This window comes from Bos mutus, chromosome 13 (genome assembly GCF_027580195.1).
Source record: "Bos mutus isolate GX-2022 chromosome 13, NWIPB_WYAK_1.1, whole genome shotgun sequence".
Classification (NCBI taxonomy): domain Eukaryota; kingdom Metazoa; phylum Chordata; class Mammalia; order Artiodactyla; family Bovidae; genus Bos; species Bos mutus.
In genome coordinates, this window is record NC_091629.1 from 23,179,091 (window position 1) to 23,235,024 (window position 55,934).

At 46.8% G+C, this 55,934-nt stretch overlaps 2 protein-coding genes and 1 non-coding gene across 4 annotated transcripts; 1 reads left to right on the forward strand and 2 right to left on the reverse strand.

The window, feature by feature from the left end:
• Positions 1-9,977: 9,977 nt before the first annotated feature.
• On the reverse strand, positions 9,978-35,059 carry SNX5 (sorting nexin 5). 2 transcript variants are annotated; one of them, XM_070381120.1, is made up of 14 exons: positions 34,920-35,059; positions 34,591-34,672; positions 24,130-24,234; positions 22,977-23,087; positions 22,024-22,145; positions 20,603-20,726; positions 19,810-19,905; positions 18,569-18,674; positions 18,411-18,486; positions 17,410-17,449; positions 17,229-17,315; positions 15,097-15,256; positions 11,861-11,946; positions 9,978-10,704 (listed from the first exon to the last, which is right to left on the reverse strand). In XM_070381120.1, the coding sequence occupies exons 2-14, from the start codon at positions 34,639-34,641 to the stop codon at positions 10,654-10,656; spliced, it is 1,215 nt and encodes a 404-aa protein (XP_070237221.1). In that variant the 5' UTR covers positions 34,642-34,672; positions 34,920-35,059; the 3' UTR covers positions 9,978-10,653. The 2 variants fall into 2 exon arrangements, with proteins under 2 accessions (XP_070237221.1, XP_005911737.2); XM_005911675.3 differs by lacking the exon at positions 34,920-35,059 and having other exon boundaries at positions 34,591-34,913.
• On the reverse strand, positions 28,686-28,921 carry LOC138990568 (small nucleolar RNA SNORD17). Its single transcript, XR_011466698.1, has one exon. It is a non-coding gene; the product is annotated as a small nucleolar RNA SNORD17 (small nucleolar RNA).
• On the forward strand, positions 34,640-44,773 carry MGME1 (mitochondrial genome maintenance exonuclease 1). Its single transcript, XM_070382008.1, has 6 exons — positions 34,640-34,823; positions 34,901-35,195; positions 37,211-37,791; positions 41,117-41,336; positions 43,995-44,127; positions 44,475-44,773. Exons 1-6 carry the CDS (start codon positions 34,640-34,642, stop codon positions 44,634-44,636), a joined length of 1,575 nt encoding a protein of 524 aa, XP_070238109.1. The 3' UTR covers positions 44,637-44,773.
• The last annotated feature ends 11,161 nt before the right edge of the window (positions 44,774-55,934 follow it).

Sequence of the window (55,934 nt, forward strand, 5' to 3'; positions counted from 1 at the left end):
AAAGGCACCTGAACAGCCTCCAGGAATCTCTCCTGAGGTGTCTGTTCATGGGGCAGGGGTGAGAAGTGACTCTGACCTCGCAGAGGGAAAGCCCCTTGGGACCACTTGACCAGAGAGCCCAGTATGTGCACACATGTGTGAGCTCAGTCGTGTCCAACTCTTTGTGACCCCATGGACTGTACCCCACCAGGCTCCTCTGTCCATGGGATTCTCCAGGCAAGAATAGCAGACTGGTTAGCCATTCCCTTCTCCAGGGGATCTTCCAGACCCAGGGGATCGAACCCTCGTTTCCTGCCTCTCCTGTACTGGCAGGCAGGTTCTTTAACCAGCTGAGCCACTGGGGAAGCCCAGAGAGCCAGGCATCGTTGCACAAGTCAACACTGTGACCCTGTGGCCCGGGATCCCAGGCTCCATGTCTGCGGTGCCCTGGCCAGGCTCAGGTCCTCCACCCAGCTGTGAGGACCCCACCAAGCCTGGGCTGAGGGGCCTTTGGCCAGGTGACCAGTCAACACACCTCACAGGTCTTCAGGTCCCGACAGACAAGGAACAGCTTGGGAACCTTTGCCAAGGGCAACGCAGCAGAGACATAGTACAAGCAGATGCATGTGCGGGGTACTGGATGTGTTCCTGGAGCCAAGAAGGACTTTAGTGGAAAAGCTGGCGAGGTTCACACAGGGTTTCAGCTTGGACTCAGGGTGTTAGTGTCAGTTAAACTTTGACTTGACCACTGGGCTACGTGTTTGTAAGTTTGGGGAGGCTGGTAGAGGAGGATGGGAAGCTTTCGGTACTGTCCTTGCAACTTTACTACCAGTACTTCTTGAAATGTAGTTCAAGTAAATGAAAAGTGTTTTAAGAAACAGCAAATGTCCAGTTTGCCATCAAAGTCCATCTCAGGAAAGGAACAATTGCCACACCTGTGTTGATGTGAGCAGTGCTCAAAACTAGGGCGACGGACCTCAAAATATTCTGCTGTGTGTGGGAGGGAGGTAAGAGCCAAGGTCCCCAGGTTCCGAGGAGGCAAAAATGACAAGATCCCATCTGAACAGGATGACAGAGGATGAGATGGTTGGATGGCATCACTGACTCAAAGGACATGAGTTTGAGCAAGCTCCAGGAGATGGTGAAGGACATGGAAGCCTGGTGTGCTGCAGTCCATGGGGTTGCAAAGAGTCAGACACGACTGAACAACACCAATATGAATAAATTTGGCAGAAAAAAATGTTCAGTGGCCTGTCCGAGGGCCAGTCACACACTAATCAATAGCGTTCCCCAACTCTGGGGTCCCAGCTGGGGGTTCCCGGGCTTGTGTGCTGCACCCACCCAGGTCAGGAGCTGGTTTCCTAGAAAACCACGTGCAAATCTGTTTCAAGAGCACATCCTGTCCCCACAGACTCTATGTGGCTTGTTCAAGCTGGGATCAGGAGCCCTGCCGCAGCCAGGAGCATTTGGGGGACATTTGGGGGGAATGTGCTTGGGACCAGACTTGACACGTGGGGAGCCAGATGACTGGTTCGACGTGAAGTGACCTGGGAGAGCTATGCTAGGCCCAGCAGAGGCAGGGCTGTCTGGGGAGCCTGTTTGCAGAGAGGAGGGAACCCCCAGGGCTGCCACGTCTGCTCAGGCCTTTAAGCAAATACTGGCCTGTTTGCAGCCAGGGGAGAAACAAATATTGATGGAGTGAGGAGCAGCACAAGGCCAGGAGGCTGAGGCCACAGAGGGAGCCTGGCGAGGAAGAGTCCTTGGAAGGAGCCCCGAGACCCCCAGGCCACAGAGCTCCCCTCTGCAGGGCCCCAGAGGGGCCTTTACACATGTCGCCCTCACAGCTTTTTGGCTGAGATGCTGCTGAGGCATTTGGGATCAGTGGCCAGGACGGGAGCCATGCCAGGGGCTCGGGTGGGAGCCACGCCAGGGGCTCGGGCGGTGGGCAGTGTTTGGCAAAGGCGTAGCACCAAAGGGCCGCCCAGGTCTGGAAGATCCTAGGTGAATCCAATCCTGCTGCAGCGGGTGCTTCATGGGTCCCGGGGGCGTCCAACGGGGGCAAGGAGCTTCTTGATATGGGCGCAGGGCTGTCATCAGAGGCCCCCCAGGGGCGCTGGGTAAAAATGTACTTTCCTCCCCCGAGCCCTACCACCCCCATACCCCTCCATTCACCCAGAGATGGAGCCTTGGACTGTGCGTTTTTAGCACCTTCCCTGCTGATTCTATGTCCATTCAGGTGTGAGGCCCATTAGACCCATTTCACAGAAGAGTAAGTCGAGACCCAGAGCGGGAAGTAGGCGGGCACAGCTTCTTTTGGTTGCAAGTGCTGGGGGAGGGCAGCTAGGGAAGCTGGAGGGGCCAGGTGTCCTCCTCACCTCTCCCAGCCCCCATGAGCAGCAAGCTTGCTTCCACCACTTTGGCCAGGAATGCCTTTCCCTCCCTCCACCAGGTTGTCCAGACCATCCCTCTGGCCAGGGGGTCTCACCCCTGCCTATAGGACCCCCACCTCCAGCCCAGGAAGGAGGCCCTGGGGGTGGGGTGTCAGCAGGGGAGGGGGGAGTCACACTTGTGCAGAAGGAAAGCCTGAAAGACGATTGGGTGTCTCACCTCTCTGTCCTGCCCCTCAGTGACTTCACTTACTTTTCTGTAGTTTCTCCCTTAACATGTAATTTGGGGGAAATTAAACAATTTAAGAAACTTGGGGGACAAGAAGACGTTTTCACAAAAAAAGCACAAACTGACATTAAACCAGGCTGAGCTGGAGTCTCCGTGGCCGTGTGGCCTCGGGTGGGTCACTCTGAGCCCTGGATGCTCACTTGCAACACAGGGGATTGTAGGAACTTGCAAACGTGGCCTTGGTGTCTGCAGCACCTCCATCAAAAAGCTGGGTCAAATAGCCCTCCCCTTGAATCTTATAAGTTAACAAAATACGTCAGAAGTGACAGTGCTGGGAGGGTGAGATGAATTGGGAGACTTGGATTAACATATACACTATTGATACTGTGTACTAATATAAAATAGATAATTAACGAGAGCCTACTGTATAGCACAGGGAACTCTACTCTATGCTCTGTGGTGACCTAGATGGGAAGGAAATCCAAAAGGGAGGGGATATATGTATATGTATGACTGACTGACTTTGTTGTACAGTAGAAACTAACACTACATTGTAAAAGCGACTATACTCCAAAAGAAATTAATTAAAAAATAGAGTGACAGTGTCGGTTCGAGCCCAGACTCACTCTCCTGGAAGCTTGTCCAGGGGCCATGAACATAACCTGCGTGAGGCTTGCTGGGGGCCGGGACTCCACAGAGCCAAGACCACCCTTCCCAGGCGCGGTCATTCTAGGCCCCCGCCCCCGCCGGCCTGGCAGCCAACCTTGGTACCGGAAATACTGCCTGGCTGGGTCTAGCCATTAAAAATCAAGAGCTTTTATTTTAAGCTACTATGTGCTCGAGTGGTTGTTGCACAGCACTAGCTAACGGATACAGACTCTAAAAATGCCCCACTGGACAACCATTGTCCTTGCTCTTTTTTTTTTTAAATTTACTTATTTTTTAATTGAAGGATAATTGCTTTACAGAATTTTGTTGATTTCTGCCGAACATCAACAGGAATCAGCCATGGGTATATGTATGTCCCCTCCCTCTGAATATCCTTGCTCTTTCTTTCCTTTTTCCTCCACCTGGACTCTCTTCCCAAACACCCATGGGCCTCTCTCATCACCTTCAGGCCTCTGATGAGTGAAGCTACCCTTGGCAATTGCATGTAAAATAACGGCTCCAGCCCTGCTCACCCTCCCAGACATGTGTCTCAGCAAAGCAGCATCCCAACACCTCTATGAACCTGCTCGTTTGTTTACTGTTGCTCTTGCACCCACACTCACAGCAGAATAAAGTCCAGGAGGGCAAGGATGGTGTGTGTTTCATCCCCTGCTGTCCCTCACGCCCAGCACGTGATTCAGGCTGTTGGTAGAGTGAGTGATGAGTTCTCCTCATGCTCCTGTGACTCCTGTTCATCAGGTTATAGACCAGCCTGGGTAGAGTCATTCTGGGCATCCCCTCCTCGGCCTGCCTCACTCCAGACACTCACTGCCCTGGTCTTTGCCTTTGAACGCTGATGCCTTTAGAGTGTGAATGGGTCTCCACATCGCCTAGCGGTCCTCTTTCCCTCCATCCACCACTGCAGACGCTTTCACCCCTGGGGACACTTCCACTCTTACTTTTCAGATGGGAAATCAGGGGTGAGTGACTTGTCCAAGGAGATGGGGGTACTTGTCCAGTGCTCGGTCAGACCATTGGATAGAGGCGCCTCCTGCTTCCTGGCCCCGGGCCCCACAGGACCCCCAGCCAGGAGACCCCACCAGAACCCTTTCTCCTGCTCAAGGTTGCGCCTGACCTGCCCTTTCTGCAGTAGAAGCTCTGGCATCCCTGGAGCCTCAAGACGCTGACGTCAGCTCAGACTTGTTTAGTGTGAAGCCAACAGCAGGGCTCTTGGACCTTGGCCTCGGGGCCCCTCTGCACTGAGACCTTCAGACACTAAGGGAGAGAGGCAAGGAGGGGGTGCCCTGCCACCTCCGGGCAGCTGCCTCCTGGCCCTCAACCTCCCTCTCGCCCCTGTGGGCCCCTTGAAGTAGATACTGGTCATTCAGGAGTGCTTGCATGCTTGGTCCTGTCTGACTCTTTGTGACCCCACAGGCTGTAGCCCGCCAGACTCCTCTGTAATTGGGGAGGAAAACCACCAAGTGCTAGTCTCTGGAGCTCCTGAGAGCGCTGTTTCCTGGGGTTCAGGCTCTTCACACGATCAGGGCAGAGGGTGTGGCTCTGGAAGCCTGGCAGGGGATGTGGAGGCAAGGGGGCCAGGGTCTGGGCCTGTGGACCCCCACCTCCAACCCACCCCACCACAGCTGAGGACCCCCAGCTCCTGCCCCTTTCTGGGTGGGTCCCTCCCTGGGGGAGCAGCTGGGCCCCGGGACAGAGGGCCCACTGTGTGTGCAGGGGCAGCAATGGGTGGCCTTGGTGGTTAGTGTTGATCCTAGGGTACCTGCAGTGCCCCGGGGGACAGAGACCAGAGTGGCTCCCAGGGGGTGGGGTGTCCACAGAGCAGGGCAGGGGGAGCGGAAGCCTCATGTGGTTGACTCGCCCCCTTCGGGTGAAGTGCTGGGTTGCCTCCCCCCACCTCCCACCCCACCCCCAGCCAAAGGGCTTCACCCACTAAACGGCCCCTGTGGGTATGCAGCTCCACAGTCCGGGGCCGGGGTCTAGGAGCTGCAGGGGCTGCCTGCCTGGCCAGAGAAAAGTCACAACCTGTCAACCTCTGGCTGCCCTCTGGACGCCTGAGATAGGAACCCAGGCAGATATGGAATTCCTCAGATGGTATTTTTGTTATTGTTTAGTCGCTAAGTTGTGTTTGACTCTGCAACCCCACGGACTGCAGCACGCCAGGCTTCCCTGTCCTTCACTATCTCACACTCAATGAGGAGATGTAAGACATTCAATCCCTGGGTCAGGAAGATCCCCTGGAGAAGGGAATTGCTTTCCACTCCAGTATCCTTGCCTGGAGAATCCCATGGACAGATGAGCCTGGCGGGCTACAGTCCATGGGGCTGCAGAGAGTTGGGCACAACTGAGTGTCTGAGCACCCTATTAAATGGCTCTAAACCAGTGGAACAAACAGCCCTAACTGGGAGTCTGCTGTGTGCATGGCCCTCAGCCAAGAGCCGGTGGGGACAAATAAGGGGACAACGCCACTTTCAAGAAGCACCTACTATGCACTGAGTACTGTGCTTCCAAAGCCTTTGCCTGGACCACCTCCCTCAGTCCTCACAGCTCCTCCAACTAGTTGGGACTATTACCCAGGACAAGACTGATGTTCCAACGCCCCTTAGGTACACACAGGGGGCCCCAAACCTCCCCATCTTAGCCCTCCTGTTGTGCTCAGAGCAACCCCCCAACCACTAGAGAACACCCCCTCCCCCACCACCGACCCTGCCCTTGTCCCCATGCAAAAGTGCAGAGGTGTGAGCTTTGGGAGTGGCTGGTGGAGGGAGGCAGAAGCAAACCAACTGGGTGATGAGAAAGCATCAGAGTCCTCACCCCCATGAGACACAGACCAGTCAGAGGAACAAGCCTGGGAAGAAAATGATCAGGAGAATTAAACCCCAACATGAGGCAGGGATACAGGAGAGGGAACCACCCAGAGCCAGATGCTGGGCATCCGACTGCCATGCCCCTGCTCTCTTTACAGTCCCGTGACGATTCTACAAAGCGTCTGGAAAAGCATCTAGAACAGCACTAGGTGGACCACTGCCTCCCACTCTACTCCAGACCGCTTGCTAACAGGTTCTCCCTCCCCTTGCAGGGCTCTGCACACAGCTGCAGACCACCCCCCGCCGCCTAGAGAAGTCAGCCAGCTGGAAAAAGCAGCCCCTTCATTAAGGCAAGGAGGGGACTCCCATTGCAGCCCCCAGGTTCTGGGAAACTGCTGAGGAGATACAATAAAATTAGAGGGAAGGGCAGTGAGCAGCTCACAGGGCAGGAGTGGGCGGTTCAGTCTCTCATCAGGCTGATTAGATGCGGTCCCAGCCCAGGCCCTCGGGAGGCGTAACCCACCTCCTAGGGGGTTGAGGGCTTCCTCGCCAAAACCCAGGGGGCCCCAGCCACAGCCTTCTGGACAGAGCCTGGCTTCTCACTCTAGGAGGAGGACCAAGCGTTCCCACAGGCACCCTTTAACCTGTGTGTCCAGCTGAGACTCATGTTCCTCATCTGTAAAATGGGTTTAACGAGCACTTGGCTCATGGTAATAACTGGATTCACCTAAACAAGGGGCTCTGATCCTACCTCTACATCAGAACCAGGGGTGAGTGCTGTCCACTAACCCCCTACACTGGAATCAGAAACTTGGGGGTCGGCCCAGGCATCAGCAATTCTAACACATTTTGTTGTTTTGTATTTTTTTGGGGGGTGGGGGGTAGGTCGTGTAGGTCTAGGAGTCTAAGCCGCTGGACACCAGGGGAGTCTCCGGGCTTCAGCATTTTAAGTCTCCCACAGTAGCTCTGAGCCAGAGCTACCACCCCTCTGGACCACACTGAACCTTCCCATCCATCATACGTTAAGTCCTATTGGTCACCGGGGGTCTGGAGATACCTTCATTCACCTGCCTGGCTCCCGGGCTGGGAGGGCTTCAAGGCTGGGCTCAGCTGGCCCCTCCTGCACGTGGCTTGGCTTCTCCCAGCATTGCAGCTGGAGAGACAGACACTGGAAGAGACCAGAGGGAGCAGAGAGCAAGGCTTCCTCCTGTCCCTACGGGAAGGTTCCACCCGCACCCACCCACAGTGCTGCTGTCCCATCCCATGGATTACAAGCATGTCACCAAAGCCAGCCTGGGTACGGGGGGAAGATCAGACTCCTGGGGCGGTTGGTCCCATTATAGAAGTACACGTGGGGTATGGACGCCTTGGGAGCAAACCACCTCAGGGCAGCATCTGCAAATCAGGTGGGGCTTTGCAGTTGAGGACTGGGCCTTTATGTCGCATCAGAAGGGTCTTTTGTAGACCAAGGTCATGATCAGACGTGGCCAGAGTGAACTCGGGCTCAAAGTGCTGGTGACGCACAGCTTCCTGACAACCCTGACCCCCACCGCCCTCCTCAGCTTGCGCACACTGGCCTGTCTGGGGCCCTGACTCTGTCCCAGCCCTGCTCTGTGGGACAAGCGCTCTGCAGGCAGTGCAGACAGGTCCAGAGGACTGAAGACACAAACAAGAAACACTTGTGTGAGCCCCACAGGCTTCACAGCAGTTTCCTTCTGGAAAAATCCACCCAGACTTGCCACTTTCTGGGCCAGGGCAGCTTTCCAGAACGAATGGACTTCATCCATCACCTGCCTGTTCAGTGGCTGCGTCTCCCCTGGTCCTCAGGAGCCTCTTCCTGGGTTCTTCCTCCCACTCTTGCCCTAAAGTCCATGCCTGGCCACTTGCCTGCTAGAGTCTGAAAAGGTTGATGATACAATCAACTGCCCAGAGCAGAGATGAGTGACACCCCCGAGTGACTCACTCAGCTGTCTGCAGGCACCTCCCTTCCCTGGCAGGCCAGGCCAGCGGGGAGCTGAGCATTCCATCACTAGGTCAAGAATTAGCATATTAGGCCTATATCTGGGAAAAACTGGCCCTAGCCTAAACCTAGCAGGGCTTTAACTTGCTGCTCTGGAATCTCGCCTGGTCTTAGGTCTCAGAACAGGGAAGAGTCCCCTCCCGTGACCTTGCAATGTGTTGTTCAGTCGCTGAGTCATATCCAACTCTGCGACCCCAGGGACTGCAGCACACCAAGTTTTAGATACATCGTTCCCACCCCAGTCTTCAAACTCTACCAAAATGACAAGTCTGCAACATGGAGGTTAAAAAAGAAGGCCAGTCTTTCCTGACCCCCTCAAAACCTCCACCCCTTTGACTGATGCTAAAAACCCTTGATAGGCTGAGGGTGCACATGAATTAATGCAAGAGCTGAAAGGCAGGTGTAGGATGAAGTGGCTGTAGGCTGGGATTACCGGCTCTCTTTTCCCAAGATTACAGGTCTCACGATTTAACAAGCTTTAAAAAGAGGTTTTGTAAAGCATGAAAGTTAAGACCCAATTAAAATTAAAATCCTCCTAAAATGGCTAGGCTAAATCTTTCTAAGTGAAGCCTTTGCAGAATGGGGAGGAAGGCTGCTGGAATGGGGGTGGGGTGTGTGTGGCCCACCCTCACTGCCTCCACACTTGTCTGCAGGGGGTCCTGCCGTTTCTGGTGGGACTAACAGTCCAGACAAAAAGATGTACAAGTGTTCAGGCTTCAGGACTCCAAGGCTCAAGAGACCAAGCCCTGGATCATTTTCTGTAAAATACCAACAACCACATGCATAGGTAGAGGGGAAATCAGAAACATTCAGTAACTGACTTTCATGGGATGCCGTATGATTGAGGATTTCTTCTAGTAGTCAGAAATAAAGATTATGAACAGAAAGTGAACACCTTTTGAATGGCAACAAGGAATCACCTCGCTCTGCTTGAACAGGCAGGGGTGCCTTCTGTCTGTGCTGAGAGGGGTGTAGGGACAGGGGAGCCTGTCCTCAGCACCAGTTCATCTGGCCCCTGGGGAAGAGCCCAGGTTTGCAGAAAGGCAGTAATGGCTCCACTGACAGACACAGGGTGAGAGGTGATAGGACTAGAAATGCCCCCACCTACCCAGAACCCCATGGAGCTTCATGACCAGCAAGATGTTACTGCAGAAGGTAACAAGCCCATTACCGTGAGGGCCACCTAGTTTAAAGCTCTGCTGCACTACAGACCTGGCTGGCTCAGAAGAGGAGCCCCTTAAGCCACTAAGCATGACCAGAACCTGGTCCCCAGCATCCTGGCCACCTTTACCACACCCAGCAATGGCTGTCCAAACCAAGTTCCCCCCATTAAGCCCTGAGGCAAGGTGGGCCGGCAGCCACCAACTCCTAGGTCCAGGTGCAACCCCAGACACACCCGAGTGTTGGTTACCGGGCCGCCAAGTGAGCAGGACGGAGACACGGTTAGGAACCCAGACTGTTTAAATCAACAAGAGAGCAGGAACGACTTGTGTCCAGGCCTGTTTTTAGCTGCTTAACTGGCTGGGAAGACAAGACTTCAACATCAGTTTAACATTTGTTCAAAACCAATGTTTTACAACCCCCACACCAGTTACAACTGATTAAGACTGCTAAAAGCAGTGCGGTGGGTAAACTTTTTTACAGTCTCCAAGTGTATCTTTCAAATAATTATGAAAGATGTAATAAAACTTCAGAGGTGGAAATCTGGCGGACACCACCTCAAGGCTCAGTGACGGACAATGGGGCAGATGGACCCTTATGAACAGGCCTGTCCTGTGAATGAGGATGAGAAGAGAGGCCAGGACAGCGCCAGGCAACTACCCCACCACCCCAAAGCTGGGCTGCAGCCCGGCGCATTGGGCCTGTTTCCCCCAGAATCACTCCACGGACAGGAGAGCATGGATTATTTTATTGGATGCTTTATAAAACGTCCAAGCACACACATACTGTGCCCCCACCAGGAAGGGAGGGGTTCACATTAGTTGTTCTTATACCTTCAGGATAAGCCTCTCCCCACAAATATTTGTATCCCAGCTACAAAATGGAGTTGCAAAGGGTATATATAAAGATATGATATTTTTCTTGCTCTTGTTATAGTACAAACAACTGAAGGTGACTACCAATCTGTGAGAGTAAGAAAGGGGAAAATCACTTGACAAAGGGATGGAATGTCTGTCACCTGCAACAAGTAGCTGACTCATCTGCTATTAACAGGCACCTACCCTAAATTACAGGGACCCGAGCACATGAAACTGGAGATGACATGTGCAGGGCCCCTGCTGATTACACTCGCTCCAGAACCCCTTCTTCATTACTACAAATTAGAGGAGAACCCAGTACTTAAGATTCTACCCACTGAGGTATTAACTGCATCAAGATTAGTTATGTCCAAGGAGCATGCAATAGAAATATTTTTAAACCAACATGGTTAAGTGTTAAGATCTTTAGAAATCAAAATATGTATTCACATAATTTTAAACTGAAGTCAAGATAAATCAAATCAATCTTCTGTGGTAATGATTTAAGTGCAAGTGATGCGGGCTTTCTTCACATTCAGTCCTTCACTCAGTTGTTCTTGAAGAGGTCGATGCAGCTTTGCAGGAGGGACACATTGTTCTGGAAGAAAGGAATCCAGTGAATGCTCCAGACCTCGCACCTCAAGTCAGCTGAGCTCAGGCCTCAGACCCACGGACGTCTGGGCTGGTGCTTGTTTTTCATGCAGTGACACCTGAACCACAAGTCCCCTTGCCTGGTCACTGCTCTCAGCACCCTCAGCCCACGCCCACCCTAGGTCTGCTCCCACTGTAGCCACGCCAATCCCGCTGATGTGGCTGAACCTACACGTGATATAAATGAGAGGTCAAAGGCCTTGGAAAGACTGGATAAAAAGTTGCTAAAAATCAGTTGTGGGTGAGATTACAAATGATAAATATTCACATAGGACTTGGCAGGATATGTTTTACAAAGTTCTCACTTTAAAGGAATTCAAATAACTTAGAATACTCAGGACATTATGTATAAATGACACATAGACGATACTTTAAAACTCCAATTTAGAAGGTCAGATACAGTAGGACTTAAAGAACCAAGTGAGGAAACATCTCTGCTGTGATCAAAATAAAGGAATTCAACATACACACAAATGTCCAGTCTCCCTGCTTTAACCAGTGCAGATGAGCAGTGACACTGACCCAACCGCCCCGGACCAGACAGCACCCTAGGGGGTCAGGATCAGCTGCACCCAGGAACCACCCAAAGAGCTTTGGGCGTGGGCACAAAAACCCTGAAGAGCTCGAGTAGGACTCTAACGTGCTCCAGCACTGAGAACCACTGCTCTGCATCTCTTCTGGGCTAAATTATCCTACACACATTACATACATGAGGACGTTTTTCTTCCTTTTTAAACCAAAAAGGAATTAGTATCAGAAGTCTAAGGTTAGTAAATTGGCAAACTTAAGCTTGCAATTGCTATGATGGCTGCTTACAAATTACTAGGACAAGCCCTCCACAGCATGGCCCACAGGGCGTCAGGAGGGAAGCAGGGTAACTGCCACCAAGAATGCTCTTCTCACAAAGCAGCTTTTCATCAAGACTACACTTCAGATTTTTGGTTTGCAGTGGAAAAAAATACTCCATCAAGTGGCTCTCACCCACCCACAGGGGATTAAGCCACAAAGCCAGCCCCCACTGCATGACGATACTGGAATAGTGAATTGGGAAGTTAATTTGAAAAACACCCTCCAAAGCTGACTCGTGTGAAGATAAGACTTACCCTGGCATGCTTTATTTCCAGTTCAGACATTTCAATTAGATTCTTCCTGAACGCTGCCACTCTCTTCCGTTTGAAATTGATCAGCTCTACAAAAGAAAGATTACCAAGAAAAACTGAGCAATTTCCATCTTTAACTTCCATACCTCATTTTCACAAACAAAATGATCTCCAGAGCTCTGGTTCCCACCACACCTCACCTTTCACTTCTCTGCCATCGGTACACACAACTGACATGGAAACTGTCCCTGAACACCTGGGGTTTCCTGAGCTGAGCTGCTTGGCCTTTTCCCTCCAGGATGCAGTGTGTGTGGGGAGTGGGCGGGGAGAGGGTGGGCCGCACAGACTTGCAGCAAGGGTCTTTTTATGGATTATTTTAAACTTCCTTTGATCAAATCCCCCTCAGCCTCAGGGGGTGCTGAAGGTCCGAGAAGCAAACTCACCCTTTCGGACCTTATCTACACAGCACTGAGTAGAAAAGAAATGTCATGTTAAGAGCCACGTAAAAACTCAGAAACATACTGACATTGACAGTAGTTCAGATATTAATCAGGCTGGTCATGCAGAGTGTCATAATAAGCTCTCCTCCTTCCCTCCAGGACCAGACAGAACTCAATAGACACCCATCCGTCTCCCAAGACGCCTGCCCACTGTGCTGTGCTTGTCCAACAGCTCCCATCTAGTCAGCCACAACTTGAGAGCCTCAACCTAGGGCCATGAGGCTAAGAGCCACTCATCTTGGTATCCTAGAGGACACTGCACTTTTACAGGCAGTACATCCAGGCTTATCAAATGCCATCAGCACAAACCTTCCGCAATAGAGTTCGGCCTAAATTGGCACCATTTAAAGAAAAACACAAAAATTATCAAAGCCACTAACTCTGGTCTATATAATTACCTGAGATTTCAATGTGGTAGCTTTGAAGTCTCCTTTTTCCTTATACATTTAAATTAGCTATTTTTTTTAAGCTAAAATTTTACTTTAAGTAGACTGCAAGGAGATCCAACCAGTCCATTCTGAAGGGGATCAGCCCTGGGATTTCTTTGGAAGGAATGATGCTAAAGCTGAAACTCCAGTACTTTGGCCACCTCATGCGAAGAGTTGACTCACTGGAAAAGACTCTGATGCTGGGAGGGATTGGGGGCAGGAGGAGAAGGGGACGACAGAGGATGAGATGGCTGGATGGCATCACCAACTCGATGGACGTTGAGTCTGAGTGAACTCCGGGAGGTGGTGATGGACAGGGAGGCCTGGCGTGCTGTGATTCATGGGGTCGCAGAGTCGGACACGACTGAGTGACTGAATTGAACTGAACTGAACTGAGAGAGGAGGAGGTGACTCTCCAAAAGAAATCCCAAGGGCAGCCACATGGGCGTGTCCACAGGCCATGAGCAGAGATTCTGCACAGAGGAGCCCAGTTCCTCCCAGGGAGGGCCCCATGGTCCTGGCCAGACTCAGCCAAAACAAAGGAGCAGAACCCTCCAGATCCACAGAGGAGGGGAACATTCTGAGAGAACAGTCTTATGATGAGATATGGGTTTCACATGGAAACCTAGAGTTTTGAAGGGAGAGGGTGTCTTGAGGATGAATCAAGTACACAATCCACCATAACGTACATTCACATTCTGTAAGACCACAGTCCTCAACTTTTGCTCTGCTATGTTCCATGGCCCCTAAGAGTTTCACGGTACTGAGATCCCCTATGGAAAAGGCCACCTATTACACTCATATTTAATGGAAATGGTATGCCATCTCCCAATAAAGTTATAAAACTATATTTTATGTTCTTATTTTTGACATGTGGAATCTAAGTTTCCTGACCAGGGATTAAACCTGTTCCCCCCGTATTATAATAAGTGTGGCGTCTTAACCACTGGATCACCAGGGAAGTCCTAAATTATTTTAAAAAGCCCATTATCCAGGAATGGTAGAGGGTAAGAAAGAACCGTGGAGATGGACCAGAACTGAGTCACTATCATGGACTCATGATCCCTGGGGAGTAGGTGTGTATGCACACACCCTGACACTTCCTCACCGTCAGTGGAAGGGTCTAGAAGCACCGCCCCAGAAGCAATGTACACAGAGAGTACTCAATATGGGCTCCTGGAAGAGATGGTGATTTTCAGGGCTGGAGTAGAAGTCTAAGACTAAAACAGAGTATCTAAACGCTCAAAAATATGGGGGTGTCATAGGACACGCCAGCTTAAAGGCATGCCCATAGGCTCACTCTGGACGGTAGAAACACCAAAATAGCTTAATACACTGAAAAACTTTAAAACTTCTGGAAAATAGGAATCCAGACATTCTAGTAAAAATGATTTTAAAAAGTAAGGGAGAGAAAGGAAAGCTGGAGTGCAGGAGAGACAACTGCCTCGGCTACATCCGGGAGGAAGGGCGATGCCTGGTCTCATCAGCGGCTCGCAGGAAAAAAAAGTCAAGTACACAGTGGACAAACCCCTGACTGTGTCATCAAAACACACAGATATGAGGGGATGATGGATTCAACATATCCTCAAATGTGATGCCCTCGAAAGGACACAATTACACAGCATCCAGAACCCAATCGTGAGGAGATAGACCAAACAAAAGTAAGGGACATCTATTAATATTTGTAAAAAGAAATTGGTCTTCCAAAAGACAACGTGATTTAAAAAAACCAAACAAACAAACAAACAAAAACCAAACTAAACCTGAAATGTGTTCCTTCTAGATTAAGGGAGATTTTAGAGTGAAAACTAAATGCAACCCACATTGGTAACTGTATTGCAGAAACATAGCCAAGTTTTTACAGATAAAACGACTAAGGATATAACTTAATCTCAAACAGTTAAAAAACAAACAAACAAACCACCCAGATATGTTTATAAAATCACACAAGTAGGAACTCATGAACGTGTGCAGGTGACATAGAGGACATGTGCACGCATCTTCTGCACCATTTGGACAACTTCTCTCTGTAAACTTTTTAAATTGTTTCCCAATAAAAAGTGAAAGTAGGGACTTTCCTGGAGGTCCAGTGGGTTAAGAATCGGCACTGCAATGGTGGGGCTATGAGTTGGATCCCTGGTCAGGGAACAAGGATCCCATGTGCCAAGGAGCAACGAAGCCAGCCAGCGTGCCACAACTAGAGTCCACGCACAGCAACGAAATTATCTCACATCCTGCAAAGATGATCTGACAAAGCTAATAAAAATATTTTTTAAAAATATAGCAAAAAGAAAGAAGAGGCCTCACGCACCATCTTTTGCAGATTCAGAGAGTTGTTCAAACTTCTGGCAGCATTCCTGCTGGTGTGCCTCGGCCAGCTTGACATCTTTGCTCTTTAACCGGGCCTTATCCAACGCTTTATTTGAATTCTCATAGTCGATGAGGGCTTTGGTGCGTCGGTATAAGAGATCCTAGAAGGCAAATCGACAGACATGATATACGGTAGTTAAACCTATACTGAAAAATCTCTAGAACAGAACAGGAAGACCAGCTAAAGTCTCTAAGAACCAGACAAGTACCTTGGTTTACTGCCTGAAAGGTCAGACGGCAGCCACCTCATGTACTTCCACCCCTTAAGATCTCAACATGAGGCAGGGAAGGGCAATTAATTAATGCAATGTTGAGTCTTCCCAGACTTCTCTACATGCATCAAGAGAAGGAACCAAACAGTGATGACCACAGGGTTACTTCCCAAAAGAAAACATGTCAAAAGACTAATCGCTTAAAATAAAACTAAACTATGGGGAAAAGAATTTCAACTTCCTGATGACCTTTCCCCATTAGCTTAAAATTTTATGCTGCCTAATTTAGTACATTTCATATAAAAATCGTATCAACAACCTCAGATATGCAGATAATAATACCACTCTAATGGCAGAAAGTGAAGAGTAACTAAAGAGTCTCTTGATAAGGGTGAAAGAAAGGGAAAAAGTTAGCTTAAAACTCATTCAAAAAAAAAAAAAAGATCCTGGCATCCAGTTCCCAGCACTTCATGGCAAATAGATGGGGAAAAAGTGGAAACACTGACAAATTTTGTTTTCTTGGGCTCCAAAATCACTAGACATGAGTGCAGCCACAAAATTAAAACATACTTGCTCTATGGAAGAAAAGCTATGATGAACTTAGCATATTAAAAAACAGAGACACCACTTTGCCATGGTTTTTCATCTATAGTCACATATAGATTTGAGAGTTGGACCATAAAGAAAGCTGAGAGCCAAAGAATTGATACTAACTGTGGCGCTGGACAAGACTCTTGAGAGTCCCATGGACAGCAAGGAGATCAAACCAGTCAATTCTAAAGGAAGTCAACCCTGAACATTCACTGGAAGGACTGATGCTGAAGCTCCAATACTTTGGCCACCTGAGGCGAACAGCCAACTCAATGGAAAAGACCCCGATGCTGGGAAAGACTGGGGACAGAAGTGGGCCACAGAGGATAGATGGTTGGATGGCATCACCGATTCAATGGACATGAGTTTGAGCAACAGACAAATTTGAGATAGTGAAGGACAGGAAAACCTGGTGTGCAGTTCATGGGGTCGGTCGCAAAGAGTTGGACATGACTTAGTGACTGAAAGATGACATAAATAAAAATAATTTAAACATGTAGTCAGGACAGTGTAGACAGTGGAGATTACGTGTTCCATTCCCAAATGTCACTCTGCTTACATCTTGCTTTTGGTTAAGCAATGCTTCATGACTCAAAGGATGCAGTGACAACTACAATTCAATAAAAGATAACAAACCCCAAAGCCCTTCCTGCCTCACAAAGAGCCCCTTAGGTGTATGTCCACTTATGTCCCCATCCAGCAGCATATTAACTTCCCAAACTCTTATCTGTCTGTATTAACTCCCCAAACACTTATTGGCACCAGCCCTCCTCCTCCAAGGCCCTGAAGAACACACATTAAGGACTTGGTATCACACCTAAGAAGGCACGTCACTGAGAAGATCTGAACCTGGGGGACCCACGCACCCTCAGAGTAGGACGAAGGAACTGAGAGACTAACTTCCACAAACACCTGATGCACAGAAGACCCAGCCTGAGCTCCCCTCCCAAGCAGTGAGCGCCCAGCCAGTGAGCTTCTGCTCAGGACCAGTGCCCTCAGGCCAATGACATGCCTTCCCAAACTCTTTGTCTTTGCACTCCTTGCCCCAAAATACAGCCCACTCCAGACCTTCAATGCAATCTCCTGTGGCTTCCCATGCGGCATGCAATTTCTCTGCTCTTCCTGAATAAACTGGCACTTGCCTCAGTTTACTTCTTTATTTAGGGTGACATCACTTACATGAATGATCCTAACAAATTCCCATCTCCCTTCATTTCTAACCCAGAGAATACACTTGCATCACCAGGCCTTGTTTGGGAGGAGCCCGCACCTTGGCAGCCTCTATGTTGAGCATGTAGTATCGCAGGAGCTCCGTCAGCTTTAAGTCTTCATCTGAGGAGACTCGACTCTCCACTTTCTGTTAAAAAACAAAACAAAAGGCCACCATCATCTAAGAAGAAATCTACAGATTATGAAATGTCTACTATGAAGACCAATGTAAAAATCCTTACCCTAAGTTTTTCAAACAGCTCAGCCACCTTCAACAGGTACCTGCAAATATACACGATTCTGACTTAAGGTCTTAAATATACTACCACCCACTAGACCAGGCCTAGTAGAACAGGCATTCCATGGTAACAGCTGAGCAGTGGCTCTAGGACCCAGCCCCACCCTGAATGGACCCTAGAATCCAGATGCTCAAGCTCCTGATATATATAATACATGTACACCCTCTTATATATGTTAAATCATCTTTAGATTACTTCCTGTGCCTGATAAAATGTAAATGGATACAAACAGTTTTAAGTACAATGTAAATGCTATGCAAATAGTGGCTGATGTGCAGCAAATTCAAGTTTCACTTTTTGGAACTTTCTAAAAAATGTTTTTCTATCTGCAGTTTCTTCTAGCTTGCAGATGCAGAACCCATGGATATGGAGGGGGCCAACTGTACCATCTCATACCAGAAATAACCTGAATAGAGACGCTGAAAAACCTCACTCAGTGACAACTCCAAATCAAATTAATCAAACCACCTGGTGGTTCAGGCGATAGAAATCTGCCTGCCCACACAGGAGACAATCCCTGGTCTGGGAGGACTCCACATGCTGTGAAAGGGAAACCAAGCCTGTGTGCCCAACTACTGAGGCTGCATGCCTAGAGCCCTGAGCTCCGCAACAAAAAGTCCATGCACCATAATGAGAACAGCCCCAGAGCAGTCAAAAATTAACTTAAAAAACCCCCACAAAACAGACACATTTATGTCTGACAGCAATCAAGTCCTTGACAACAGTTGCCACACTTGGTACAGAAGTGCCCTGCATTCCCTATAGACGGCTTAGGAGTAGTCCTGTTTGGAGGGTGTATAAAATGCATGCTGGAGACCATCCACCTTTGATGGGCTTGTACTCAGGACAGAACTGAACTATGCAGCCCTTATCCATTATACTCTTAATTGCACAACAGTTTTCAATTAGGGGATGAAAGAAAATGTCTCCCAACAAAAACTTACTTCTTGATGACTGTAGGCTCCTCTAAAGCCAGGCTATGCAAGCAGGCTGCGGTGTGGATATAATCATCTGCGACATCTGTGGAACAAGGGCAGTCCTTTCATGTGAACAGAGCTGGCACTTAAGCAGAGGTAGGGAGCTAGTGGGTGAGTGCACTCACTTTTATGAGATCTGGTCATCCTGTCAGCCTTTGCACAGGAATCCTTGATCCTGTTGTAATAGTTGATGAGGAAAGTCTTCTCTTGCTCAAAAAAGTCATCTACCTCCTAAAAGGGAAGGCAAAAAAGTTTCAAAAAAGCAAAACTTCTACGTACGAGTATATATTTTATATTTTAAAAATAAGCTTGGGCATAAGAAGCTTAACCTCTAAGGACCAGTGAAATTTAAATTATTTTTTAAATTAACATTTCACACCAGGGATTTAGCCAAAGTGAAAGGCTGGCAAGAAACATCGAGAGAACCATTTTGAAGAGCCATTTAGCACAGCCCAGTAAAGCTTGCTGACCTCCTGAGGCAATTCCACTAAAGTGGTGGTCCAGCTAGATGGGTTGCTACCTTGTCTCAGATACCTGCATTTCTGAAACATGGCCTAGGATGCAATACTGGCATCTGGGGGGCACTGACCAGGGATGCCGAACACCCCTACTATAGACAGGTATCAGCACACCTTCACCGCCACCCAGAGACAGCCCCAGAGCTTCCAAACTTCTGACCAGGCCTGCGTTACCCACATCCTAGTCTCCTTACTCAAGACCACAAGTGGCAAAGTCAGACACCAGACAGTAACTGAGGAGCAAAGAAATAAACCACACCTAGGCTGCTACTGAGAAACCTGGACATCTATTTATGTTCCAGAACAGCACTGTCCAGCAGAAGTAACGTGAGCCAAATGTGCCACTTAGAACTTTCTACTTAGCAGCCACAGTATAAAAAGAAACAGGTAAAATTATTTCTCATGTTTTATGTTTTCTTCTACTAAAGGCCTACAAATCCAGTGTGTAAACAAAACAGAAACCTCAGTCCCTTAACTACACCAGGGCACAGCACCAGTCAGGCGCTCAACTCCACACAAGGCTGGGGCTACAGGGACAGTGCAGCTGTGGAGACAGCCAAGACTGGTCACGTAACTTATTTTCTTAAGGATAACTGAGTGTCATTTCCTTACAGAAAAGGAGACAACAAAAACCAAAGAGTGAGGCTCTTATCCCTTCTCCTGGGAAAGAACAGGTATTTTGGGAAAATGAGCCAAAGTTCAGTAAGTTGATAAAAATGACCAAAACTTGAAAATATTTCCATTTTGAGAAGCTAATACCATTTGTTTCACAAATACCTATTCTGAAGAAAGAAAAGGTCACCTATTCACACAAAGAAAATTTTCTTAAACAGCTAAAGGCCACTTACCTTAACTCCTGAAAAAAGAACTTCATCAGCACTTTTCACCACACTTTTAAAAAAGCCACCAAACATCTCTTTAGTATTTTTCCGCCTGACACTTAGCTGAAAAGAAATTCAAAATAATTAATGGTACATATATTTTCTATCAAGTTCTGAACACATCCCAAGTAACGTAAGCACACCCAAGCCACCTTTAACCCCACTGTAACCACATCTAAAAAATCAAACAAAACTAAACCTAAGGACAGGTGATAATTCTGACTCAGGAGGTATTCTGAAAAACTATCTATGTACCAAGTCTTGTGTGTGCGTGCTTAGTCATGTCTGACTCTTTTCGACCCCATGGACTATAGCCCACCAGGTTCCCCTGTCCATGGAATTTTCCAAGCAAGATACTTAAGTGGGCTACCGTCTTCTACTCCAGGGGATCTTCCTGGCCCAGAGTCTCTCGCATATTCTATGACTCTGGAGATACTTTGAAAAACTACCTAGGCATCAAGTCTTAGTGCCCTTAAATTCTGGGTAGAATTGTTGTTATGCTATTATTCACTGGTTAAAGACTATGAGGAAATTTGTAAGTCAGTGCTTGTCTCATATATAATAAAGAAAAAGAATGTATTCTTTTAAGGCAACCATATGTCCTCTTTCGATGAAAAAAACTAGGATCAACTTTCAAATAACCCCAAAATTAACTGAAGGGGAAAAGGGAAATTCAACTTTGAAAGTCAACTTTTCAGAAAATATGTATTTTTTTGTACATTGCAATTAAGATTGTGGAAATGGAATTAAAATGACTTACATCTTGATCATATTCCAAAAACACGTGGAAGTTGCGGTCTTTACTGAGAACAGGGTGGGAGGAGAGCCGCTGGAGAAAGACTTCGTGCGAAGACACCGTCTTCTTGAAGACAGCAAGGTACTCCCTGCAACACAGGGCACATGCGCCGCTCAGCCCCCCGCCCAGCACCACTCCCGGGACGCCAGCGCTGCCCCACAGCTACACACACCACCTGAACCGGCCCCGAGCAGCCTGGCGTAATGCAGTATCCAGTTAGGTGATGAGGCAGCTCTCATTTGGGAATCTGTGGAATAGCCATGGAAGGGGAAGGAGCCGGCAATGGCACCCCACTGCAGGGCTCTTGCCCGGAGAATCCCAGGGACGGGGGAGCCTGGTGGGCTGCAGTCCATGGGGTCGCAGAGTCGGACACGACTGAAGCGACTTAGCAGCAGCAGCATGGAAAGGGAAGTGACATAACCGGAGTTGATGGACACACCTGTCAAACCCAAACCCACGTGCAATTACAGCACACAACAATGGCTTCTTTAAAACCATGGCAGTCCTTTAATTTTGCAGCCATGTACACAGCCATGTGTCTAACAAAGCTGGGAACTATCAGAAATTACAAAGTGGCTTTATCTCAACCTACACACTCTACGCTCAACAGCAGAAGACCAAGTCTGCAAGTTTGGTGCTCTATCCTCAGAGCTGCCCATGCAGGCCTGGCAGGAGTGTGAGCCCAGGCCTAGCTCACCTGGGCCTGTGGCAGCATATTGGCAAAAACTGCTGAAATGGACCCCAATGAATAGGAGGAGGGCAAGAGGAAGGAGCAAGAGGATAGTTCGTGCAAGCCTCCAACTATGGCATAAAGAATCCATTTTTGTTGCAAAGAATTACAATCAGATTAAAATAAGCTTCTTGCAGACCTGGACTTCTTTCAAGCCATCAATGTAGCCATTGTGAGAATGCTTCCTTATTAACAGCATTTGCTACAATCTAATTTCAACTGTATTTCCAGTAAACAAACGTCAGGGAAGAAAGCTTTTGTACATTACAGTCAAAGGTTTAGTTCTTCACTTTGCCAGACCAACATTCCATGACTAGCATTGTTTGCAAAGAGAAAAATTAGTCTATCCAGTATCACCAGGTGGTTCAGTTGCTAAGTCGTCTCCAACTCATGGACTGTACATAGCCTGTCAGGCCTCCTCTGTCCCTGGGATTCTCCAGGCAAGAATACTGGCATCAGTTGCCATTTCCTTCTCCAAGTATCATCAGGGAATCGTCTACAGACCAGGCCCCCACACCCCCATGCAACTCATTGACAGCAGCCATGCAAGTCATTAACTGCTACACTTGAAAACCTTAGCTGGCAGATTCTCTTTGCTGTACAACAGTCATTTTTCTCCTCAGAAGACAGGGCCCCATCAAGGAAAGTCACTTACGCTTCTAGCTCTTGCTTCATCTTGGCAAATTCTTCTTTTGTCATTGACCCTTCACCCTCTCCCAGCTTCTGCATCTTCTCTCGAGGGCCATCAAAGTCGGGCTTGGTCGGCGCTGGCGGGATCTGCAGGCAAGGCACTGACTTCCTGAGCACCCTCACCCCACAGGAGGCGGAGGAAGGGGGGCTCTCTGAAAGTCAACTATGCTTCTTCTTACCCTCGTTCCTTTTGGCCATTTAAAAAAGAAGGGTCCTTCCTACAACTGGGCACTCACTTTGACATCTGTTCAGTTAACAACTTAATTTATAAGGCAAACTGTATATCCTGCTGCAACTATCTAATTGATATATTACAACCAAGGCTAAAATAAAACCAATGAAGACGCAGCATCCAGGTAATAACCTCTGGACTTACAAGGAATTTTTTTATTCCAGGACAAAAGATTCTAATTTTGCATGAAGATTCTTAAAACATAAGCTTCAGTACTGATTTTGTTCAGTACTGATTCAGTACTATCTGGCCAGATTCTTGGCCTGGCAGGTCAAGCCACATTTCTCTGTCCTTTAAAATCAGCTAAGTCTCTTTCTGTAGCCAGGCATCAACTCTCCACAGCTGAGCACAAAGACAACTGCCTTCTCAGCAGACTACACACACCAACCACCACCACCACCACCAGGAATCAATTCAACCTGACGGCTGAAAGGAAATGCCACACCCAAAAGTAGACAAGACGGTACACCATGGAACTGCTTACCCTCTTAGACTGTAGACTATAAAACTGTGCTTCTAACAGTGTTTTCACTTATTTTAGACTTTACCAGTAACAGCTAACATATACTCTAGTTGACAGATGAACTCAGACTATTTTCACAACCCATGGGTAAATCTCTCAAAATGAATAGCAAAGTATTAGATATTTGCTTCGATAATTATCTGATTATTCAAAATGTACTTACAATAAGCCCAGCATAGTCTGTAGTTTCAATAAGAGTGTCATGTAGCCACACAAAGTCTTCATGTTGCCTTGTAACAGAAAACTCTGGGCTCTGAAACGTGGGCAGTGTGGTCTGTCAAGAAAAAACAAAGTGACAGTTAACTACCATTTTCTGAAAAAGTGGTTTGGGTTTCATGCAGTGCACAATGGGAAAAATGCACAATAAATCATCTGGTTTTTAAGAGATCTAATAAAGAACAAAGTGGCAACACACTACCTCCCTACCACCAGGAAAGTCAGAGCTAAGATTCAATGTGTTCTTCAAGGAATTCTAGTCACACAGCTCCACCTTTCAGGTCAACTCAGACAGATACACGCACACTGCCTCCTGAGGAACAGGTATGCTAATCACGCACCAGGGCAGCAGAGAAACCCACGAGGGAGAGGACCTCAGGGACACACATGTGCTGGGGAGGCACCCGCCAAGGGCTCTCGCTCAAATGTCCTGCCTCACACTGTGCCTACGCCACTTTATCTAGACCTGTACCTCAGACCCTCACCTGTAAGATGGCCATCAGAAAAAATCATAATGGAAATCACGTCCAGAAAATCAGGTCCATGTAACCCCTTTAAAACAGTGCCTGGCGTAAGACAAGCACGGAGTACACTTAACTAGCATGGAAGGAGAAAGGCTAAAAATGTTCCTGAAAGGGCTCTGAGAAGTTAAACTTTCTGTAGTTTTCAGACTGGCATAGTGCTTTTGTCAAATGAGAAACCTGGAGAAGAATTAACACAACATGGTAAATCATTTACACTTGAAAATAAAATTTTTAAAATTTGGAGAAAAAGTCTTGAATCATAATAGGTTGGGTGATGGCCAAGAACTGAGCAAAGATGGGAAAAGCAAGCATTTGCCATGCATGCAAATTAGAAACAAAGGTGGAGCTGTGCAGGACTGGTGTGCTTCCCAGGCGGAGCACAAGCCACACTCACACCAGCAGAGTGGGCCCCAGGCTCCCCCACAGTGCACAGGGCTGTAACAGGAGCCGGTATCTGGAGAGGGAGGAGGGGCCTCACCCAGGAGCGCTACCTTCAGCAGCACTTCGGCTCACACCCACTGCAGCACAGATGTGACCTGGCACTGCTTTCACTGCTGAGGTCATTCTGTCACTTACCTTGGTGTGCACTGTAAATTTGACTTTATCTCTCTCACTGAGTGCGTCAGGTATGTCAATCTGAAGCGAGGGGTCAACATTCAGGTCCACTGACACAGATCTCAGCTGAAATACATTTTTTAGCTATTAGTCTCAAGTCCACTTTAGTCCTAAAAAAGCATCCATCCAAAAATGGGGAGCTAGTAATAACTTTTAGCAATCTATCCATGACCATTTAGAACAAAGTCAGTTGAGGTATCTATTTGCAACTGTGGGGACAACTGCTCTTAAGTGCATGGGTGGGTCCAGTGAATTCCTATAATCTGAAAACAGCAACTATATGATTCTGATATCATGTACATTACATACTTTGTGTGAAAAATACATTTAACCAGATACTTAAAGAACTGTACTAAGAAGGCTTAAAATAGATAAAAATGAAGTTGTGAACTTCCTACATACATGCCCAAATTACAAAAACATTCAAGAGGTGTTAAAAGTTAGAGGCTGGGATAACTTAGAGACAGAAGGTACAAAGAACAGTTATGTGGTGTGAGGTCTTGGATGGAGAGAAAAATCCACTCCAGCGTGGACCTATGTATACTCAAGGACTGTCTCAAGGATACAAGAGATCTAGAACAGGAGATAAACTGTAAAAACCAACAAAGCCATAAACTATCAGAATTCCACTGTGATTACATATAAATAAGGCAGAAGGGTGAGCACTACTATGGAAACAAAAATACCTGATTTTTGAGAGCTGGAAATTCAGGAGGAAAATAATACTCAACTCCAATTTTGCCAGTTTAAAAAGAATTCTTTAAAGAAGTGTATTTTTTTGGGGAAAGTGGCTAAATGGTTTCCCTTAAAAAAAAAAATTCCTACTGAATCTAAAATATGGTAAAGTCTTTCATTCTTATGACAGATAGGCTGACAGTGGATCTGAAGGCCTGTCAGATGAGAAATTGCATGGATTAAGCATCTCATCCCTCCCCAGGCCCACAACTGTAAGCTAGAGCTGAAGGGAGGCTGCCAGGACACTCTGGGTTACTGAACACAGGAAGATGGAGTGCCAAGTGGAGACTGGACCTAAGAACTAAGATGAGGGAACAGGGAATCCCAAGTATTTCCCTCTGAATTCTTTTCTTCAAAATAAAACCACCAAAGACAGAAAAATTGGTTCCATCAGGTATAAAAAGATTAAATATATTTTCTAAAAATGTATGGGATTACTTCTTACTTCTTTGTAGTATCTCAGGAAGAGTCAATACGTCCCATTTTCTTTCAGCACTGTAACTAAGAAAAAATTTTGATTGCAATAGCCAGAGTTAGCCTTATAACAACAGCTTTCCTAGCTAGAAGAACTAAGCCTCATGTTCTTGCCACCAGAATTGATTTTAACATCAGGTATTTGTGAGACCACAACATACTTAACAGTTCCTGCCATGTCAACCTAAACATGTATTTCAAATAAATTCTTGATGACACCTATGAAATATTTGCTTGTTTGGCTTAATTTTCACATGTCTATTTATGAAATCTCTGCAAACAAACATAAAGCTTCAAGGTCAGGGATACTTCATTTCATCAGAGCTGCGACTCTGGCTCTTGACACATTTCTGATAAAGCCTCCCTCCTGATAATTCATGACTGGGCAAATACAGTATTCAGAAAGACCTCACAACACATACACACCTCACAACAGTCTGACTGCAGAGAGTACTGGCCACCCGCCTGATCTTATGTTTCTATGTATCAGAATTGGTACATGAATAAAGCTGGTCTGGTTAATGGTGGAAAGAAAGGGCAGACCCGGGGCCAGGACTAAGGAGCATTTTCCTGAGCTCAGCAACAAGGGCCACGTTTCCTGAGACTCTGCTGCCTTGAGGTCACAAATCCTGGCTTCCTCTCAATTTCTGAACATGCTGACAATTCCGTCTAAGTGCCAAGCCCCATAAGCCAGGAAGCACCACCGGCACTGCCTCTGGAATTAGGGCTGGAGCACCCAGGCGGATGTACATGGGCTCATCACAGCAGGAATCAAAGCTGCAATGGGCTTCAAAGGTGAACGCTGAGGTCGGCCCTGTTCCCATACCTCCAACCTCACAGGTAACCCCAAACTTTTCAGTTTTCCTATCTTCCTTTCTGGTCAGCAAAGCTATTTCATTTTTTACTGTGAGATAGTGTGATAAGGACACAAAATTAACAGAGTCCATTCAAGGTTGGAAAGACTGCACCTTAAGAAGACATCAAGCACCCAGCTTCTTCTCCAGCTGTCATCACCACAAAACAGAGTCCGAACAATCTCACCCCTCAACATGATATAACACCCTTCTCCCACAGACAAAACAATCAACAATTTAAAAAAAACTCACAACAGATAACATGAAAAGTTTGCATTTGGGCCTTAAAGAATTGTCTGAAAAGTTAGGTGCAAAACTCTGAGTATGCAAACCCTCACCAACTCAAAAACCACCCCTATTCACAAGTCAAAGGAACTTCCTTGTACTGTAGCTCTCCAGACAAGGAAGAGATAAATCACAGAGGAGTAAAAAGTTGTGAAATGTTTCAAGCTTCTAAGTCAGCACTGTATCCTCACTCCGGAAGTATCCATGTGATTAAAAGCTCAGCACTCCTTCTGATCCGTCAACAGAGTCCACACCCCATAGTCCTATGCCACAGTACCTGCTAAATACATAAACCAACAGGGTGGAGAGTACAGGAGCAGGTGGCACGCCTCCACACAAAGCCCCTACTCACCACCTGTCCCCTAGTTTCAGCAAGCATCCCCAGGCTGCCTCAGCCCCTGGACACTGTGTGAAAGGAGACTTCAGAACCAAGTCTAACCTTAAGCATGTTAATTTTGATTTTCATCCCCTTAGGCCACTTGTGAGAACCAAATTTAAAACTTATTTACTCTGTGTGGAAGGCAAGTTTAAAAAAAGACTTTCTTTTGCAGATTTCTACAGAAACCACTGCATCACATACCAAGTTTTAGGTGGAATTTCAGTCCCCAAAATACTTATCACATTAACCCTGATAGTAAGGACTACAGTGATCTTTGTGAGAAAAACAGGGAGTAAACAAGCATTTCATTTGGAAAACAAAATTGTAACTGTTTTAAGAAATCTGGGGGGCCTCCCTAATGGTCCAGTGGTTACCAGTTGGTGCTTCCACTATGGGGTGTGCAGATTTGCTCCCTGGTCAGGGAATGAAGATCTCACGTGCATCGTGACCCCCCAGAAAGGGAATCTGAATGCTTGATAAGAGAACTTGAAAAGGAGAAAAAACTAAAACCAAACCCCCGTGCACTCCCCTCATCTGTTCATCAGAGCTGGGGCACCTGACACTGGCCAAAGGATGGTCTGCAGAGTTCTGAGCTGATACACAGGGTCCGGATCTCGCACTTGACTCACTTTGGTACAAGGCCAAGTTAACACCATCTACAAAAACCCCCTCTTCAAAAGGTGAAGAGGTTCAAAGATGGCAAAGAGTACCTCTGCGGCTGGACAACACACAAAGCTCGATTCAGAAATTCAGAACCTTAGGTGGAAGATAAAGTATAATAAACGTTACCACTGGCTACAGACTCCAGTTTACACTACTGCCATAGGGCCAAATGACAAAAAAAAAAGTGAACAAGAAACCATCTCCACGGTGACTCTCATCTGCCAGAATGAGGTCTAGCTGAACATTACTTAAATCTAACCAGTTTTGTATACATGCAAGAAATTGAATATGCCAGCCCCGGAATTTCCAGCTTAACGTGAACGTTACACGGAAATTGCCACAGGCAGAGGAAAGCCTGTCTTTCACATTGAAGTGCCTCTCCCTTCTCCAGTCCCAGAGCAGAAAGCACCCGGCAAGCACGGGCTACACCAGGTTCTTCCCATCAAACTGACGCTCTCTGAAGGATGTTCCTTTGCTATACCTTCACCTGACTGCCTAACATACGGAAGACCCCTACTGGGGACAGGACCAAAACAACAGATAACCCGTTGTAAGCAACATGGAGCCATTATTTCAGCTGGAAAGTGAGGGATGCCATGCCCAGTCCAATTCGCTTTAGTAAGGAAATAAATCCAAAAACGCTCTGCTGCAGAAAATCCAAATTACTGGATTTGCAGCAATTTCTGAAAGCAGATTCACATGATGCATACTTATGAAACATACATTGCTCTGTTACTGTTTCAGCTCACAGGAAGGAAGTGTTCTGTAAGAAATTCCAGTATCACATCTATCTTTCTCTGAATTTCTCTTTATGGTTCAAGTTCTCCTGCCCTGAAGCTAACTGAAACCTGTCTGTGTTCTATGCCAGCTTACCCCTGGAGAACCAGTACATGAAAAACTGAACTATGAGCAACACAAGAGCTCTGCCCTTCCAGGTAGCACTGTATCTGTGGTTTATTTCCTCCCTCCACTACTGTCTCTCCCCTCCCTGTAATTCCAACCCTGCCAATATCGTACCTCAGTCTTCAAGGAACACAGAACCAAAGACTTCCAGAAGATCTGTCTACTCACAAACATAACAGCTACGGAAAGTCCCTAATTAAAAACTAGGTAAAGAGCTGCAGCAAGTGATCAGATTTCCACCACTCATCTTGGTGAGATGAGCCCACAGGGACCCATCCCTGCTGACACCAGCCATTCTTACCGGTAGTCCACCAACACACAAGCCGTCCACAGTAGAACACAGCAGACTGCAGGGCATTTGGCAACCACGTAACCCAGAGTTCCCAGAACAGGAACCCAGGCTTGGAAGAAGGTCAGTGCAGCGCACTCAGCGAATGGATAAACTGAATCATCATTTCACAAGGCTGCAAGCCCATGAGCTAGTCAGATGCCAAGATGGAACCAAAGAGATTAAGATGAATCCATTGGCTAAGATGAAATTCATTGAGAAATCCATCTAATTACAAGATACCTGGATTATTTTCAAGAGTTCACACGGTGAAAGGCTGAACTACAAGATCTATAAACATCTCCTAGCACAGAAATTCTATTGAGAATCAACATACCACTGCTACAGAGGATGTAGCTGCCACACACGTGCGTATGCGCACACACAGACTAGTTTCTTCCTTTCACAGCTGCTGCTGCTAAGCAGCTTCAGTTGTGTCCAACTCTGTGCGACCCCACAGACAGCAGCCCACCAGGCTCCCCCATCCCTGGGATTCTCTAGGCAAGAACACTGGAGTGGGTTCCATTTCCTCCTCCAATGCATGAAAGTGAAAAGTGAAAGTGAAGTCGCTCAGTCGTGTCCGACCCTCAGTGACCCCATGAACTGTAGCCTACCAGGCTCCTCTGTCCATGGGATTTTCCAGGCAAGAGTACTGGAGTGGCTAAAACTCTTCATCTACTGCTTCCCTGATAGCTCAACTGGTAAAGTATCCGCCTGCAATGCAGGAGAGCCCGGTGCGATTCCTGAGTTGGGAAGATCCACTGCAGAAGGGATAGACTACCTACTCCACTATTGTTGGGCTTCCCTGGTGGCTCAGCTGGTAAAGAATGTGACTGCAATGTGGGAGACCTGGGTTGGATCCCTGGGTTGGGAAGATCCCCTGGAGAAGGGAAAGGCAGAATACTGCAGTATTCTGGCTTGGAGAACAACATGGACTGTACACTCCATGGGGTCACAAAGAGTCTGACACAACTGAATGACCTTCACCTACTATTTGATCTCATGAAGTCTCCCTACCAAAAGTTCCCACTGTGTCAAGTCCACAACTCTTTACAAAGCAGTCTTACTTTGTGTTCAACCCAAGATCAAAGAGAAAAATTTGAGAAAAAAAATTTACCTTTACTACCAACAAAGATTACTCAGCAACATGGACAGAGCTGCCTGAGCTTAGGATTGTGTCATCTGAGTTTGAGACACAAAAAAGGCAACAGAGAGGAGAAGGCTGCCTGTTCCTGGTGGAATTCTTGTGTTTAGGTAAAGGTACCACACTTCCCAGATCTTTCAGATGTTAAGTATTTTAACCTCATTTTATCACTCACCAGCTACCCGGCACCCCCCAGCACAACATGCGAGCTTTTTATGTCCTGCTCTTGAGGATAAGGCTGGCAACACTTGCATTTGTGCCCCATACCACAGGCACTATAACTAGACCCAAGGGCTTGTGGAGCTACCCCTCGGAAACAAGTAAACCATAAACTCTTCTGACAGAAAACACGTACCACAGGTTAACATAAGCAACTACTGAGAAAACTACAGTTTTCTCTCCAGACCATGTATCAGTCTGAACAACTTACACCAAATGTGTAAAAAGGAAGAGGGGAAGTCAAGCCAAGGACCCAATGTCTGTACTGAAGGTCAGTTGCTCTTGCACCTTCACTCTTACCTATGTATTTATGTTTTGCCTTTGGGGTACGAGACAGTTGAGAAATTTCACTTTCCCCTTTTAGAGGGGGGGGAATTTCTTCTTAAGAGTTACTCCGTGGGGACTTCCCTGATGGTCCAGTGACTGAGACTGCGCTACCCAGTGCGGGGAGGGGGCAGGTTCGATCTCTGGTCAGGGAGCTGGGCAGCTAAAATACATAATCTTTTTTTTTTTTTTTTTAAGGAGTAACTCAATGGCTAATCAGAAAATATACAGGTGTTGGGGGTGAAGTATCCTTTCAGGGTGGGGGTTGAAGGAGCAAGTTTCTCACAGTAATGTAAAGATACTTCTCAATTTAGACCCACAGAAAACAAATCTGCTATTCATGCAAGACAAGATGTCCCACCATCCCTTCTCTCTATAAACCTGGGTTCACTGAAAGGTTGTTTCCGTAAATACTACCTAACTTCACTGCATGTGCCTGTCACCACTGGTCAATGGTACTATATCCTAATTTCCTCAAGCAATCAGAACAACAGAGAGCAATATATTTAAAAAGCAGGCTTTTAAACCATGTTCTACCCTGCAGCACAGTCTCAGTCAACTTCAATTCTACCCCACACCACTTTGGCATCAGAGCCTCAGGTTTCCACTGTCCAAAGTGGCCGGTGAACTCCAACACGGTGTTACAAAGCGCAGCAGCCTTTGTAACCCTCCGCTACCCAGAACCCTTCACCATCTTTTGATCAGGTTCCTCAACACTGGGTGAAGGCTAATTCTATTAATGTCAAAGACAGTCAACAATGCTTATGTTTTACGCTATTTCTTTAGAATTTATCAAACATCTGAAAAAAACTAGAAACAAATTGGCACATTAAAGATTAGCCTCTAACATAAGCTGACCTTCCCCACCATACCATCTTAGAAAGTCTAAACGGGTGATTCTCAACCAAGACATTTGACAATATCTGCATTTATTTTTGACGGCCACTAAGGAAGCCCAAAATGTCTGTCAGTAGTGCTCACATTAAGAAACCCTGGTTCAAGCTGAAGTTCTACATTATTAGATCTTAGTCTCTTACTAGGTCTCAAACCAAAGGAGCACTTAGATCTCAGAATCCAAAAAATTCTCGTATCATCTCCCTGGGCCATTTCTTCCCACAGCACATCAAGTGGGCAGATCGTGATCTGTCACGGTAGCATTCACAAAGGGAGATCTTAAGACACTCTGTGCAAGCTGCTGATCCAGAACTAAGGCGTGGGCAACTCTGAGAAGTCATACTTCTCGAATTTAAAGTCATGCCATAAACACAGTCGGAGAAGGCAATGGCACTCCACTCCAGTACTCTTGCCTGGAAAATCCCATGGATGGAGGAGCCTGGTAGGCTGCAGTCCATGGGGTCGCTAAGAGTCGGACACGACTGAGCGACTTCACTTTCACTTTTCACTTTCATGCATTAGAGAAGGAAATGGCAACCCACTCCAGTGTTCTTGCCTGGAGAATCCCAGGGATGGGGGAGCCTGGTGGGCTGCTGTCTATGGGGTCGCAGAGTCGGACACGACTGAAGCGACTTGGCAGCATAAACAGTGGAAAATTCCAGCCCACAAGAATCAGTTACTCTGGACTTTGCAGTATTGGTGAAAATTCAGGTTGTCCCTGTAATATAAGTTATAGGACACCCCATCTAGGCTGGTAGAGTGGTGTCCCTACAGACAACTTCCACACGTGTCAACTGCCTGCAAACCAGAGCAGTAGCAGGTGAAACACTGATGACTGGCTCTGAAAAGGAAAACACCATCCAAAGCCTAGGTAACCAACTAGTGACAAGTTAAGGTGAAAGTAACAAGGCCAGGCTGCGGTGGGGAGCAGGCTTACAAAGCTTCTGTGTACACTGGCACATTGACTTCAGCTCACTAACAAGAGTCAAAAAATACCCCAGGAGACAATCAGGACCCACACTCCATTTGCCACAGGTTGGCGAGACTCACAGGATCACAACAGACACACACCGAGTCTGTAGGTGGGAATCTAAGTGTGATGTTTAAAGGACCTTGAGGTGAACAGGAGACCTGGAGAACATGCAAATGACTGGAGGCCTGAATAAATATCTTAGGGGAACAAGGTTCTGCATAACCCAATTTCCCCCCCTAACCATTAAAAACTACAGACACCTTAGGATGTTGATCCAGCCAGTGTTTGTTGGGCGGGGGAAACGACGCCTCAGTACTGCACTAATTTATCTTGGAGATGAACCTAATGGTATCAAAGTTTTAGTTAACTGTTTCAGGGGCTAGACTTGGCAAAACCTTACTTTTCTAAACTTAAGGAACATAACACAATCTTTCCCATCAGTACAGAATTAGTTAAAAACTAAATTAATCATGCAACTGCTTTCTGGGCAAGGGGACAAATCTACACCATCAGCTCAAATGGAAACCACTAAATGGAAGCACCAGGCTACTGGAAACAGGCCAATTTTCCTGTTTTGTGAGCCAAAAGTTCTGTAGACAGATTAAAAATCCTCGAGATCAACTATGCTCCCTGACTTATTTGTGGGGCCAACCTTGAAGAACCCCTATCCTCATGGAAATCCCTCAGCAGACAATCGGAAAATTTGAACTTCTAATATTTTCAGCAAAAAAGCAAAACTTTTCAGTTAACTAACAAAGCTATATTACAGCAATATAACTGCCCAAGATCTGTCCGCCTGTTATTTCACTCTTGTCCCATTTGGAACTCCCTTTTTTGGTGAACATTAAAAACCATTTTAATGTTGGGTTTCTTAAAAACCTCAGAGCTCAGTTGGTAAAGAATCTGCCTGCAATGCGGGAGACCTGGGTTTGATCCCTGGGTTGGGAAGAGCCCCTGGAGAATTCCATGAACTATACAGTCCATGGGGTCGAAGAGTCGAACAAGCCTGAACTTTCACTTCAAAACCCATCTTAATCCACATCACAGGACCAATATCAGAGATGAGAAAGAAAAACGAAGCTGTGTTAAGAGTAACATTTAAATTTCCTATCTCCTTACTTCTGCAATTAAAAAAAAAATAGGGGCAATAATTCTATATAGTCCTTTCCTGCAGTCACTAAAACCAGAAGAAGTAGCCTTCACAATTCTGTCCTGCTGGAGGGTCAGAGGGTGGTGAAGGTACTTAAAACCAAGCAGGGTTATACAATACTAACAAACAGAAAGGTCCACTGAAGTTTTAAACAGCAGTGTAAAACTAATTATGGGTCGCAAAAGGAGATGCAAGATGGGGGATATCAAAATTTCTATTCGGTCATCTAAACTTCTAGAGAAAACTACCTTTGGAGTCTCAAGTTCCCACTTCCGGCTTTAGGGAGGGAAAAAAAAATTCTTTCAGCTTTCAAAGAAATAAAAACACCCCCAACGAAAACGCTCTCCTTACACTTTCAGTAACCCAGCAGCCGTACAACCGCCACTTACTAGATGAAAAGGTCTGTCCAAAGACCTGTGGACCAAAAAACGTGCTTTGGTTTCTAAAGCGATGCCTTCCAGACTAAATCTGAGAGCACCTCGAGTTCCTAGATTACCATTTTTCAATTTTTTTTTAGAAACTTTTTTGTTGACGGTTCTGCACAAACCGCTGTGGCTCACACCAACCCCTGTATTCTCCAAAGTAACTTGTCAAGACAGGACCAATAAAAGCGGAGACCTAATTCGATCTTTACGGTGACACGCATTTATTGCCCTGGTTACCTCCAGATTCGAGTGGCAGGGAAGGATAATTTAACATCCACACACGTCTAAAGGGCGAAAAGTTCAGCTATTTGAGAACCTCATAAAATGACACAAGTACCGCAGCGGCGCACTGAGCGCTTTAGTGAAGTTGCAGGGAACACGGGTCCAACTTCGGCCTGGGCGGAATTTCCCCAAAATTTCTGGAGGGGGTGGGGGCGGTTCGGAGCTTCGTTGCACCGCGCAAAGTGGGTCTCACGTGCACCGCCGGGCTCCCCGGGGGAGAGCTGTGTACCGCACAGGCACAGCGTGCGCCCTCTGCCCGGGTCCCGGGAGCGCCCCGGACCACGCGGAGGGAGGGCGGCGGGGTCCCCTGGGGGCCCGCGAAAGGAGCGTGGGGCCCAGAGGCCCGGTGGGGCCTCCCGGCCCGGAGCCCGAGAGCGACCAGGGCCTCACCTTACTGCGGTCCTCCTCCTGCTGCTGCAACACCTCGGGAACCGCGGCCATGGCGACGCGGATCTCGAGCGGGGCCGCCTGGCTGTGCGAGGAGAGAAGAGGCTGGGCCGCCGCCACCGCCAGGGCGCCTCTCAGGGGAAGGGGCGGCCGCGGCCCCGCCTCCGCCAGCCTCCCTGCCCGACGGCGGCGGGAGGCCTCGAGATTCCGCCACCGTCCCAGCAGCCCCGGGAAAGGCGAGCGGCGCCCCCACGTGCTCCCCCAGGGCGGCCTCCCCCGTCCCCGCTGCCGTCCATCTTGGAGCCGGGCAAAGAAGCGACGCGGGGGCCTACCCTCGCTCCGGGCCACCCGGAAGCCGCCAACCGCAGGGCCGCCCTGGGGACGCGGAAACCCAGGGACTCTAGCAGCGAGGCGCGTCTCAAGAAAGGGTGCGCGCGCTTGTGCCGGGGGAATTTATTACTCAACCAGAGCCCAACATGGCGACGAGCTCTGACGTCACGAGATCTCGCGAGAGAGAAATGGCGCGATTTGGAGGCGCCCGGGCTCCCGCCGGAGGGAGGGTTTCCCCACAGAACTCTGGAAAATGCACGGAGCTGGGGGGCGACCAGGTATAGGGGCGGGGCATGAGCGCCGCAGTGCTTGCTGGGGCCGCCGTGCCTGGGCGGGGCGTAGCCTGAGGGCAAAGCGCGGGACGGACGAAAGAACCGGTCCGCGGAGACGTTCGCGCTCTGAAGCTAGCGGAGGGGCACCGGCTTCTGAGGTACCTCCCTGCCGGCTGTTCCCTACCGTGATTCTCGCGCGAGGAGTCGCAGCCGGCCTGGTCCTGTGGGGCTCCGCCTAAGCGCGTACATGGCGGCGGGGCCCTACTGACCGCCCCTGGCGATTCAGACCGGTCGGGAGCGCGAGTGCCCAGTCTTGAATGGATCCTAGCGGCGCCCACTGTAGGGGGTGTGAGGGGTTAGATGAGAGCTCTCCCTCCATGCTGCTTTTCAGAAAGTCTGGTTTTCAATCTTATGGTTACCTGGGGAGAAGGGGGGAGGAATAAATGGCAGATTTGGGAGTGACATATTGTTGCTCTTGTTCAGTCGTGCCCGACTCTTTGCGACCCATGGACTGCAGCCCAGCCGGTGGACTGCAGCACGCCAGACTTCTGTCCTCCACCGTCTTCTGGCGTTTGATCAAATCCATGCCCATCAAGTTGGTGACGTGAGCTTCCCTGGTGGCTCAGACGGTGAAGATAGTGATGCTCTCTCACCGTCTTATCTTCTCTTGCCCCCTTCTTCCTTTGCCTTCAATCTGTCCCAGCATCAGGGTCTTATTGGAAAGACCCAATCTTTCCTTATTGGAAAGACCGCTCTTCACATCAGGTGGCCAAACTATTGGAACTTCAGCAGCAGCCCTTCCAGTGACTATTCAAGGTTGATTTCCTTTAGGATTGACTGGGTTTGATCTCTTGGCTGTCCAAGGGACTCTCAAGAGTCTTCTTCAGCACCACAATTTGAAAGGGTTGTGACACATACCCCACTACTTCTGAAGAAGGAAATGGTAACCCACTCCAGTATTCTTGCCTAGAGAGTCCATGGAGTAGCAAAGAGTCGGACACCACAGCACATATGCAAACAAGGACCTGCTGTAAAGCACAGAAAACTCTACTCGATACTCTGCAGTGGCCCATATGGGATAAGAATCTTAAAAGAGAGGGGATATATGTGTATGTATAACTGACTCACTTTGCTCTACACCTTAAACTAATATAACACTGTAAATCAGCTATACTCCAATAAAAAAATTTTTTTTTTCCCCCAGAAATCTGATGTTTAGGCATTAGTGGTTAAACTGCTAAGTGTGACCACCAGGCCTCTCTAGCGTCCTGTCCTGTGTTTCTTTGTATCACACAGAGTTCCCTTCATAGGCGGCAGTTGGCACCATAGTGAGTGTTAGGGACACGTTGTCCCAAGCTGTCTGCTATTTCACATTTAACAAATGCTGGTCCTTCAAAAGTAGTTTTGTACAAATGGTACCAATTCCAAGCTCACCTGCAGTACAAGACAAGAAATTGACTGATAAGCTGTTGGGACAAGGAATAGCAACTTTATCTGGAAAGCCAGCAGACCCAGAGGATGGTGGACTAGTGCCCCAAAGAGCCATTTTTCCAGAGTTAGAATTTAGACTCCTTTTATCCTAAAAGAGGAGTGGCATGTCACTGGTTGTTGCACACTTCTTGGTGCAGGAATCCTTTGTTCTTATAGCTGCCCAGGGAGGTCTGGTCACAATGCTCCTAAAAACCTCAAACAAGACAATTATTTTCTGTTCTGTAACTTTTTATGCTTGGAAATGTGTTAATACCTTTAAAGATCAGAACTCTGAGAATGGGCCCTCCTGTATATTCCAGGCTATAGGCATAACATTCTCCTACAAAAGGTGCAAAGCCCACATTAAGCCCCGGCAGGGAACTAAGGTTAGAATTAAAAGAATAGATCCAATATGGAGTCATTTGTTCTCTGTTTAAAACATGTTGAAAAACTTATTGAATGCAATTTTAAAGAGCAATATCATACCGTTGCAGCTTTCACTTTGATAGTTCAAACATTTAACACATCTAACACCACTTTTTCTTTGATAGGAAAGCAAAAATTAAAAAGGCCTTCAACGTTACAAGTATACCAGAGGGAAGTGAAAAAAAGTCTAAAGATGGAGGTATTTCAGACCATCTGCAGACAGCTTCAGAGTTCAAAGAGGTTTTTGTAGAAGCAGCCCCCCGTGTTGTTTTCTCCACTTCCTCTTATTTGTGTGGCCGGAAGAAAAGAGTGAACCCTTATGAACAAGTGGACCAGGAAAAATACTCTGATTTGGTCAGGTCTGTCTTGTCGTTCAGAGGCCATGCTCGGACTCCACAGTCTCTGTTCGAGGAAGATGCTTTACTCTACGGACCGGTGAGTAAGAGTAAGGCCCCAAAGCAAGAAGAAGAAGCAGGAGTTCCACAAAACTGGTTTCCTCTGTTCAATCCAGAGAAAAGCATAAAACCAGACCCAGCAAGGGATCCTCCAGTTCCTCTGAAAATCCCTTTGCAAAGGAATGCGATACCAAGCGTGACCCGAGTCCTGCAGCAGACCATGACGTCAGAACAGACTTTCTACCTGGAGAAGTGGAGGCAGCGCATGATTCTGGAACTAGGAGAGGATGGCTTTGCCGAATATACTTCAAGTAATCTTCTCAATCCTGATTCTTAACAGTTATTATGTTTCCCAGAGTAGAAGGCACCCCTATAGCTAAGGAGGAGCTGCTTTCAGATGATAGTATTAACAGCGTTTTTTTATAACTCACTTCATTATCATGACAATCCTATGAAGCACAGATACCATTATCCCCATTTTACAGATAAAGCAGAGATAAATACTTTGACTAAAAGATGTATAAAATTCATTTGTTTTATAAGCTATAGACTTTATTAGAATTTCCTGTTTTATTTTTTTTTTTAATGGAATAGTCGATCATCACATAATGGAGTTCTAGTTGTTGCTAGGCTTTCTGTTCAGAATCTAGTAAATGCCCCTTTGGTCTGCTTATCAGCAGTGACTGACTCATAAATTTAAAGACGCAATAAGTCAGAATGTGTGATCTGTATTTAGATCTTAGTAAACTGAGGTAGATGTTCAGAGCCTGCAACTCCTGTCCTAACTCACTAACTTGAACAACCAAGGAGAATAGCTTTTGTAAAACAGATTCCACCCAAAAGCAAGATGAAAGAAGAGAACGTTAGTACAGGTGAATTCGTCGCTCCCCAGCAGGATCACAGTTGTTAAAGCTAAGTTTGCACTGAGCATCCTTTAGTCCGCACTTCCCAGAGTGCAGGACATGCACCCATACTGGTCCAGAAGCACTTTAATTTTTAATACAGGAGTAATACTTATTTTGAGGCATCTTAGAACAAAGATATGTGTATGCATAACACATTAAACTTGTGGTCATATGTGTTTTAAAGGAAAAATGTTAAGTATTTAGGTGGTGTTTGGATATGGCAAAAATGGTCAAGTGCTATATAAATTCCTCAGCTGCCTCAGCCAAGGACTGCATGCTGGGGCTGACTACCTTCTTAACGTGGTTAATTAGTAACAACAACCAAATTTCTCAGCCTGTTAAACAAGCAGCATTTTTAAAAAATATTTTAATGGCATTTTAAGTTTTTTATCTGAAACACTAGAATTTAAAATGGACATTGTTTCCTATGGAAAGTTTTGTTTTGTTTTATTCTCTTTAAACCAGAAACAGCTTGTGGGAATCTAAGAAACCTGCTGGGACGTTGCGTACCTAGGTCTGTAGCTCTTGGCACAAAGGAAGGAAGTACTTTGCTGGCTCTTTGATAAAGGAGTCGAGTTGTTTGGTTTGAGCCACCCCGATATCCCAGGCAGAAAGAAAACTGGTTGACTCCATGAAGTCAACTTTATAGATCTAGATTACTATGATATGATTTCTCCGTCAATTTAGGATCAACCTTAAACAGGCAGAATTAATTTTTTTTTTTTAATAATGGGGCAGTCACATACAGATTCATGTCATGGCCCAAAATAAAGAAGACAGAAAAAGAGCAGGAAGGGACGTCCCTGGCAGTCTAGTGGCTCCACTGCAGCAGCGCTAGTTCATCCCTGGTCAGGGAACTAAGATGCCACATGCTGTACAGTGTGACCAAAAAAAAACCCAAAACATGGGGTCATTTTCCCAAGCACCAATTTACCTTTTGAAGATTGCAGAGGATAAGAAAGTCTGACTTTGATTTATACTTGTGTTGATCCTAGTGGGAAAGCTGGGGTTTATTTTTTCCGTTTTTTTTGTTTTTGTTTTGTTTTGCTACATTGAATATTTGTTAATTCTAAAATACCCATGCTTGTCAGTTAGAATATAGGAGATTCATGATTTTTTTGTTGTTAATATAAGACTTGAAAACACTGCACTTTTATTCCTTCAATTTATTCAAGGAACACTCCAACTTAATTGCTATCTGCAATAATGCTTAAATCTTTTAAAATTTATTTTCACAAGTTGAATCATGTTTAATGTTCTTAGCTTTACCATCCTAAGGGATCCTGTAACCCAGATCCTCATGTTTGTTGCCTTGCACCTTACATGTGAAGAGCTCGCCAGGGGTGAAGACTGCACTGGAGAGTGGGTTGTCTCTTAGCTTGGCTCTTGATAAAGCCGTTTTTCTCCTTCCTGTTTTTAACATGTTTGTGTTCTGCTTCATTAAAGCTAATCTGTAGATGAAAACTACACTTCTTTTCCCTGGGTTTTAATTCCATAAGTCTTAAACATGTGTAGGCCTTTTATGTAATGATAAGTCCAATTAAGCCAGGTAAATTTGGAGTGGAATAACTTAGGTCCTCAGTTGAATTTCACTTCACTTTCTAAGTTGTGTCCCCAGAGCAATTCCATTTTTTGCCAGTAATAGAACTGACCTTTCAAAATCTTTGTAAAAACAACTTGGCAAAGGTGCTATGGTTCGACATTGCCTCATTAGCTGAGATGACTCCCCATTTTCTGTGGGTGTGTCTCCAAGCACGTCTGTTTCCTCCTCTGTTTCTGTGTGTCACGCTACCTGATGGCCCCTGAGTTTTCTTCTTGCTGTACTGGGTGATGGGCTGGAGTGAGCATGGACTCTGAGGCCAGGCCCATGCAGCTTTTTGCTTTGGGAAGTTTAATAGCCACTGCCTGGGCCTCATTAAAATGGGGGTGAAGAACCTTACCTTGCCAGGTTGCTGTGTTTGAAAGTTAAGTTTGAAAGTGCCAAACTTAGTGCTTAGCGTAGCAACACCCTTAATCAAGAGTCTTTCCTCCCTTAATCAAGAGTCAAGTGAATATATAATATATCTCGCACTTGTTGAATATGTTTGTGTCCTCTTTTCTTAACTTAAAAGTGTATGAGGAAAAAAAAACGAGGACAGAGCCACTATCTCAGGCTGCTCTCGTCCTAAAAGCAAGCGCAGGTGCAGAATGTCATGTTTTCCTCCCCTCCCCCAAGCCCCACAACGTTAATCCCTGCATGCCTTGATTTTCATGCCTTTCCTGTCACTAAGCCTATTGGTAAAGGACGCTTCCACCAGTGTTTATAAGTCAGATTTGGTTGTAAAAAGAACCATAAACAAGTGCAGTTCTCTAAATGTCTAACAACTGTCACAGCTGGTTAACTTACTGGTTACCTACATTAAATGAATTCTAAAATTCACAGTGCTTTGTGAATTCACTAGGTATGGTCCTGCAGCCCCCAAATCTTCAATTCTAGCTTTGGCCTAATTCTACTAGAAATGCTTCATTTTAATCCATTGTATTATCTAAGCTCTTCTAGTCCCTTTTGTTCTCAAAGTGCGTTCTTAGGTTTCACAGGAGGCCGAAATACGGTTTCTTAGAGGTTATCACTTAAAGGAAATTCATGTGATTTTTAATTTCACTCTTCAGAGTCTTATAGAGTATTTGTTCTTTAGTACTAGCTTTGTTTGGGGTATTTTTTGTTGTCCCTTTCTTCTGATTTTCTTTTCAGACATGTTTTTACAAGGGAAGCAGTTTCATGAAGCCTTGGAAAGCATACTTTCACCCCAGGGGAACTTAAAAGAAAGAGATGAAAGTCTCCTTGAATCTGGCTACATCCAAAGTGTGCAGCATGTTTTGAAAGACATCAGTGGAGTGCGGGCCCTGGAAAGTGCAGTTAAACATGAGACCTTACAGTATGTGGGTCTGCTGGACTGTGTGGCTGATTATCAGTAAGTATATTTGATTTTTCACATCAAGTGTGGAGGTGAGTTAATTCTGGGTGGACGCATGGTTCCCATCCAGCACTAGTTTTCCTCTCAACTCCTGCTTCAAGGTAGAGCCTGTGCTAAGTCACATCAGGTGAGAGCCACATCATCCTTGTCAATCTAAGTGCCCAAGTCAGGGTGTTTGGCGGAGGAAAGATGTAACTGTCCAGTATGGCTAGGATGGCCTGTTTTCCAGCATGTCCGCCCGCCCCCCACCCTCAGGCAAGGTACCAGCCATAAGATCCAATCTGATTCCTGCATTGTTTTTCCTGTTTCTCTAAAAATGACACCTTGGTCTATTGGTCTATTGGCCCAACTTTCTTCAAGGCTTCCATGCAGTGTTTGACATGCATAGGAACACTGAGCTCACTAAAACTTCCTGTGATCTTTAAATTGCTGCTGTTACTGTTTTCCCCACTTACTCCAGATTTCAAGGGTAGATATAATCTGCAGATATCCATATTCCCCAAAAAAGCATGTGAGCAATAAAGACGGTGGGGGCAAAATCTGTTAGTGTAACCTTTGGAACTCTGGTTAAAAGATACTGGGCTCTGGAGACATGCTGCCTGAGTTTGGTTTCTGGGTTTTCTTCTTAACTTTGGGCTACTTACTTAGCTTCTCTGTACCTCCATTTGTTCATCTGTAAAACAGGACAAATAATAGTACCTACCTCACAGGTTTGTTACAGAGGTTAAATGAGACATTCCTGGTACAGTACTTAAAATGTATACAGAAAGTGTTAGCCTTGTTATTTTGACCCTCTTCTGTCTTTTTAACTGCTGTTTAGTATGAATGAACTGTATCCACTTCCATATTGGGAGCTCTCAGGTTATTTCTAGAGTTTAACAGTTACAAACTGTAGCAGTAACCAGGTCTCCTTGTGTTCTGTCTGGACAGTTTTTTTCGGCAGGTGCACAGGTTCATTGGTTTGTTTTGGTGAGCAACCTATGAGATATGAGTAAATCCAGTCGATCTGAAGTAGGCCTGGGCACGAATAGTTCTTCAATTCTCCAGGCACTTGTCACTTGCACCTGGGATATCAAACCATTGCTCTGTGGTACAGACCTGAAAGGGAAATTGCGGGGTCACAGGGAACGGGTGTTTTAACACTGTGTCTCATCATTCCAGTCTGCGTTTCAAAATAAATTAGGCTAAGCACCTTTTCATTTGTTAAAGAGCTATTTGTGGACTGTCTTACTGCAATTTTAATTTGGGTTTATACTATTAAGATTTTTTTTCCATAATATTAAGTTCTATAAGTTATAGTACATTTCTGGAAACAGTGGTACATGGCAGAAGTCGATACTGTAGGATATTTTGATTTTATCGAGAGAACTGGGAATGGCAGCCCCCTGGGGATGCTAGGGCCTCTCTTCGTTTGCAGAGATTGTCAAGCTTTACAGAATGGAAAACAGTTCCAAAGATGATGTGTTACCTCTACATCTGCACCATCCAGTAGGGCAGCAGTGGGCCCTATGGGCCACTAAGCACTTGACTGGGGCTGGTCCAAACTGACGTGCGCTGTAAATACACAAACTAGATTTCAGGGAGTTTGCACAAAAAACAATGTAAAATATCTCACTAACAACTTTTTAATGTTAATTATATACTGAAATGATCATATTTTGGATATATTGGGTTAAATAAAATGTTAAGATTTTACCTGTTTCTTTTTGGATGTAACTACTGGAAAATTTTAAATGGTGTGTATAGCTCACATTTTCTTTCTTTTAGATAGCGCTCCTCTAGCCTGGTTTTATAAATACCTTGCATAGGTTCTAACTCCAGGGCTATGTTAACAGGAGGATCTCCCTCTGAACAGCTGGTTTTGAACCTGAAGTCAAGGCAGAGCAGTAAGAGTGCTTGAGGGTCACTGGTTCTCAACCCATCCGCCTTGCAGTCCTTTTGACACGTTCGGTTGGCAAGTGTAAAACCCTACCAGGATAGGGGAGAGGAAGGAATGTACTAGTTATTTTACTAAAAAAAATGTGGCAGGACTTTTTCTTTTCCCTAAGATCCCTAATAGAAAGTAATATATCCCTGCCCTGTGTGTAAACTTCTAGGACAGGAACCAGGTCTTCTCATTTGAATTTCTACATATTGCTGGTACCTTTTAAGTGTTGATGGACTTGAGCTCCAGGTTTGCTTTCTGAGGCGCCATGATGCTTGGTCCCTTACAATGGGGACTTTGCTGCTGGTCTGTTGTGGTTCATTCTGATAGACATTTGAAGCAAAATCAACTAAGATAATAGCAGATGTAGTTTCAATTCCCTTGTCAACTATTAAACTGTGGAGGTCCAAAGAGAAGCCTAGAAAGTTTAGAGGCTTTCTCTGGGGAGACTTTCCCAGTCCTGGCCCTGGGCCCTCACTGCAGCCCTGTGGTCAACCCCTTCACACCTCGTCACTGACCTGAATGAGGGGCTCAATACCTCTTCAGTTCCAAGGAAAGCTCAAGAGGGCTGTCTGCTTGGAACTGGGGGCAATGGAAGCCATAGTCATTGCGTGACAAGCAGCAAACTATAGTAAGAACAGGGTTAACCTAACAGAGTCTCAGTTTGAGCTGTCACCTTCAAGGGCAGTTTGAGCTGTCACCTTCAAGGGCTTCCTTTGGTTTCTCTCTAGGGGCAAGCTTTGTGTGATTGATTGGAAGACATCAGAGAAGCCAAAGCCTTTCATCCGAAACACATTTGACAACCCACTGCAAGTCGTGGCGTATGTCGGTGCCGTGAACCATGACGCCAACTACAGCTTTCAGGTCAGGATGCAGAGCCTGGCTTGCTTCAGGCTTTGCCCATGCCAGGCCATAGCGCCTTCAAGTTCTGTCCTGTGTGTATCTGACCTCTTCCTCTGTTCTGTCCTTCTGCACTTCACAGAGCACTTTCCCCACTTCCTGGGCTTTTTGTTGTTAATAGTTCTTCAGTGATCACAGCGGGTTCTTTATGTTCATCTTTCTGTTCTTGTGTATCATCAGCCCATCTTAGAAACTGAGGCGGGGGCTCTCACTGCTGATTGTTTTGTTCTGGGCTTGCCCTGGAGTAAGAAGGGAGCGAGCCTCAGTCCTGGTGCCGCTGCAAACTCTGGAATCGCCCTGCTCTTTCCTAGGTTCAATGTGGCTTGATCGTGGTGGCCTACAAAAACGGGTCCCCTGCCCACCCACATTTCATGGACGCCGAGCTCTGCTCCCAGTACTGGGCAAAGTGGCTTCTTCGACTGGAAGAATATACAAAGAAGGAAAAGAACCAGAATATCCAGAAACTAGATTAGGGGCAGGAAGCCTCATGGGAACAGGAAGCGCTTGTTCACAGTCGGGAAGTTGGGTCGCTGTTTGCTGTGATCTGAGATCAGGTGCCATAGGGTCTGAGAGCTGCATCAACACAGGCGCAACCAGTAACTTGGTGGAATTACTGCAACCAAAACAGTGAAGCCAGAAAAGTTAAATTCAAAGAATCGGACTCGTGCCCATAAAAGACCAGCTCCGCTACCTCTGGCTGGCATTTCCCTGGATAAGGGGCAGGCAGCACTGGACTGGCACAGTGTTGGTGACTCTCAGACCTTCTATGTCCAGGGCAGGACGTTCAGTCTTCACACTGAGACATTCAGGGCGGTGAGGTTTAGTGTGCCAAGCGCTTCCCTGGGGCACACCGCGGGGATGGGGCCACACACCCCCAGGGTGTGTATGCAGTGAGAATTCCTATCAGCTAACTGCTTCTGCCAGTGGAGGTTCCTAAATCATGCCTTAGGTTTTGGGGTTCCCTGTATTTCATACGAGGAAGAAAGGATCCATTTACCATTTTTAAAGAATAAACGTGATCTCTTAGCCTCCAGTAAACATTGCTCTCTGGAAAGATGGTGCACACTCCCCATATCGTTGCATTGCCCCTTGGCCTTCCTCCAGGTAATTCTTAGAAGCGGCTGGGCCCTCTCTGACAACCGTACTTCTGGGTATTTTGGTAGCTATCTTCTGGTTTGAGTCAAGGAACTGTGTACATGGACAAAATTGTTTATGGAATTTTCCAGCTACAGGGAATAATAATGACATGTTTTGGTTTTTTTTTTTTTCCCTGTAATCAGTGATAAAATTGATTAGTAGTCACTGGGTTTGGGAAACCTAAATAAACACCCACTACCACCCTGAGGGATGGCTCCCTGTTTCATAGAGTAGGTTAGCACTTAAGTTACAGTTGCTATCTTAAAATAGTAGGTGCTACAGTCATTTTTTGCTTTCATTAGCCATTAATTATAAGAAATAAAAGATGAAGTAAAGGCTTTTGGTTTTGCTTTTTATTTAAATGTGTGCATTTACAGGGTGATTTCACAAACCTGGAATTGTTTAGATTTTGTTTGTAAATTCAGAATCTTAACCCATCTTAATCTTGACCCGGTAGCTTTGGGGTGTGTTACACGCATATGCACACACGGTCACCTCACAGGGAAAGTGAGCTTTGAGTGGGGCGGAGGATTGAGGGAGACTTTGTGATGACTCCCCACACCTCTCATGCTTTTCAAACAGCCTAGTGAGTGAGTGAGTGAAACTCGCTCAGTCGTGTCCAACTCTGCGACCCCATGGACTATAGAATCCATGGAATTCTCCAGGCCAGAATACTGGAGTGGATAGCCTTTCCCTTCACCAGGGGATCTTCCCAACGCAGGGATCAAACCCAGGTCTCCCACATTGCAGACAGATTCTTTACCAGCTGAGCCACAAAGGAAGCCTCTTAAGCAGCCTGTATTCCTGTAATTTCTGAAGTCAGGAATCATGTGAGACTATTTGGAGTGTCCCAGATGGTGTGGCCCCAGCCCCACCAAGCACCACCTTGGAGTTCAGAAGCCCAGACCCAGCAAGTTCTCTCTGGTGAAGATAGTCACACCCTGGACCTGTCATTCTGCACCCTGAGCTAGTTCAGTTCAGTCCCAAGCTAGTTCAGTTCAATCGCTCAGCCATGTCTGAATCTTTGTGACCCCATGGACTGTAGCACGCCAGGCCTCCCTGTCCATCACCAACTCCCAGAGTTTACTCAAACTCATGTCCATTGGGACATGATGCCATCCAACCATCTCATCCTCTCTTGTCCCCTTCTCCCGCCTTCAATCTTTCCCAGCATCAGGGTCTTTTCCACTAAATCAGCTCTTCACCTCGGGTGGCCCAAGTATTGGAGTTTCAGTTTCAGCATCAGTCCTTCCAATGAATATTCAGGACTGATTTCCTTTTGGATGGACTGGTTTGATCTCCTTGCTATCTAAGGGACCCTCAAGAGTCTTCTCCAACACCACAGTTCAAACATCAGTTCTGTAGCGCTCAGCTTTCTTTATGGTCCAACTCTCACATCCATACATGACTACTGGAAAAACCATAGATTTGACTATATGGAACTTTGTTGGTAAAGTAATGTCTCTGCTTTTTAATACGCTGTCTAGGTTGACCGTAGCTTTTCTTCCAGGGAGCAAGTGTCTTAATTTCATGGCTGCAGTCACTGTTTGGAGTGATTTTGGAGCCCAAGAAAATAAAAGTCTGTCACTGTTTCCATTGTTTCCCCATCTATTTGCCATGAAGTGATGGAACCAGATGCCATGGTCTTAGTGTTTTGAATGTTGAGTTTTAAGCCAGCTTTTTTACTCTTCTCTTTCATCAGGAGGCTCTTTAGTTCCTCTTTGCTTTCTGCCATAAGAGTGGTGTCATCTGCATATCTGAGGTTACTGATACTCCCCCTGCAATCCTGATTCCAGCTTGTGCTACATCCAGTCCAGCATTTCACATGATGTACTCTGCATATAAGTTAAATAAGCAGGGTGACAACATACAGCCTTGACGTATTCCTTTCTCAATTTGGAACCAGTTCGTTGTTCCATGTCCGGTTCTACCTGTTGCTTCTCGATCTGCATACAGATTTCTCAGGAGGCAGGTAAGGTGGTTTGGTAGCCCCATCTCTTGAAGAATTCTCCACAGTTTGTTGAGATCCATACAGTCAAAGGCTTTAGCATAGTCAATGAAGCAGAAGTAGATGTTTTTCTGGAGCTCTCTTGCTTTTTCTATGATCCAGTGGATGTTGGCAATTTGCTCCCAAGCTAAGGCGGTGCCAATTGTGCCATGAAGGACCCTCAATCTGCCCAGGAAGCCCTGCTGGGAGCAAGGACAATTACAGCCTCCCTGCAGCCCCCACCCCTCAGCCTCCCCAGTGATGGATGCTCAGCCCTGGGGGTGCAGGGGGGTCAAGCGAAAAGCAGTTTCACTGCTGAGGCTCAGAAGAGCACATCTAAAGGAGCCACAGCTTTTCAAGAGTCGCCGTGGCTGTTACCGGTGTCTGGATTCCTCCTGCTCCCGTATGTGATGTGGTGTATTAACCTCCAGTGAAGTGAAACAGGACTTGCAGCAAGGAGAGAGTCTAATTGAGGATAATTCAAACATTTTGAAAAGGAGGTACAGATGCCTCTCCTGAGACTTCCTCACAAAAGTGCAGAACAGCCAAACTGCCCTGAGCTTTGAGAGCATCCGGTAGATGCAAAGCTGTCTGCTCAAAAACTATTCCCCTTTTTCATCTGCAATCTTACACTTTTTTTTTTTTTTTTTTTTTGGCGTGTGGCTTGTGGAATCTTAGTTCCCTGACCAGGGATTGAACCCGAGCCCCGGCACTGAAAGTGCAGAATCCTAACCACTGGACTGCTGGGAAACTCCCTACACCTTATTATTATTAATGCATTTAGCAGCTAGCAAAAGCTCCATGGTGGCACTGAAAGCCAAATTTCAATTTTTTCCCCCGCAGACTTGGATTCTTGCTCAGAGCCATTAGCCCCCATTAATCTGGGACCATTAACCTCAATAAACCTCTTCCAGTTCTAGGAAAGCTTGTCAACAAAATCCAACATAACGATTTTCGTAAGCATTCACCCTAGTGAATACAGGAAGTGAGTTAGTCCTAAGTCATTGTGTTTCTAGGTAACCCATTTGCATGGAGAATCCCACGGACAGAGGAGCCTGGCGGGCTATACTCCATGGGGTCACAAAGAGTCGGACACGACTGAGAGCACATAAAGTCATTCTTACTTAATTTGCCTACAGGCTTTAGAAGGAGTTGGAGGGGATAATTTGTTTTAATCACTGATCTTTCCACCTGAGCAATTATACATTTGATTATAACCTACCCTACCCTCCTCCTACACACAAAAACCAAAGCAAGGTAGGTTGGACCTTTTATGTTTAAAGAAACACCTTAGTCGTTTGGAGTTGGTGCCTAAGGAGAAACACTGTCTTAAACCAATCAGTTACTAAGTAAAAGACAGAAGTGACTCTCCTGGGTTCCCACCACCTCCTTCCTTTCCTTCCAGGTTAACAAGATGTCCTGGCTGGCATCTAACCGCTCAACTTGAAAACTATTTACACTAAAGAGAATTTCTAGGGAGACCACCTTATGTGAGCAAAGGCTTCCCTGGTGCCTTGACAATCACAGCTGTCAGGTTTAAGAAATGCATTTGTGAAGATCAATCATAAAACGCTATTCGGAGTTAGAGTGGGATTTGAGATTTTCCTTTTTGCTCAAGAGGTTTAGGGAGGGAGATGGGGAGATGGAGAGAAAAAAATAATAGGCATTACACATAAAAGCTCTTCTCCCTAATCCTGTTTCCCTCTCCCTTGAGGTGTGTGTGTGCCTGTTAAGTCACTTTAGTTGTGTCTGACTCTTTGCAACCCCATGGACTGTAGCCTACCAGGCTCCTCTGTCCAAGGGACTCTTCAGGCAAGAATATCGGAATGGGTAGTCATTCCCTTCTCCAGGGGATCTTCCTGACCCAGGGATAGAACTCGGGTCTCTGGCATTGCAGGTAGATTCTTTAACCATCTGAGCCACCAGGGAAGCCTCCCTTGAAATAAACACCACCATAAATTTGGTGCATTCTCTTTCTAGCATGTCCTTTTACAGTCTTTAAACTTAACACCTGTGCTGGTCTCCATGCATAACAGACAGTTCTGCTTTCTGTGTTGGTTTCTACCTCTGTCTCAACGCGAGTCTCAAGACCATCCAGGTTGATGCCCCTAAATCCAGCGCAGGGCCCCCAGCCACTCTGCATGTCCCCTCCTACTTGACAGTCTCACCCGTGAGCTGTTAGACTGTTCTTTCCCACCAACAGCGCTGCAGTGAGCACACCCACGTGTGCCTGTTCACAGGACACGCAAGGCACATGCAGTGCAGTGGAAGCAGATGTGGATCTTGGCCCTGCCACTTACCAGCTCTGTGACCTTGGGCAAGTTACCTGACCTCTCTGTGGCTGACTTCCTCATTTGTAAGTTGACGGGAAATGAGAGCATTTCTTTGAGCTGTGCAGATTAAATGTGGCTGCGTACCTGGCACACGACAGGAACCAGTACCTGTTGGCCATCCTCATCTTCATCAAAATGAGGCCTGCCGTGTCCACCCGGTCCCCATCGTGCCCGGCGTGAGCGTCACTGCCCAGTCCCCCCACCATTGTGACATCAGCTCCTGCTTCCACCATGCTAAGTCTTTTCAGTCGTATCCAACTCATGGCGACCCCATGGACTGTAGCCCTCCAGGCTCCTCTGTCCATGGGATTCTCCAGGCAAGAATACTGGAGTGGGTTGCCATTTCCTGCTCCAGGGATCTGCCCAACCCAAGGATCAAACCCTCGGCTCTTAATGTCTTCTGCACTGGCAGGCAGATTCTTTACCACTAGCGCCACCTGTGAAGCCCTTCCCGCTCCCACCAGTGCTGCTGAAATATCCTGCTTTCCTGCATCTTCACTATTAAGAGCGTGTAACATGCCAACATGATGGGGTGAAATTTTTTACTTTATAGCTTCAAAAGCATTATTGCTTGAATTGTTGTTTGTGTCGCTAAGTCGTGTCCGACTGCAACCCCAATAAATGTAGCCCGCCGGCTCCTCTAAAAATCTGTGTTAAAACGGGCCTGCCACCTAGTGGTGGGAGAAGATGGCCTGCAGTTAGGGCAAGAAGCCCACTTACGGGTGGACCCACGTGTACCTCATTGGGCATTTCAGTCATTCACACACATCTGAACTGAAGCAAACCACATGAGAGTTCTCTTCTTCCCATTTGAGGCAGCTTGTGATTCCTCATTTTTTCTGATACGACAGCGTGGAGACCTGGCTGCCCAGTTGTGGGCAGCCTCTTCCAGCCAATGACTGGGTCCCTGGCTCACAAGAGCAGTGGGGTAGATAGGAACAAAGCTGTTTACAGAATGCCAGTTTCTGAGGCTCCAGCTGGGGAGGCTTTCCCTGAGCAAACATCGTCCCATGCGGGGAGGTTCAGGAGCAGGTAGTCATCAGGGCTGTGCTGAAAAACTGCCTCCTGGGGCTGATCTGAGCCCCAGTCAACATCCTTCTAAACCAAGGCCTTGGACAGTCTGCTGTGAAGACTTCTAAGATCACAGCTGAGAAAGATGAGTGCACGAAAATGTTGTTCAGTCGCTAAGTCAGGTCCAGCTTTTTGCGACCCCATGGGCTGCAGCACGCCAGGCTTCTCTGTCCATCACTGATTCCCTGAGTTTCCTCAAACTCATGTCCGTTAAGTTGATGAAGCCATCCAACCATCTCATCCTCTCTCACCCCCTTCTCTTGCCCTCAGTTTTCCCCAGCATCAGGATCTTTGCCAATGAGTAAGTTCTTCGCATCAGGTGGCCAAAGTATTGGAGCTTCAGCTTTAGCATCAGTCTTTCCAATGAATAATCAGGGTTGATTTCCTTTAGGATTAACTAGTTGGATCTTCTTGCAGTCCAAGGGACTCTCAAGAGTCTTTTCTGACACCACAGTTCAAAAGCATCAATTTTTAGATGCTCAGCTTTCTTTATGTTCCAACTCTCACATCCACACATGACTACTGGAAAAACCATAGCTTTGACTAGATGGACCTTTGTCATCAAAGTGATGTCTCTGCTTTTTAAAACACTGTCCAGGTTTGACATAGCTATTCTTCCAAGGAGCAAGCGTCTTTTAATTTTGTGGCTGCAGTCACTGTCTGCACTGATTTTGGAGCCCAAGAAAATGAAATCTGACACTTTGCAACATGAAAATATTAATCCATACTAATCAAGGTTAGCAATACATATTAAAAGATCTCTCAAAAAATGTTCCATGAACGATAGGGTGTTAAAAAGCAATGAGTGGGACTTCTCTGGTGGCACAGTGGATAAGAATCCACCTGCCAATGCAGGGGACGTGAGTTCAATCCCTGGTCCCAGAAGATTCTACATGCCACAGAGCAGCTAAGCCTGTGCGCCACAACTATTGAGCCTGTGCTCTGAAACCTGGGAGCCCCAATAACTGAAGCCCATGTGCCCTAGAGCCCATGCTCAGCAACACGCAAAGCCACCGCAATGAGAAGCCCGCTCAGCGCAACTAGAGAAAGACCGCACAAAGCAATGAAGACCCAGCACAGCCAAAAATAAATAAATAAAAATATTTTTTGTTAAAGCAATGATTAACATAACACTGTAAAGAAACTGTACTCCAATAAAATTTTTTAATTAATTAAATGATTTCCACACTAAAAAAAAAAAAGCAATGATGCTGAGATGTCATATAACATGTCTGTAAGTCAGGACTGTCACTAAATGAATGGGATAGGAAACAATAAGAAAACAGTCTAAACAACAAGCAAAGGTCAATTGTGATTGGAAACATCCATTCAGGCCAGTCCCGTCTATGGCATGGGCTCCCGCATCTCTGAGCTGTTGTTTGCACCAAAGCCTTTGCCGAAAACAACTTCCCTTCATCCCTTTGTTTGACCGAGCCTTAGCTCTTTAAGTGCTTGGACCTGAGCCCCAGCCTGCCCTGATTAGTACAGAGTGGAGACAGGGAGCCTCAGCATCCAGCGGGCTGGACCCAAGTCCAGCCTTGCAGTGTCAGGCAAGTCACTCCCCGCCCCTGTGTTTCTCTCCTCATCAGGTAACTTGGACAGTTCTGACCCCAGTGCTGTCGCAAAAATTATTTCAAGGAAACGTGTGATGATGCTGGAGATGGAAGGGGTACTGGACAAGCATCTGTTCCATCCTCCTTGGAGCTGGCACCGATCAGCACGTGACGGGTCCACCCTCCTCTGGCCTCCTCTGGAGCCACTGTTTTCACCGCCCGTTTGCATTCTTAGTCGTCCTACCGTTTCTCTAGCTTCACCCTTCCAGATGTTTGTGTCGCCTCCCCACTCACAGGACACATCAACAGTGCCTGACAGATGCGGGGTCTTCAGTACATCCTCGTATGTGCTCATTAAACTGCCCCACGTGTGAATGCTTCTTTATCCATCACCAGGATCAGCAGTTACACACAAGGTGGGGAATTTTTTAAAAATCCAAGACCTGGTGACCAGCACAGAACATGACACGAGGGCCAGGTGGGCACAAGTTGTAAGCCTGTGTGCATCCTGAATGCAAGACCGAGAAAGTGAAAGAGGCTGATAAAAGTCACATGGAACAATTTTAAGAGAGATGAGTGGAAGGACAAACAATGAAAGGGAACTAGCCTGCCCGAGAAGAGCAGGAAAAGACCTGGGGGGTCAGGGTGGCCCCCAGAGACATTCTGGTTAGTTCTGGTCAGCTCTTTGCTGAGAGGCTGTGGCTTCACTCGTGAGCTTGGCAATTTGAAAGGTATTGTATGTAGATCTGAGCTCTTCCCTGGTGGCTCAGAGGTTAAAGTGTTTGCCTGCAATGCGGGAGACCTGGCTTCAATCCCTGGGTCGGGAAGATCCCCTGGAGAAGGAAATGGCAACCCACTCCAGTATTCTTGCCTGGAGAATCCCATAGAGAGAGGAGCCTGGTGGACTACAGTCCAGGGGGTCTCGAAGAGTCGGACACGACTGAGCGACTTCACTTTCACTTTTCACTCTCATGCACTGGAGAAGGAAATGGCAACCCACTCCAGAGTTCTTGCCTGGAGAATCCCAGGGACGGGGGAGCCTGGTGGGCTGCCGTCTGTGGGATCGCACAGAGTCGGACACGACTGAAGCGACTTAGCAGCAGCAGCAGCAGACTGTAAACTCCATGTCTGTCTTGTGTCCTCGAAATAAACTCTACCTCTTTTCTTGTTGCTGTTTTATTTATTTTTTTTAACTTTTTAATTTTTAAACTTTTTATTTTGTGTTGGCAAATAGCCGATTAATAACACTGTGATAGTTTCAGGTGAACCGCAAAGGGACACAGCCATACATACGCATGTATCCACTTCCTCTCCAAACTCCCCCTCCATCCAAGCTGCTGCATAACATTGAGCAGAGTTCCCAGTGCTGTACAGTAGGTCATTTTTGGTATCCATTTTAAATATACCAGTGTTAAACTCTACCTCTTGAAAAGAAAAGCCAAAAAGTTACCTTGCAAAGGTGTGTGAATCCAGAGAAGGGAAGAAATGGGGCTATTTTTACAATTCACCATGCTAATGGCATGACCCAGACAAGTTATACAAAGTCTTTGAGCCTCAGTTTGTAAATGGGCAAGATCATAACTATTTTGTAGGGTTTTTATAGAGATTAGAAATAACAAATGTAAAGTCCCTTGCACATAACCGATACTCAGTAGTAGCTGTGTTATTGTTGCGAGTAATGAAGACGTTTCTTCTCTATTGGGCACGAGTGTTTCCTAAACTTCTGTCAATCCTGTACCACCACCAGGACGTTCACCATACCCAAGGACCACTTAGACAATTATTTACACAATGTTTTTCTTTCAACACTCTCTTATTTGAGGAAATGTATTTCAAAAGCAAACTGTATCTCACCACCACTCTGAAAAAGAGCTATGACCTGCTGTAAACAGGAGGCAATGTAAAATAAAGACAACAGAAATAAAACAGTGCTCTTCATTCTAACTCAGTTCGCTTGCTTTCTGAAGGTCAAATCTGAGGCCCACTTTCTCTTGGTTAAAGAAGCGCCAAAAGCTACGGCTACAGAGGTTTTCTTCTTAGTGTAATTGGAGAGATAAGAGGCCTTTTTCATAGTGCGCTCAGGTTATTTGGAGCAGCACACAGAATGGTCTCGAGTTATCAGGAAAACACTGAGTCCAGACTAGAGACCAAAGGGAGAGAATGGCCTGTCTGGCCCCCTCCCACCCTCATGACGGCCGTGGGCCTCTGAGGGGCTCTAAGACGGGAGATATACCTTGGGACAAGGTCTCAGGTGTGTCTCCTGGACCTGTCACTTCCTAACCACATAACCCTGGGCCCATCCATTGGTAAGTAGGAAACCTTTGTTTTCTCAATGGCAGAACGCAGCTGGTAACTTCTCACGTGCCTCATGGAGTGGCCATAAGACCCAATTGTGAACGAACTTGTATGTCGTTTTCCTTCTTAATCTGTAAACTACTGTATAAACAGAGCCAGTTGTGTGGATAGTCCCTGAGGCCAGGCATGAAGAAGTGGGAGCAAAGGGGTGAAGTCAGAGGAAGGGAGAGCCTGCCTGCTAGCCGCTGGTATAGCTAGATGACCAAGTGCAGGCACACTGGTGATGGAATCAGTGCCCTTACAGGAAGAAGCCAGAGAGCTGGCTTGCTCTCCTCCCGCCTCCTGGGGACACAATGAGAATTTGGTGGCCATCTGCAACTGGAAAAGGACCTTCACTAGAACATGCTGACCACTGATCTTGGACTTGTGGCCTCCAGAACTGGGAGAAATACATTTCTGTTGTTTTAAGCCACCCCATTTATGGTACTTTGTTATAGCAGCCTGAGCTAAGGCTTCTTAGTAAGAAGCTGAGAACTTCAGCCTGCAGGTTTCATGGTGTTGCAGGTGGACCAAAGCTCCATGGGGCTAAATGCCCCTAGGGCCACCCTCAGCCAACAGATCACACGCAGTGGATGAAGAGCCAGCTCCCCACCCCTCGGGGTGCCCTGAGCCCCCAGCAATAACCTGCTTCTGGTTAACCCTGGGCTGTCTTCTCTTTCCCTTTAACTTCCCTGGGACCACATCAAGCCCTGTCTGCTGCCCGGACAGTCATGATCTGGTCAACTGGATGAATGGACAAGACGCTTGGCAGCAAAGGACAGGGGCACAGCTTGCCCACCGCCCCACACAGGCTGCTGCTCCCAGCACGTCCAGACCACACAGGGCACGTGCACAGCCTACAGCTCCTGCACAGGAAAAGTGCTTCTCAGCTGTCCCCACCAGCCTGCTATTTGTCATCCCATCCATCTGCTGTCCCCACGAAACACTCCCCCACGTCAGCTAAAATGGTGCACTGGGCTTGGAACCGGTTGAGAAAACGTCAGGCGGATGGAACTGAGGAAAAACCTGAAATAGCAACCCTGTGGACTGTTGTGGCGGCCGCAGGACTCGAGCCTCGGCACAGAAGGCCAGACTCCGGGGCCCAGGAGGCCTCTCCAGGGGGAATTGTTCCATGGTGTGGGGTGCAGGGAAGGCCCTGGGAGGTGTGAACAGCTGGGCCATCTCCCTCCACTCATCTACCTGAGGCCTGGTGCCTCTGCCCCTTCTTCCAACTTCCTTTCCCTCCTGCTTCTTGTCCCCTCTCTGGGAACAGAGGCAATTCCCCAGACATAAAACAGGATATGTTTAAAGCTGCTATTAAATATGTTTATCTATTAGGTTTCCAATCAATCTTCC

Bases quoted from the DNA above. Each gene is read 5' to 3' on its own strand.
- MGME1 (XM_070382008.1), top strand. From the start codon at position 34,640: ATGGCGACGCGGATCTCGAGCGGGGCCGCCTGGCTGTGCGAGGAGAGA. The intron at 34,824-34,900 runs GCGAGCGGCGCC...AGCCGGGCAAAG, and splicing joins TCCCAGCAGCCCCGGGAAAG to AAGCGACGCGGGGGCCTACC. The intron at 41,337-43,994 runs GTAAGTATATTT...GTTTCTCTCTAG, and splicing joins GACTGTGTGGCTGATTATCA to GGGCAAGCTTTGTGTGATTG.
- SNX5 (XM_070381120.1), bottom strand. From the start codon at position 34,641: ATGGCCGCGGTTCCCGAGGTGTTGCAGCAGCAGGAGGAGGACCGCAGT. The intron at 24,235-34,590 runs GTGAGGCCCTGG...AATGTATTTCAG, and splicing joins AGGAGGAGGACCGCAGTAAG to CTGAGATCTGTGTCAGTGGA. The intron at 20,727-22,023 runs GTAAGTGACTTT...CCTGTGTTGCAG, and splicing joins ATGAAGCAAGAGCTAGAAGC to GGAGTACCTTGCTGTCTTCA.